At 46.9% G+C, this 61,827-nt stretch overlaps 1 protein-coding gene across 1 annotated transcript; it reads right to left on the bottom strand.

The window, feature by feature from the left end:
- Positions 1-16,778: 16,778 nt before the first annotated feature.
- Positions 16,779-49,238, bottom strand: LOC146180579 (rho GTPase-activating protein 100F-like). The gene is made up of 15 exons (XM_084577806.1): positions 49,149-49,238; positions 46,317-46,454; positions 45,347-45,616; positions 43,975-44,250; positions 42,172-42,374; positions 40,359-40,689; positions 39,977-40,166; positions 38,050-38,357; positions 34,395-34,643; positions 33,071-33,247; positions 29,172-29,492; positions 28,268-28,433; positions 22,548-22,708; positions 19,749-19,947; positions 16,779-18,445 (listed from the first exon to the last, which is right to left on the bottom strand). Exons 1-15 carry the CDS (start codon positions 49,236-49,238, stop codon positions 17,373-17,375), a joined length of 4,152 nt encoding a protein of 1,383 aa, XP_084433932.1. The 3' UTR covers positions 16,779-17,372.
- Positions 49,239-61,827: the final 12,589 nt, after the last annotated feature.

The raw sequence follows: 61,827 nt of genomic DNA, 5'->3' as shown, positions 1-61,827 counted from the left end.
AGGGCTTGCTCTCGTTCCATTATATAACTCGCCATTTTAGCCTGGGAAGGCGCATCTTCCCTCCACCACACAATTCATTAAGCAAGGCCTAGGAGATACTAGGCCTAGGAGCGTCCCCCGGCCCGGCGCCCGGCTCCTTTAGGGGTGTGCGTTTGGAAGAGGCTCTGCTAACCCTGCTGTGCCCCTTCGGGGGCTTAGTTTCGAACAACCATGGCCTGCAAAGGCCGTGCCGAATAAAAAAAAGGGCCACATAATGGGCTGTTGCCGCGCAAGGCGGACTTATTGTTGTCCGATGGCGGAACGAATCACTGCCCCCTTACAAAAATGAGTTTTGAAACTCTATTGTTGGACTATTGACCGCCTTTTGAATTTACTGAATTTCGATAGACATTCAACCCCAGCTGAATGCAATCTTTACAGGGCCAACAGAATTTTCATTGTGTTCTACCCAATAGACTTTTTGTGCAATTTTTTCTATGTGCTTTTTGTTGTCAGTTTTCAACGTTCACGAACAATTAGCGTGTACTGTTCATGCTGACCCATGTTTTTAAGTAGTTTTAGGCACAAATGATAAGAGCATGATGTGACAATTTCGTTATGAATTTTTGGTCTCACTTGTAATCAACTATTGGCCACATTCTGCAAAGGGAAATATAAGAGCAGCATGCAGTTGCGTGCTCGTTCATGTTATATAAAAGTACATATTAACGGTGCACACTTAGCTCAAGCTTCGCAACACAGTGAAAATATGCCCTAAAAACTACATGATGGCAAAGCCTCCACTAATAATGCAAATACATCGTTGAATGTCAATCAGAATCCGTAATGGATCAGCTTCTGTATGTCGCAGAAGGTAACTTTAGTGGTAGGACATATTTTATATTTATCATAAAACAAGTTCAGTGAGTCATCATACTAACAAACAGGATCCTAGATTGAACCTACCATGTAGGGCAGGACAGAGCTTTTTTAAACCAGTTCCAAAGTTCGCTATATATATGCTTCAGGGTCTGACATTCTGCCCAAGCATAGGTATTTTTGCCCGTAGCTTATTGCCGCAAAATGAGGTGCAGTCTGTATTGGAATCCTCCACCGCTCTATGTCTTTGGAGAGTTTTACTGTAATTTTTTTCTTTTCTTTCCTTTCTTAAAGTGGACACCATGCTAAAATGAAGTCACTTTAAACATTGAGGGGTTCTAATAATCACCGATTGATCCCACGGATACTATAGAGTTAACACGCATAGCAAAAACATTCGCGTATGAAAAAAAAAAAAGAAAAAAAAACAAGATTGCATGCGTCTTCTAACGGCGACTCTTCCTTTCAAAGAAGCAATCGGCCGCCGCCTTTTTGCTTCTGTCCGCATCCCACTTCCCCCGTGCCCCGCGAACGGCGCCAGCATGTCCGGAGAGGTCGAGGGTCGCTTCCTGTCGGCTGGGGGGAAAAAAGGGGGGAGGGAGGAGGGGTTGCTCCCGCTTGGTCTCCGCTCTCTGCCTTCTCCGTGGTTTGTTTTCACGGAGATGACCTTGGCTTCAGCAGTCGCGCAGCGGCGGTGGCGGCTTTTCACCGAAGCTGTTCTTCTGCGCCCCGTTTTCTTTGCACGCAGACGCGGGTACGCTGAGTGCGGCGATCTGCCAGTTCAGTTGGCGTTTTCCCGCCACCGTGGTCGCATCTTGCACTGTGAACGAAGCACCGTATGTAGGTTTTTCGCTGGTGATTATCACGAAGATCGTTTTGTTCAAATTGGAGTGCGAACGTACGAATTTAAGTCTTCGGAGGACTCCGCTCTTGGGCGGCAGCTTCTGCGCAAGGAGGACGTGTTTAAGAAGTTCAACAGTCGCAGGCGTTTTGGATTCTAAGCGAAAAGCCGGCGCGGGCAGAGGGAGCGTCTGCACTTTGGTGAGTGTTTTACTTTTTCCTATTCGTGTTTGTGCCAGCCTTGTACAGTGTGTGTTACAAGGTGAAGCCCGCATGTAAATATTTCTAGCAGACAAACCAGCCTCGTCTGAAAAAAAAGGAGGGGGAGAGAGAGAGAACGAGGCTTGTCTCTACGCGGACGCTGGGGCCGATGGAACGCCAGCTGGAATGGCGACATTTTCTTTCTTTTTTTTTAACCGGTGACCGTTTTTGACGGATTGTTCGGCACAGAGGTGTACTCTTTCGATACGCTACTCGCGCTGAGACGGACACATTATCGAGATCATAATATGCCTCTGTCACACATTGTGGATTATTGAATCTGTGCAGCTCCGCCATTTTTGCAGTGTTTGTTTTTGTTTCCACTCATTTTAGTGCCTATAGTTGGTAATTTTGCTTCAAGTTTTCTGGGTAGTAATGCTTGTGACCTGCGCTTTGCTATTTATATTCACAATGGGATCTTTGACGGCAGCATATATTGTTTATCAGGGAGAAATGAACGATGCGGTAGTGCTGCCGAGCTGTGGAGGCGGCGGTCGATGCCGTCTAAGCAGTGAAAGACAGTGACAACTCATTTTAGACAAGAAATTTCTTGAGCTATGACGTGGAGCAGCGCACAAATGCCTTTGCTCTATTTTTAGGTTAGTATATACCGCAGCTTAATTATGATTTATATTGTTTATTTCAGCATCACATGCGAGGAGTTCCCGGACGTATCAGCGTTTTACGCAAAGAACAGCCTGGCGTCATACCTTGCACGTGAATTGAAATAAAGCAAATAAACAACCCAGCTCATGTTATGGGTTCACCAATGATGCATATTTTTTCTTTCTCATTAACGCGCATTTCTTATTTTGTGTTCCCTTTCCGCTGCGGATTAACAGAAAATGCTGCGTGATCAACGGTTAGCCAGGAGCAGGCACGAGGTGGTTTACATTAATGCAAAAGTAGCACAGCACATATCCTTGCTGCGGTCAGTCAACACATTCTATGTTCTGCTCGACCAATCAACAATTTAGTCAGTTTAGTGTAGGTTAATGAGTGAGTAAGTATAATGGGGCTTAAAAGATCAAGATCTGTTTTGTTCTTTTATGCCTCACTATGCTTATCATTAACCAGCACTGATCAGACAGGATTGTTGATTGGTCGGGCAGAACATAGAATGTGGTGACTTATCGCAGCTAGGAGATGTACTGTACTACTTTTGCATTAATGAAAATCACCCCGTGTCTGCTCCTGGCAAACCGATGGTCGTGTACTATTTTCTGTTGTTCAGGAGTGTAAAGGTAGCAGAAAATCAAAAAGCGTCACTTGCAGAGTTTCTGAAGCATTTGAGCCTGAAATCAACAGAATTTCAGTTGCGCAAATTTCAAAAGCGCTCTTAAGAAACACATGGGCCACTATTTCATAAGCGCTCAACAAGAGGTCAACACTGCATCATCCTAGATGTTGCCGATTATCGACAGACTTTCAACAGCGTGTATTGACACAACGCTTTCGAATTTCTATAGAAACCCTACATGCATTTTTGTAAGGGCCACATCGGCGCAACTATTTGGGCCGTGACCCCTTTTCCCAAGCATTTCATTTTTTTTTTTTGTCCTGGAGCCCCTTGCGACTGCTGCCCTACCCGACCTGTGAGACAGCTGCCCACACCCAGTTTGTTTTCTTTTAGCCCTGTGAGAACCCGACCTTTGCAGGTCATTAGTTGTTCGAAACTTTAAGCCCTCTAAGGAGCACAGCAGGGTTAGCAGAGCCTCTTCCAAACGCACACCCCTGAGAGAGCCGGGCGCCGGGCCGGGGGACGCTTGTACCCATTTTACCAGTGGGTGTCCGGCGGTGGGTTTCGAAACCGCGAAAGCGTTTGACTGCGTAGATCACAGCAGATTGTGGCAAGCTCTCCGAGAGATGGGAGTTCCAATTCACCTCATCTGTCTCCTCAGGAACCTGTATGAAGGGCAAGAGGCCACAGTCAGAACTGGGCATGGTCTTACTGATTGGTTTCCGATTGAGAAAGGGGTGAGGCAAGGCTGCATACTGTCGCCCTGCCTATTTAACCTATATGCAGAGTGCATCATGAGGAAGGCCGGTCTGGACGAGTCTTCAGCTGGAGTGAAGATTGCTGGAAAACGTATCAACAACCTTAGATATGCGGATGATACCACTTTAATGGCAGAAAGTGAAGTGGAACTCAAGAGACTTCTGATGCGCGTACAAGAAGAGAGTGAGAAGTTTGGGCTTAAACTGAACATTAAAAAGACGAAGATCATGGCGTCTTGCCCTATCAAGTCCTGGAGCATCAATGGACAAGAAGTGGAAGCTGTGACAGATTTTCTGTTCTTGGGCGCCAAGATTACCTCGGAAGGAGACTGCAGCCATGAAATTAGGAGACGCCTGCTTCTGGGAAAGAGAGCAATGGTTAGCCTTGACCGCCTAGTAAAGAGCAGAGACATTAGTCTGCCAACCAAGATCCGTATAACCCGTGCTATGGTCTTTCCAGTTGTGATGTATGGATGCGAGAGTTGGACTGTGAAAAAGGCTGACCGCCGAAGAATTGACGCGTTTGAATTGTGGTGCTGGCGAAGACTCTTAAGAGTTCCTTGGACTGCCAGAAGATCAAATCAGTCGATATTGTCGACCATAAACCCTGACTGCTCATTGGAGGGTCAAATTCTAAAGTTAAAGCTCAGCTACTTTGGTCATCTGATGAGAAGAGAGGAGTCGCTGGAGAAAGATTTGATGTTGGGAAAGGTTGAGGGTCGCCGGAGAAGGGGTAGGCAGCGAACGCGATGGTTAGATGGCATTCTCGAGGCATTGCAGATGAAGCTATGTGATGTTAAGAAGATAGTGAGAGACCGGAAAGCGTGGCGTGACATGGTCCATAGGGTCACGAAGAGTCGGACACGACTGAACGCCTGAACTGAACTGAGGAGATACTCTGGCGCCAGCTACAAACCCGCTCCTTTCCCTGCCCCAAAGTTTATTCACATATATTCAAAGAGCAGGTTGACCCTGAATGCAAAGAGTGTGGCGTCGACGCTACTTTAGACCACATTACATGGGGGTGCGCGGCCTATCCGCCACCCGCCGATTTGCTGCCAGCTCCATCTCTGGAGGAGTGGGAGGCCGTGCTGCGCTGCTCGGACCCGGCCATCCAGGCTCGGGTCACTGAGTGGGCCGAAGAGATCGCCGACAGGACGCAACTGGCGGCCATCTGGCGCGGCCAGCAATCAAACTGAACCACTTAAAGCCGATGAAATAAATGTTTTCCCATCCATCCATCCACGCAGTATAATTCAAATGAGGCGAAGGGTAAAACGGTACAAGAAAAAACGCGCAGATCCTGATGTGCTAAAGGAATTACTGGACAATCTAGCACGTGCCTTACGTGATTCAAAAGATTATTTCTTCAACACATCCCTTCAAAACTTTATAAAAACCAAGCCAAGTAAGTTTTGGAATTGCATTAGTGAAAAAAAGAAAGCAGTCACACAAATATTGGTGGGCAACACTACGTTATGGGATCCGAAGGCTATTACTGAACATTTTAATAGTTATTTTCAAAGTGCATTTTCTGCCCCGAGCACAGGTACCGACAATAGCCGAGTGTATTACCCCGCCGAAGTGAATTTTATTACTTATCCTGGTGTCCTTTCCATGTTGCTGAACTTGAAAACCAAAACGTCATGTGGCCCTGACAACATTCCAAACGCATTTCTGCGACGCTATGCCGAAACTCTGGCTCAATTCCTCGTAATAATTTTTCGCGCTTCAATGTCATTAAGTAAAATACCCGATGACTGGAAGACAGCCCGAATTGTTCCCGTTTATAAAAAAGGAGACCGTCTTCTCTTGCAGAACTACCGTCCCATATCATTGACGTCCCCATGTTGTAAACTATTAGAACATATAGTTGCACATTGTATGAACGAATTTTTAGAAAAAAATCGTGTGCTATCTAGCTTCCAGCACGGGTTCAGAAAAGGACTCTCGACGGTAACACAGCTAATTACAGTAATAAATTCAACTGCTTCCTCTATAGATAGTAAAGGCCAAATCGATGCAATATTTTTGGATTTTAGCAAGGCATTTGACAAAGTTCCTCATGATAAACTAATTTTTAAAATGAAAGAAATTGGCATTCCTGATATTTTAGTAACATGGATTAATGCATACTTAAAAGACCGCGAACAGTTTGTTGAAGTGGGAAGACAACGTTCGGGCTCTCTCCTAGTTTCATCCGGTGTTCCCCAAGGAAGCGTTCTGGGCCCTCTGCTTTTCCTTTTGTATGTCAATGATATTGTTGAAGTTGTTAACCCTCCAGTGCAAATTCGCTTGTTTGCTGACGATTGCATTCTATACATAGAAGTTACAAATAGGGAAGATCAATGTGACTTGGACAGTGCCTTGAACAACGTTTCCGAATGGTGCGACCGATGGAGCATGATTCTGAATGCTGATAAAAGTGTTTATATGCCATAAGCCGAAAAACCATACGTCATAGCTACACATATAAATTAATCTCTCTCCCTCTTCAACAAGCATCCAACTACAAATACCTAGGAGTAACCATAAGTAGCAATCTATCGTGGAACTTGCACATAAACAATATCTGCTCTGCTGCATTTAGAAAATTCTGCTGCTTAAGACATAAACTAAAACATGCTCCTTCTAACATTAAGCTACTTTGTTATCTTCATTAATTAGACCTAAACTCGAATATGCATGCATAGTGTGGGACCCGTATACTAAATCTAACGTAAAAAATCTGGAAAGAATACAGAGAAGAGCTGTCAGGTTTATATTCAATAAATATGCAAGGTCTGACTCCCCAACCACTTTAATGGAGACAAATAAAATTGAACTACTTGAACATCGAAGAAGAAAGCTTAGATTAAAGTTTATTTATCACTTATTACATAACAAACTCGGTTTGGATCCGTCATCATACCAACTAGCCAAACTCGTCAACACCATCCCAGTTCCCTAACCCCTATATTCGCTAGAACAGACACAAATTTTCGTTCTTTCCACGCACAGTAACAGATTAGAATAGTTAATCCATTGTCCCATGAGTTTTAACCAATTGCTGCTATACTGTGTTGTCTTTTTTTTGAAGTGTTGCGTTTTCTTTCCTGCCTTGATTGACTTGTTCACCCACCCTGCTTGGACTCAGTGTCCGCAGTATTTTGTAAATAAATAATATATATATATATATATATATATATATACAAGTGAAAAATTGCTTCATACTGTTTCCAAGTTTATTTGTAGTCGACGTTTCGGCAGGAGCCCTGCCTTTCTTAAGACTGAGGGTACATGATTCTTGTTCGTCTTATTATAGCGTTGGCAAGAGGTGATACAAACGAGGTGATTCTACTGTCCCACATATTTTTTTTTCTTCTTATTCTTTCTTTGAGGTTCAACTCTCGTCGCGAGTTGCTCGAACTTTACTCGCCGCTGTCAGGTTCTTCTAATCAACAATGTCCACCTGGTTGTGGAGCCTTTTTTTTTTTTTTTTCATCACGCTTGGCGCTCCCATCTTTTAATGAGAACAAGAAAAATAACTTTCTCACCATGTGCCGAAAACACGTTCCCCCACCTGTTTTCTTCTTCTCTCTCTTTTTTTTTTTTTTTCAAGGTTGTTTCGCGGCTGCCTGTATTGTGCCTTGGGTTGATGACCCTTTGGGCCTAGCCTGCTCTCCGCACCTGTGTGTGTATGTGTGTGTTGTGCGTGTCCAGCTGGTTCACCTGTAGGTGCCCATATTCTGTTTGTATCACCTCTTCTCACACTTGGCTATTTTTATACATTCAGAAATGATAATGAAAGCCAGAATCCCTCAAAAAATATGATTCGTAACACAGCACAAAACACACTTGGCTGTTTAGATATAATCAGTAATGATAACGAAAGGTACAAAAGAAAAACTCGAAAGATGGCAAATGCGAACACACATGTCAAAAGTCAATTAGTCACCGCGGCAAAAAGGACAGCGCACCCGAGCTTTCGTTTAAACCTGCGGAGAGAGTATCAAACTTAAATATTAGATTTGACTCACGGGTTTCTCTGTTATGATGCGTCCTAAAACCAGACTGCAAAATGGTTACTCTTAATTTGTCAAAAGAGTGGCCGGGAATGGTGATGTGTTTGGAAGGCGGAAGGTTGGAGAGAGATGCACAATGAGCCTTATGGTGGTTGAAGCGCAAACGGAAGGAAGTTTCGGTTTGCCCTATGTGTTGCTTATTGCACACTGAGCCCTCCAACAGAGAGATTACGTCTGTAGTATCGCAACAGAAGGTACCATTTATTTTAATCTGATACTTGAAGGCGGTGCTAGTCGCTGTTACTGAGGTGGTCATCTGTGCAGAGATTTTGCACCTTGGCTTATTACACGGGCGGCAGCCTTCCGAGATGTGTGAAAGTTTCGAAGAAGTCAGCACGTCGCCTAAATTTTTTGATCGCCTGTAGACTACCCTGGGCGGATAAGATATATCACTTTATGTCGTTCGCTTTGTCCGATGATGTTGTGACGTTTGCGAAGGATGCCAGTGACATTAGGAATAGAAGCTGAATGTTGAAGCTGAAGTTCGTTCGTTGGACTGAGTTAGGGCGATGTGATGTGTCGAACAGTGCTGTTCGGTCAAGCTGACCGTCACGTTCAAACGCGTCGTCAGTTAGTGAAGCGGGGTACTTTGCTTCAATTAATGCCTCTTTCAGGGCCAAACAGTTACGGTTGAAATCAGACTGATCGGAGTAGATTCGTTTGTAGCGGAGTGTTTGGCCGGAAGGAATACTCGCCTTGCATTGTTTTACGTGGTTGCTATGGAAGTGAAGCTACCGGTGTCTATCTGTGGGTTACCTGTAGAGCGTCGTAGCTAGCTTGCCATCTTGTAAGAGCACAGTCACGTCCAGAAAGTTAATTCGATCAGTTGAGTAAGCGTGCGAAAACGATATCGACCTGTGTTCGTTATTAAAGGCAGCAATGAAAGAGAGAAGTTCAGCTTCACCATGCTTTTATATGAAGAATATGTCGTCTATATAGCGTTTGTAATAAAAAGGTTTTAGTGAACGACCGGACAAAAATTTGTTTTCTAATACGCCCATGAAGATGTTTGCATAGTTGTCTATTACCCTAAGAATTACGAAAACATCTTGGTAGCTCTAGTAATTTCGTATTCCTCCAATGCAGTTTCTGCAGTAACCTCTAAATTTTAGTGGGAATGCACTATTTCACGAGGCTTAACCGTGTTTCCGGAATATACGTGGCTCGACCATGAGTGTGACCTTGCCAAACCAAGCAGCAACAGCTCACCCATAACCAAGTGCTAGCTGAGGGGTGCATCGCGCCCCCCCCCCCCCCCCCTAAAAAAAAAAAGGCTGCACAGAGGGAAGTGAGCGAAAGCTGCACACCCGGCGACTTTGATAGGTGTGTCGACGGACGCTGACACGAGGGGTCTCCATCACGCCTTGGGACAGGGGTCCTATAATATTAGCCGGACAACAGGATTGTCTCGCTCGTTTAGCACCGACATTGACTCAGTCCTATGAGATTGGAATCTTACGCACCCTGGTTGCCTGAATAGGCGCGTCAGACCACGCCAGGATGGCGAGGGAGCCGGGTCCTTCTACTATCTACACCGAAGAAGCTTCCCTTCATCACACCTGAGGACAAGGTTCATTATCAGATTCCCCGCGCAACTGGATTGTCCGCTCGTGCGACAGTGACAGTGACTCAGCTTCGACGCGATGCGGCTGGCATCTTGCTGCGCGCCCTGGTTGCCTGCATAAGCACGCCAGACAACTCCAGGAGTGCGAGTGAGCCGGGTCCTTCTATTGCCTAGGCCGAAGAAGCTTCCCTTCGTCAAGCCTCAGGGCTGGGGTCATCAGAATGGCTGGTCAACATGATTATCTCCCTAGTATGGCACCGACATTGACTCAGCCCCGACGCGATGCGATGGCATCTCACTGCGTGCCCTGGTTGTCTGTATAGGCACGTCAGACCACAGCGGGTGGGGAGTGAGCTGGGTCCTTGTACTGCTGTACTGTCTGGGCCGAAGAAGCTCCCCTCCGTCAAGTCTCGGGACAGGGGTCGTTATCAGATCAGCCGCACAACAGGATTGTCTCGCTCGTGTGGCACCGACAGTGACTCAGCCCCGACGCGATGCGATGGCATCTCACTGCGTGCCCTGGTTGCCTGCATAGGCACGTCAGACCACAGCGGGTAGGGCGTGAGCTGGATCCTCGTACTGCTATACTGTCTGGGCCGAAGAAGCTCCCCTCCGTCAAGTCTCGGGACAGAGATCGTTTTCAGATTAGCCGCACAACAGGATTGTCTCGCTCGTGTGGAGCCGACAGTGACTCATCTCTGACGCGAGGCAACTGGCATCTTGCTGCACTCCCTGGTTGCCTGCGCAGGCACGTCAGAGCAACCCAGGAGGGCGAGTGAGCCGGGTCCTACTTTCTAGGCCGGAGAACCTCCCCTCCGTCCGGCCTCTGGAGAAGGGTCATTATCAGATTAGCCAGACAACAGGATTGTCCCCCTCGTGTTGGAACGACAGTGACTTAGTCCCGACGCGATTCGACTGGCATCTTGCTTCGCGCCCTGGTTGCCTGTATAGGCAAGTCATAATGGCAGGATGGTGAGTGAGCCGGGTCCTTCTACTGTCTAGGCCGGAGAAGCTCCCCTTTGTCACGCCTCAAAACAGGGGTCATTACAGCCAGACAACAGGATTGTCTGGCTTGTGTGGCATTGATAGTAACTCTGCCCCGACGCGATGCGATGACATCGTGCTGCGCGCCCTGGTTACCTGAATAGGAACGTCAGACCCACCAGGAGGGCGAGTGAGCCATGCCCTTCTGCTGTCGAGACTGAAGAAGCGTCCCTCCGTCACGCCTGGGGACGGAAGTCATTATCAGGTTAGCCGGACATCAGGATTGTCTCGCTCGTGTGGCACACACAGTGACTCAGCTACGACGCGATGCGACTGGCATCTTGCTGTACGCTATGTTTGCCTGCATAGGCACGTCAGACCATGCCAGGATGGCGAGTGAGCCAGGTCCTTCTACTACCTAGACCGAAGCTCCCCTCCGTCACCCCTCTGAAATTCGGTCATCATCAAATCAGTCGGACATCAAGATTGTCTTGCTCATGTGGCACCGACAGTCACTCAGCCCCGACGCGATGCGACTGGCATCTTTCTGCGCGCACTGGTTGCCTGCATAGGCACGTCAGACCATGCTATAATGGCAAGTGATGCGGGTTCTTCTACTGTACAGGTTGAAAAGCTCCCCTCCTTCACGCCTCGGGACAAGGGTCATTATCAGAAGCCGGACAACAGGGTTGCCTTGCTCGTGTGTCACTCACAGGGACTCAGCTCCGACGCGATGTGAATGGCATCTTGCTGCGCGTCCTGGTTGCCTGCATAGGCACGTCAGACCACGCAGGATAACGAGTGAGCCGGGTCTATCTAGTGTCTTGGCCGAGGAAGCACGCCGTGTCTGGCGGGCTGAGTTGGAACGGGAGAGAAGACGCCGTTAACGTGAACACGTTGCCAAATATGTGTATATCCTAGAGCGTAACCACCTAAACTTAAATAAATCGTGCTCTCGTATGTCTAACGCGGTTTAATCTGAGTTGAAATCCTGCTAATATTTTGCTCTACTGGAATGTTTGTAGAACACTCGAGAAACATTTGTCCTCGCAACATAACAGAGGACGCTGAGAAGGTTTAATTTCAATGCGTTGATGACGAATAATAAACATTTGTTTCAGAATTACATGGATGTCCACGGGAGCTTTTGTGTTGTACTAGAGATTGAAACTAGGTCTCAAGATTGGTTTTACGTCCACGAGAGATTTCGTGTTGCCACTTAAGACGAAAATGAACTGTAGTTTTTTTGAGGTTGCAATGAAGGGAAGCATAGAAACTTGGTGACTCTTTTCAAACTCATTTATTGTTTCTTTCGATCAATCAAACAGGTATACACTCCACGCTAATGATTAGGAATGTGTCGGAGGACCAGATTAGATTTGTTATTGTCTTTTACCGCCTTCGCTTTCCACTAGGTGCGATACAGCCGGTATACACTCGTCAACAGCATTCGCTCAAGGAATGTGAATAAATTACATAACGCTTCAGCAGCCACCGGCAAATACCGCATTGCACAGGAAATACATGCGCCGGAATGAAAACAGCGTGAAGCCGCCCCGCCGGGCGCCTTGTTCAGGGACGCTCGGCGGGGCACCGGCGCGAATACAAAAGTTCACAATGCCACAATAAAAAAGGGGTTTCATATTTATATATATATTTATATATTCATCTCTAACAACGTCCTCGGTACCTTGGGGAATAGGTGTAGGAGCTTATAGGAAACGGACTCACCTAACCAAACAAAGAGTTAAAAAAAAAAGGAAAAAAAAAAACATCGTCCAACATCAAGTGCAGCAAGTCGAAAACATCTGGTCTAGTGCATCGAAAACACATGTTCGCTACGGATTCACACAGGTTGCGTATAGCTGCCTCCCCGAGAGTGAGACAACGACCCCTCCCAAACTCATGCACTCCGAGAAAAACTCTTATAAAAGAGAGCAAAAAACTCGTGAAAAAAGACTCTCGCTCAACCAACCACAACATCCCAAACGCACGCAAAAACGCGATGTATACGTATAAAACATTCCCGTCCCCAGCTTTGCCTTTTTATTTTTCTTAACGACTCTATATACGAACTTAAGTGTACGCGACAGAGTGCTGGAAAGCAACCGCATTCGCTTGGAAACCAAATTGTACATGCGCAACATGTAACGCCACGAAATCAGCATTACTTTTACATGGAACAAAGCCTGGAGGCTATATTCGACCTGGAAACGTTGGTGCGGCGGTTCAGGCTAGTTGTGTACAAGGGAACCTTGCGCAAGTCTATGGGCGTCGTTGGAAACAGAAGTGACAGTGGCTGCTTGGAGCCAAAAAAAAAATATGCAAGAATAAAAATACCCAGCTCTCAAATGAGATTATTCTACGTCACGGTTCGCGGACGAGCTTAGCGCTATATTTCTTGAACAGACGGAAATAACCATGCCCGAGCAAGGTGTTATCAGGGTGCTTAGGGCGATATCGCTGACGTAGAAGCTCGCTTTCTCGAATGAAGGTGCAATAGGGGAGTTTTACTGTTACGTGTAACACTTCACTCCCCCGAGGCACAAGGTGCGAATGCGTGGAGAGCTTTGCACGATACGAAAGACACCCGAATGACACCACGCTCAGCCTTCGATGAGAAGCAAAACAAATTGGGATGCAGGGTGAGAGCCATACGCCTGAACGCGGCATGAAATGTCGAATTTATGACAGGTTTGAGAATGGAAACGCCGAGTTTATGGTGCTTGTAGCAGCACAAGGTGTTCTTGTATTTATCTGATGACTTTCGAAATGCGCAAGGCCCCAATATACAGTTCTCCGCCGCAACTTTGTCGTCAGCGCGGAGCGTGTTTAGAACAACCTACGATTGTTTTTTTTTTTTTTTTTCTTCACTACAAGAGAACAGTGCTTAAATGGTCGGGAATGGGAGAGGAGATTTTACACCGAACGTGCACTATGCTTACACGCAGTGCACATCGTCGATAACACCGTTCCTGCTCCTGGTATACACCAGCAGATATCCAGGCATGACAACACGATACCGGCGGCTAGCCAAACAGCAAAACTGATTGGGCGAGACCGCGCGGACTGCCGAATATTGCAACCTCGTTCATGGTTCGTCACGAGAATGTCGTCGTCGTCGCTATTTCAGTCAAGGACAACGGGGACCTGATCTGGCCTTGGTATGTACATGCTTGTTCCCACCACGCAATATCCAGTCAGACGCTGACCAGCGTGTAGTACAAGGAACAATGTGAGGAAGAACAACAACAAATTCAAAGAAAAGAAAATGTGCAGTGCTCCTGAACACACTTTCGGAATAAGTCCACGCTCGGAGCACTTTTCGGGAGGTGCAGCTCTTGATCTACAGTAGAATCGCTCAGATGGTACCTATGGACCAACCTCGTTTGGTTACTCTTTCTCTGGCTTTCCTTACTCATTGATCGAGCAAGTAACAGTAAAGAAGATGGAGAGAAAGACAGTAAAATGATTTAGTGGGTGTAGCTAATTTTCATCAATGCCTGCTTAAAGGTGACGTCTGCGCATGCGCGTGACAGTTACAAAAGACTGTAAGGCGGCCTTTATGAGGTTGATGATTCGAGTGTAAAACACTGCGATAACGTTCCTTTTATGACTGTCGGGGACAAAAGGATCAATAGAACGTGTGTCTGGCGAATTTTCACTAGAAAGGCGATGTGACCTAATAATCATTTTATTTCTCCAAAGCATATGAGAATTCAAATCATACTTTCACATCCAGAAGTATGGTCTGAAACTTATGGCTTATAAAAAAAAGCTGTGTGCATTGGTAGCCGTTCGCGGTTTCCGGACGCTTTTGTATGCCACGTTAGTAAATACATGGCCATATATTTTATCGCCGAAGAAACCTTTCTTCGATCGGTGCACGGCACAATTTTCAGCTTCGCGTACTGGAAACCATTGTTCATCGAGAGAAAGGGAAATGCGATGAAAAAACAGCTGGATTACGCGGGAATTAGTGGCAGCCTGGCTTCGGTCAGAACGCCGTACACTGCGTGAAATGTAGTACCGCGCAGCATTGCATACAACACACCGGTTTCGCAACGTTGTTACGCGACTTTGAGTCCCAGCAATGCAGTCAAGCGGTTGGATTTGATAAATGAAAAAAAAAAAAAAGCATGCATAGAAACAAAAGCATTTATGAATGAACATCTCACAGCGCCTCATCAGGCTCGTTCACAAGATAAAAGTCACAACCGTGTTACACACTTCAAACAAAAAACAGCCTCAAATATGACGCCACTTGCAAGTATGTCTGTACACAGAGAAGCAGTATAGGCTTGTAGGAAGCCGCACAAACGCTCATCGTCCAACGTGCTTCAACCGCCAGAGGCTACAAGCCAACTCTGAAGCCACTATCTCACAATTCGAACGTAATGTACAAAGCCGGCAGCACTTCGAGACTCCGATAGCAATACCTGACGAGGGTACCGACGTGCTGATGACGCAGCAAAAGCAACACTGCAGCGCCACCGCGGCATCGCAGTCATTTCGCTTCCTTCTTGCTTTTCCCTGGCGCCGTAGAGGTGTCCACTCGAGTCGAATAGCTGCCGCTGTTCTCTTCGCTACTATTAATAGCCTCTTCTTTTTTTTATTCCCATTTCGTGCGTTGCAACGGTCAAGGCGTATAAGGCGCTGTGATCGCTAGTGAATATCAGCTATTCGAGGGCAAACCACAAAATTAATATAACCACAGCAAAAGAAGCTCGCATTTTGGGGCTTAGGAGCGCACCCGCAGGTACATCTCCGCTCCGCGCAGAAAGTAAGCTTCATGGCAATGTAAACCCGTTGCCTCTACAGTTTAGAGACGCGACTTCATGCCTGTACGCTGTCGCATGCTGAAGACATCATTTTGTGTCTCCGTGAGCCAAGGTTAGTCCTGACACTGCGAGCAAGTAAAATTCTTATTAAAGTCAGGAATTAAGTATTCTGTCATTCAGGGTTTCCAGTATATTAACATGACAGTTCGCGCAAAAAAACTAGACTGAACAAAAATGGTGCTTCCCCTGACCAGAGATATCACCGCTTTCAAACGGTGGCGCTGGCATCGATGCATGCGCTGAAATCGAGGCACCCTATGAATGCTAAGACAGAAGGAATCGATAAGATATGCTGGTACCACTCTCTAGCGAGTCACTTCGTCGGAAAAGTTCCTAAACGACGTCATATTTTCGAGGACGCCAAGTCTAGGGTTCATCTCACTGCAAAATAATTTGCTACCAGAACCAAATTTTGTTGAGAACTTGCCCAGACAGCGACCTGCCCAGACTTCCACTCTACTATTGAGCATGATATAAGTCAAACGTTTGCTTTATACCTGATTCAGGACGAAAACAAAAAGAGAAGTTATGTAAGCTCGTCGGGAAGCTTGAGTAAGGATAAACTTCCATTCATTGAATCCACCGCGCAATGTTAACCTGCTGTGCCAGGATTTGTCTATCAACGGGTAAAGCTATAAATTTTACGAACTAAACTGCCAATTATTATCAAGTCCTTAAACTGAACATCCCACGAGTGTACGTGGGTGCGCTCTGCCAGTTCCAGCAGAAATCAAACGGTACAGATGTTTTTTAAGGATGTCATTGCGCCTGCACAGAGCACTAAGTGAAGCCAACGCGTGCAATGTAAGAGGCAATGCCGCCGCGCCCACACTCTGGTTGCACTTCCTGTCTGCTGATAACGTTTCAACGGTGCTGGTGGCATTGCTAAACTATGCATGTTGCTCCACTCGGTTTCAGATGATTTGCTTTGAAGAAAGTTAGCCATGGTCCGGCATGCGAACTTAGGTTACATTGATGAGAAGGAGAGGTGTATTGGCGCTAGCGGCATATGCAAGCACGCGTATGCTGTTATTAAGAACCTGCAAAAAGAATGCACAGCATTCGTCGCGCCGATGCGCGCATTTCCTTCGACTATGCAGTCTCCCGTGCAGGGTGTAAATTCACCTGCAAAACCGAAACCATGCATCCATAAGGCTGCAGCGCTGTTCACTTGCGTAACACGCACCTCTGTCAATATAAAATTAGCGAAAGAAGGAAACATACAGGACAAAGGCGAAGCGATGACATTCACAGCCAGATCATTTGCATTCAACAGGCGACCTCCACCTGCTGCTGGTTGCTCAGCGTTGAACGTTCACAAAGGATATTGCGAACAGGGTGAATGCACCGCGAAGCTATCGTGTACGATCATAGCGTATAGCGTAGCTCAGTGACACATCGGACGCAGATGTCTTAGCTCCACCGCAAGCTGTTTGCTAACTGGCTTCAAACTGGCAGTTCCTTCAAATGCGCATAGCGAGAACCCTCTTGCGAACACCGTGAAGCTTCACCAGCCGCCTTTGTGGCAAGCTCCCCGTTACTTACGTCAGGTGGAGCAAGATACTGACGGTCTTTGCACAGTTGGCTTTGTCTGATAGCGGCAGAAAACCTTCCTACTTTATCTGTGTGCATTTAACACTGCCGCTCGGGGTTTTTACGCGCCTGGAGTAGCTACGTCGAACGAAAGGAGATACACCGCTGACCAAAGATGAGAACAAGATCCGGGGTTATCCCCGATGTCACCATCTGGGCTGGGAGGAAGGTGTAGGGTTGGCGATAGACCACAACGATGACCGGGAGAGCATGGAACAGAGACACAGGCGGGCGAGACACAGCATGACAGCTTTTCCGCGCACGAAACGCAGCGCGGCGGTTGTCGGTGGGTGTCAGTGCGCTGCAGCGGCGGCCGCGGCACCAACACGGATGATAAGAGAACGTAAGAAACTGAACAATGGCACGGGATCAACAGGCAGATTCTGGCAGTGATGATCTCTGGTTGGGCCACGGCTTGCTGTCGGATGCTGATGACGTGTCGCCAGCACTAGACCTCGACTCGGATCCCTGCGCCGTGACCGACGAGATCGACGAACCAATCCCTCCACCTCCTCCCGCTCCGTTGCCGGCTACACCCAAATTCCCTCCACCATTCACTCCCGCACCACCGCCACCATTCAGTCCGATGCCAGCGGTGCTTCCGATACCATTGGGTCCTCCAAAACCAGTAGACGTGCCCCTGACGACCGAGTTGGCACCACCCATGATGTCACTCATAGCGTTGACCCTGTCCCTCGTCGAGTTGAGGTGGTGACCGCTGGCTCCTCTCTCAAGCGTGCTGACGTCACCGATCATGGAGCGCTCCCGGGGCTCGGGACGCTCCCTCTGCTGTTGCTCCATTCTCTCCAATCTCTCCATTCGCTCCTTGTGCTCAGCTCGCTCTCTGTGCTCGGATTTCTCTCGATGATCAGCGCGTTCGCGAGGCTCCGGCCTCTCGGACCGCTCGCGGGGCTCTGGGCGTTCCCGCATCAGCGAGGATGACGAGGTCGTCGTCACCGTCGCGTCACGCGGCGGGGACGACGACGTGAGAGCGCTCACGGTGGTGGTCAACTTGTCTGAAGCAACGAGCGACGACAGCCCCGGCACCGTGGTGATGGGCACCGAGATGCCGATGCCGCCGGAACTCGAGTACGTGTTGCTCGAACCCAAGGCTGAACTGGTGTAGCCGCTGCCAGTAAGTTCGCTCGCCCGGCTGGTGTAACTGCTGGCACCGACACCAGGGGTGTGCACTCCGCTGCTGTAGATGCCCGCCGTGGAGTAGAGGCTACTGTTGGCGCCGGTCAGCGCGCTGCTTGTGAGAGGGCCGCCCATGTGCGAAGGAGTGGAGGAAACGGAGCTGGTCAGGTAGGACGGCGTGCCGCCTGCCAGCGACGAGCCGGTCAGGCCCGCGTGTCCACCGCTTCCCGTGGTTCCCGTTCCGCTGGGGATGGTGGCGCCCAGACTGGGCCGCAGGTCGGTGCCACTGGCGGCCACGAAAGCGGCTGCGAGATCGACAATCACGTTAGGTTAGGGCACCGATAGTGTGCCTGTCTCGTCGGAGTGACGGGAGTCGACATGAGAGAAAGGGAAAGGAGGATCCTCAGTAAAGAATGACAGCAGTTGAACGGGAGCAGCATGTCCCTGGCATTACACTCAAAGGAGGAAAACAAAGGAGGGCCCTGGCCAAGGAGACTGAAGATGATAAGTGCACTGAACTACATGCAGGCCAAAGCAACGTACGTGTAAGGGATGCTAAAATCCAGTGGATGATCTCCATAAATGTTGTTAAGCCACTACCGGTGCCCTAAGTTTTCAAGAAAAAATGGTTCGTAGGCTTACAGCGTATCTGGCAGACAAACCCGTTTTGCGTGGCGAGCTCCTGACACGTCTTCTTTACACTAAAAGCGTCACAATATAAACGACTGCCATACTTTTTTCCCTCTTTCCTTGGAAATTTCTAGATGCAATATACGCGTTCTTGACACTTAAAGTTCATGGGTAAACAAAGCAAATACTTTGGTTTCTCAATTTGAAATACGTGTTTCATTTCGTGTCGCCCGTACCAGTACACGTAAGCACTACATCATTACTAGAAATGCTTCCTCGCAAGCAGATACCTGGCAGGTTAAGGCGTACAAGTCGACTACGCCAAGGTATCGACATGGCAGTGAAGAAGCCTCCAATGAATGCTACTGTCGCAAAGGGAATTGTATACACAGAAATAAACACCGCGACGCAGTCGAATCAACCGTTTTCTTCGGCACGCCAAGAGACCGTTAGGCGCTAAAGTTTGGCACTCATGTACTAAAGATACATCCGGTGATGCAATCATTCGGCCACCAAATGAGTCCTTGGAAACGCATGAAGTTTAATATTGTCAGCCGGTGACGCCGTTGTTTTCTTATGTGCGTGCATGATTATTGAGCTTCGTTGAGTTCTCACCCTGCAGCACTGGGCTCGTACCAAACAGCACCGGAGCCAAGCAAGCAATGAACTGCACACCATTCTCCTATCCTCGGTCAGCACGAAATAGAAGTCGAAAGGGCGGCTGCGTATACGCCAAGGATTCAGTCCCATGCCTAACCAGGATGCTTGTAACATCTTTAGCGCACCTAACTGCGCAGGCAGTAAGTGAATTTGAGAGGAAGGAGAAAATGAAGGGGTTTTGGGAACAGCACTCATGTGTCTATTCCCCACTGCATTGTCGCCCATAACCCTCAAGCCTTTCCCTCCCATGTTCACACCACGGGCTGAGTGGACAACGCCTGGGATATCTGACATGGAAGGCACAGGAGAATAGCTCACCCCTGTTGAGCGGCCAGATATCTAGCAGGTAGGCGAAGACCTCGATGGGGCGTCGCAGGTCGGACACGGGGAACCCTGTCTCCGCATGGCACACGCACACAGGCCCAAAGCACTCGGCCAGAGCACGGGAGCCCATCTTGTTGCGTTCGCTGCGACTGCTCACCAGCTTCAAGTGGTCCAACAGGAACAGAGCCGTGCACTGCGAACGACAAGGAACGTCAGAATCCGCAGGAACGATACCTAATTGCATACCCTCTCACACCGCCGTTGATATGTTACGATGTTACTATATGACTTGCAAAATGTGCTTGTAGCATGGTTAAATTCGACTCGGCGCGATCACAATCCAAATGCAAAGGTGGGGTTCTGTTGTGCTGCGCTAACTTCTGTCGACAGATGAGTCTATCATGCGACAAAGACGCATGAAAGTAATGTATTCTTCTTAGCAGTGATTTAAAATAGGCACGGATGGTCTACCGGGCCACATAAAGAAGCTAGCACTTGAAGCGATAACTTAGAGCGGGGCACAATCTCTCTATTAAAAAAAAGAGATATGTGTCAGGCGATCTCTAATACATCGCATAAAGAAAGGAGCGATGAGAGGAAATTCAAGATGTTTTCGGAATATGCGCACACGCTGGTGGTGACGGTCAGTTTTATGTCGCTTTATAAGAGATAATGAAAAGTTGGCGTCTCATGGGAGCACCGGTTCGCAATGACTGGTATTTGCATTAAATATTCTTTGTATTAAAACCTACTCAACTAATCCTTTTAAGTTCAAGTTTTATAGCTTCTTCGAGCCATCACAGATGCCGGCGGAAGGCCAGTGACTAAAGCAAACATTCAGTGAAACGTCGCCTCGCTGCATCAGCAGTGCCTGGCAACCCGTAGGTGGGTACAAAAACAAAATTTGAGGGCGATTACAAGCTGGTATTCGAAAAATTGGCGCTAGCTGCCGTACGGTGAAAACTACGCGTAGAAAGTGCAGTGGGGTCCCTTAGTCCGTTTCCCTCTTACTACCTCCCCAATCATATTCGGCGGCCTCACCATTGTTCACTACTACTATAATGACGACAAGCACGCTTCGTGTGGGAACCTTCGCAATGACAACTATATCGCCTTGAAAACCATGTCATTTCTCACTTTGTCATTTTGTAAAAGTACCAGACTTATGATTCATGGGGACGGGGTGAGGTAGCTAATGTCATCCCAAAGTGACTCAAGACTATGAGAGACGCCGTGATGGTGGACTCCCGGGAGCCTTGCGCTTCGCCTCCACCGAAATGTGGCCGCCACGGGTGAAATCACACCCGCATCTGCCGGCTCAGCAGAACACGCCCTAACCACTGAGCCACCGCGGAGGGGCAGAAGTAGCAGGTGCCGAGGCAGCTTACGCAATAAGAAAATCTGCTTTCACAGTGTGTTTATTGTTTTGTTTATCGTTCATTGAATACCTGCATCGCCCGTAGGGCTACAGCAGGGGGCTACAAACGTTAAATGTGACTTTACATATTATTTCAATGCATGGTAAAAAGCATCGTTTACCGGAATACACACAGTGCTTGATGGCAAAATGTTCCAACCTCGCATATTTCTAACAAAAAAGAGTAACGCAATATATCACCACAACAAGATTCCCTGACCTTCAAATCGTGGTCCAGTCACTTCAATATATCCTTTTTGTTATGAAAAAATGTTATTCTCATTTCTTCTACGGTCCTTTAACTATTGCCATTTAAGTTCATGTTTGCTTTATGTCATGCTAAGTTTCCGACTGTAATTTCCAAGGACAAATCTGACTGCCCTGTTACGAATTTTTTCTAATTTGCGTATAAGCTCAGCTGTGTGAGGGACCCAATATACACACGCATACTCAAGTATTGGTTGAATATGACTAAGTAGAGCTGGGTTTTTAAGTTACTTGGAAGATGACTGAAACTCCTCCTATACACTGGCGGGTGAGCTCCAATTCTGCAGATACAACTTACCTTCTCAAATGAAAAATAAAAAGGTAATTAACGTATATAGATAATTAGGGAATAAATTGAAGCAGTCTCCTTCTTACTTTTTATTTTTTATTATTTATAGATACTGCGATTAAGTACAGATCGTAGCAGGGTGGGGAAAAAATAAAATACAAGCCTATAAACACAACTTCAAATTCATAACACTTGCAGGCACTTTTCAAATAATACTACACTATTCTGAGTAACAGTCTCGCTGTTAAGTTCGTTCCACTCAGCAATTGTCCTAGGAAAAAAAAGAATATTTAAAGCAGTTATTTAGCGCATTCAAGAGAGTTATTGTCAGATCGTGCCTTTGTCTCGTGTTATAACCTGAGGAGTAAACAAAAGAATTAGAAGTATTATTATTTTAGTGACCTTTTATGAGCGGAAATAAAAACTTTAATCGCCAGACACGATTGTTCTCACTAACTGGGGGTAATCCGCTGCGTTTTCACTGACAGATGCACGGCCGTATGAGTTAAACAAAAACCTAACTACCTTGTGCTGTATTCGCTCTAGTTTATGAATGTTGGTTAATGTGAAAGGGTCCCAGATAATTACGGCATATTCTAAGAGCGGCCGGATGAGGGAATTGTATGCTAATAGACGAACACTGGAGGGGGCAGACTTCAATGAACGCCTCAAAAAAAAAAAAAAGAGTTTGCGCTATAACACCCAATATAGCCCCAGAGCTCGTTATCTCTGTATTAAAACTTCGGACCTTCTAAAAAAAACACACCCGGTATATTCGGAACGCACTTAGTCCCCATTGCGCCAGCAGAAATTCACTCACCCGATTGACCTTGGGCAGACAGTCGAGAATGCTAAACATGAGCTTGGCGTTGCCATCGGGGTCATCGGGGAGGCAAACACTCAGCCCGTCTACCAGCATGTCGAACAGGCCCTTGGTGAACAGCGGCTCGGGAAGCTCGCGGAGATAGTCCTTCAGGAGACCTAAAAAGCATCCACATCGAAAAGGGGAAAGAGAAGAAGAAAGGACAGACAGAAACTGTGATGAATTGCTTAGGCAGGTATCCACACAGCCCTTAGCAATCAGAGCATTGAATAATAATGAATAATGAAGATGAATTATGTGAGCGGACAAGAATCACATTGCCATTATAAATCTAAGTAAATTGATGAGAGCCTTAAAATTTCACTTTTTCGCGCCACGGATTAACATCAGAGCGAGATTAGCGTGTGAACTTAGCACCGTAAATGTTTCCTTTCAACTGCTCGAAGCTGCTTTAATCCGCAGAATGGCAGGTCATCTGGGGCTGAAGGAATTCTCTCAAGCGCAGTATAAGAAAGTACGAGTAGGTGCATTGCTCACAAATGTTTCAAATATGTATATTTCCCCAAAAGCGGAGCATTTTTGAGAGAACAAATAGGGTAAACGTCGTCAATCAGCGTCGACTCAGTATTTCAAGGGATGAAGGTTTTGAGACGATGAAGTCTATCGGTCGCGCCTGGTAATGTTCCTTAGAAATGACAACACTTACAATGGTATTCCAGAAAATGGTTGTTCTCAAAGCTTTTGGTACAAGAATATAATGATATAACGAAATGCTAAGAAACTTAAAAAAGAACTGACAAGGCGGTTCCTACAGCGTAACACGTGATTCAGTTGCAAATATTTGCGATGTTGTGCAGTTTTCTAGTGAAAACCGCGTATTGACAACAATTCTGTTTTTTAAGCGAAACTGGCATTCACTCCCTCCTCCAGTATCTAAATTCATCTAACCCATCGAAATTTATGTCTTGTGAGAGACTTGTTAAACAAACAAAAATCTGAGGACGATGGGATATTGCCTAATGCGAAATTTGACACAGCTATTTAAGTGACTGCGATGTTTAGGCAAATAATTTGAGAGGGGTGCTCTTATGTATGTATGTATGTATGTATGTATGTATGTATGTATGTATGTATGTATGTATGTATGTATGTATGTATGTATGTATGTATGTATGTATGTATGTATGTATGTATGTATGTATGTATGTATGTATGTATGTATGTATGTATGTATGTATGTATGTATGTGTGTATGTATGTATGTACGTGTGTATGTATGTATGTATGTATGTATGTATGTATGTATGTATGTATGTATGTATGTATGTATGTATGTATGTATGTATGTATGTATGTATGTATGTATGTATGTATGTATGTATGTATGTATGTATGTACGTATGTATGTACGTATGTATGTATGTATGTATGTATGTACGTATGTATGTATGTATGTATGTATGTATGTATGTATGTATGTATGTATGTATGTATGTATGTATGTATGTATGTATGTATGTATGTATGTATGTATGTATGTATGTATGTATGTATGTATGTATGTATGCATGCATGCATGTATGTATGTATGTATGTATGTATGTATGTATGTATGTATGTATGTATGTATGTATGTATGTATGTATGTATGTATGTATGTATGTATGTATGTATGTACGTATGTATGTATGTATGTACGTATGTATGTATGTATGTATGTATGTATGAATGTATGTATGTATGTGTGTATGTATGTATGTACGTGTGTATGTATGTATGTATGTATGTATGTATGTATGTATGTATGTATGTATGTATGTATGTATGTATGTATGTATGTATGTATGTATGTATGTATGTATGTATGTATGTATGTATGTATGTATGTATGTATGTATGTATGTATGTATGTATGTATGTATGTATGTATGTATGTATGTATGTATGTGCGGTTACAGAACACTATTTTTCTCACGAGCCAGAAAATTTCTCAGCAGAAGCGAGTGGCGCAGAACTCATGCTGTAAAACCATACGTCCAATTTCCACATCCACAGTGAGGTTCCATTGAACGGCCGTGCCACGTCATTGTCGTAGCGCGCCTTGTGCGCGAATAAGGAGTCGATGTTCTCCTCATAAATTTATTTGAAGCGGTCCTGACTAAGACTTTCCACATACCAACGGAATGCGTGAGAAAAAATGACGAATTATCTTCACAGTACGCCTTTCATAACTTGAGTAGTCGCGGTAACAAATTAAGCTGAGTTCGGATCAGATATGGCAGTAATTGAATTACTGTAATTTGCAATATAATGACTTACTTTAAAATGGTAATTTTGCAACAAAAGTAGCTCTTTTCAAAATTATTTCTTCTAATGTGCCCATTCCTCCCTTGATACCTAAACTATCTACAAGAGGTAGGACACCTCGAAGCAGGAAAGACGAGCGTCCAGCTTGGGCCAGCGTAGAAGATTGCAAGAAAACGGATTAACTATAGAACTGCGCGCCTGAGACATCCGGTGTCCTGTGTAGTAGGGTCACTTAATGCGGGTATTTTGTGTACCTTTTGTGAGCGTTCCCCGAGCAACACGATCGGTAAGACCTCGAGCGGCGGAGCAGATTGCCCACGAAAAAGCCGAAAACTAGCGAGGAGCGCGCACTGGCATTCCCTATGTTGCGACGGTTAAGGGGAAGTGATGCCTGGTTACACTCTCGCCATCAAAGGGGAAGTGGGGGGAGGGGGAGGCACAGAAGTAAAGGCGAGGCCGATTCTAGGTACCGCAGAAGCAATAAATAACCAGATTCAGAAGCTACCCTCCCCACCCTCCCACGCTCGACTACTGTGCCCAAGGATGCAGGATCGAATCCCTGCCTCAGCTGCCGGTTTTCGGTGGAGGCGAAAAGCTAGGCATCCGTGTGCTGTGTGATGTCAGTCCATGTTAAAGAATCCCAGATGGTCGAAGTTTTGGGAGTCCTCCACTATGGCATCTCACATAGCCTGAGTCGCTTTGGGACGTTAAACCCCAAAAACCAAACCAAATCAGTAGCTTCAAACAGTGGAGAAGGCTTCGGCCAGCAAGCTTCGCCGCACCTTGAGCGTAGTGGAAGCGAGGGTGTTCAACCATGCTTTTGTTTTCGTTGTTTTGTTATGGTTGTCTTTTCTTTTCTAACTGTGCATGAAACAAGACGGAGAGAATGACTGTCTGGGTCAGAGTTTTGACGGGAATACTGCATGAACCATTATAACATTTATTTGTTGCTGCCTACAAGTGCTGGCATGCAGCCTTGATCATTTTGCTCTTAGCGCTCGGGGGGGGGGGGGGGGGGGGGGGGACCTTACACTCTTTCTTTACGCTGAGCGTGGCCGAGACACGGCTTTATCGCTTTCTTTAGCACAAGGTGTCCTGAGATGTATCTTAGTTTTAGCACTTGCGTCTGCTTCCTCATGGTTTCCGATTTTTCTGGTTACCTTTGGCGGCTTTATTATAAACGTTTCTTGGACGACTTTAAATTGAGCGCTGACGACTGCGACGCGTTTTCGTACTTCGACAACCGACGAGCACGCTTGCTCACCGCCGTCGTGTTGCTTGATTCTGTTACAGGGGAGAGTCAACCCAGTACCTCACGAGTCATTTCCAGTGCAGCACAATCCTCTTCATTTAATTGTCATCACAACATGATAAGACGAAAGAATTGTGCTTCGGGCGTTTGGAGAGAGTTTGGTGGTTCATTTGTCCTATTTACTTAGTTTTTAAGTGTGAAAACCTTAAAGTATTTCAAGAGCGATTGCGTTACTTTTCGGAAGTAGCTGTAATGCTATGTCATTATTTTGCGGCACCAGTAATTTGCAATTTAATGTAATTACATTCTCAACATTTTCAGGGAGGTAATCGGTAATGTAATTTAATTCCTTTTTGTCAGTAGTTTTGCCAAGTACGGTTCGGATGCGCTTCTTAGAGGTGTTTATATATGACCTAGCACACAAGACGGAAATTGTCATCCGCATCTCTTGGGGGGTGCTCGTACCTCTCAGTGATGGCTTGCTGGACAGCAGAACTCATATAGCCTAAGCATTTTTGCGTCGCCTCTAGACCGACTTTACGAATTTCAGCACGCTTCTAGATCCAGACAGGCAGCGTGCACGAGCACATCCGATCAGCTAGTCTGGGACGCGTGTCGGACATCTCTCTGACATGTGTGGGATATCAAAGGTGACGTAATGGTTTTCGAGGCAGTCAACATGGAGTGTTGCCGCCATTACATTCATGACGTCAATATATTCTCAAAAATCAGCGGGACGTGTAGTATTAGTGTTATGTTGATGATGCCGCAAAAAAAAAAAAATGAAAACACGACGTTAATAGCTTTCGCTGTAAAAAGGCTGCAGTGATGCCGTCACATGAGCCAGACCCAAGCAAGAATGTCATGGCGCGATGCCAAATTTTAGGTCGCAAGTTCGTCCAACCCAGGCCAACATACGCATTCCTTTTCTGAACAACATTTTTTCCTTTTCAGAACAGAGTTTTGCCAACCCAGACCAAAATACGCGTTTCTTTTCTAAACTGCATTTTTTCCTTTTCTAAACAGAGTTTTGCCAACCCAGGCGAAAATACGCATTCCTTTTCTAAACAGCATTTTTTTCCTTTTCTAAACTGAGTTTTGCCAACCCAGACCAAAATACGCATTCCTTTTCTAAACAGCATATTTCTAACCTACACATTATCGACTTCGAGCGCTGAGCAAACGACTATTAATAGTTGACATTGTGAGCATGTCCTGGATGCTCATGAATGCGCATCATGATAACATATATGGCACACATGGCCGCAGGAATGACAGCATTGCAACATGGAAAGCACTTAAGTTAAACACGTAATGGCTACGGCTTATGCGTGTTATCTCTCTCAGATAACTACAAATAGCTACAGCAGGCTCGACGCAAGCTGAACAAACAGTTTTATTACCAAATATTCCGCTAGTTAAATCCGTATTTTATGACCATTGCTTCTTTATAATCACGTAGAATACTGCTACGCTTAAAGAGAATTTTTGCTTATTTAGCGTTATTTTTTATTTCTTATTTTTCCGTGTACTTATTCGCTTCAATCATGATTAACCTGAAGTAACCATCATTATCGCCGATTTACACACTGTATATACATCCTCCTGGGTGTTATCGCTGTTGGTGTTAGCGGCGCCCTCGTAGCTATGAGCTTCAGTATCATATAGGAACGCTGACCTTATTGACCGGTGACCATTTTACTGGTTAGCGCCAACTGAGTCAGTCGGCGAACAAATTTCATATAAAAATTCTACCCACCGTGGTGGTATACTTGTTAGGGCGCTCGACTCGTGCGCCCAAGGATGCGGGATCGAGTCCCAGCCGCGGCGGCGGCTTTTCAATGGAAGGTCAGTGCACGGTAAAGAACCCCAGGTGGCCAAAATTTCCGGAGCCTGAGTCGATTTTGGACATCAAAACTCCATAAAATAAACCAAACCAAAATTTTTAATCTTCTAAGTAATGCCAGCTTTGCCGTGTACAAACAAGTTACACCTGTGCATTATCGATGATTTCAAAAGAAAATCTGTATTAAATAGTTTGAAAGATCCTTTAAAGCACGCAGGAAAAAAACTAATGAAAAGTATGAAAGGACGGTCGAGACTATCAAGATGCTTTAGATGAGGTTGAGGAAAGAAAAGGGAGCAAGGAGCCACTGACTGGTGACTACGTTGATGTCAGGCACGTGTTCGGCGGAGAGGTCCACCTTCCAGTGAGGTCCGCTAGCCGCGCAGCTGCGCTCGATGGCCTCGCGCAGCATACGCTTGCGCACTGCGGACCCGCACAGGCGGTAGATGCCCACGATGTCCAGGCCGCGGTTTTCCACCTGAGTATTGCGAGAATGGGGCACAATCCACGATAATCATCTGCTTTATAATCATGTAGAATACTGCTACGCTTAAAGAGAATTTTTGCTTATTTAGCAAACTCATTCTCGAGTTTGCTTTTTTTTTTCTCTTGGTCGCCTAGTAAAAAAGAAGCGAGCGAGTTAAAGTAATGGCAGGGTGCTTAACCAGATCGTGATCTGGTTCGCTGTCCTACATAGGCGACGAAAACACGAAGGCACAAAGGTGAAAGATACTACGCGCATAAGCTCGTGCAAGGAACTACGCCGCACTCTTAGAGACGTTCTGATTCAACGTTTTTATCTCTATGTCCATGCATTATTCGCCCCATATAAAACAGAAGCAGCTTGCGAACAATCACAGGCGACGCTTTCAAAGACTGGGAACCGGCCAGAACCAAAATTAGCCGACCGGGCTCATGACCGGTAAAATTTTCATTTCGTTTTTCAGAGGCCCATAGGATGTTCCGTACCTACCATTAGTTCAACAGAGAGCATATGACATTGGCGCTGGCACATTTCCTGTGAGCTTAATACATTCACGCCCTGTACAAACACTATGAACCACGGAAGCTTTTCAGTGGCGGCTTCCGATCTAACTTAAAATACTTTTAACGGTTTTTTTCTTCATTTTTTTTTTTTTTTGCCGCTAGAGATTGTCCGCACTAGAAGTTGTGACACTTCATTTTTCTTCGCTGCCTACATTGCGCAGTGCTTTACCTGTTGGACGCATCTCTGCACGATGAGCGGCACGGTGCCCTTTTCCCGGGCAACCAGCGCGTCCAGGGGTGCGCCGAACACGCCACCGCCGCTGTAGTTTGGCGTCCGCTGGAAGGTGTGGCGCGGGTCGCGGTAGCGCATCTTGAGGTACAGGGCGCCGCGTGGTTCCAGGCGCAGCGCGAGGCTGTGCGCGGGCGCTTCGCGCAGCGCCGACAACAGGTGTACGGTGCCCTTGTAGCAGAGCTTGTGGCGAGACTGTGGGTCCCAGCTGTAGAGCAGGAACGACACTGTCGTGTTGTCCACCAGGTCCAGCTCGAACACCTGCCATACATGAGGAACAAGATGTGCGTGTGTGTTGCCACAGTCACTTCTGTACGCAGCCTTTTGCTGTCATTGCCAGTTGATCACGTCTCCAGCTATGTATGTATATAACATGGGTGTTTTCCATCAATGTATACATATCACCTAGGTGTTAAAGCACTGTTGAACCGAATAAGAAATTATATTTCAGCTTAATACAGAAGCTTAGTACGAGTGAAAGTAGAGGTAACTGACGCACTGAGTTAGCGGGGACCTTCCGAGTCTTCTGCATGCACTGTATTTGTAAAGATTATACCACGTGGTAGTGCCATCCGAGATGATTATACCTCGCCTCAGCTGCCGACGACGACTGAATCGGGCGGCTATCGTCGTTATTGCAACTTTAGTTAACGCCCGCTTCATCTCGCCATTGCGTTGCGATGAAGCCTAAAACTCTTCTCCTCACTAATCTCTAGTTTTGCCTTCTCCTGTGGAAGTCGTGACAGCTCTGTTCCAGTAAATTTACCTCTACAAATTGCTCCTCTTACTTCCTGGCGTTCGTGAACTCGTTTTTTCTGTTCTTGGAGCCCACCCATAAAGTCATAAACTACGCCACAGATTCCAAAACCTCCCACCACATTTTGGCTACTGCTACTCGGAGGAGAAAAATCAGTAGCCTTGAAAGAGAAATCCTCTTTGCCAGGTTGGCTGGCTTGGCTTACTGCTGCCTCGCTACGAAAAATGTTGCCACTTGCCACTTTCATGATAGCACTACATGTGTACAGCCGAAGGAATGCATCCACTTTAACAAAAACATGCGATTACATTTGAAATCTGCAGTGCTTTCTTGAATTCTTTACAATTGAAGGGTTAACCTCAAACGTAGCTTGGATCAGGGCCACTGCCGGCCCGGGCTGCTGATTTACTAAATGGGCTTTCTCGAAACATTTGCAGTTGGAGGGTTAATTCTTAAAAACGGTGCCGGTCCGGGCGGTCTATTTACGATCTGAGCTTTCCCGAAATCTGCATTTGAAGCTTTATACCTTAGTATGTCCGTAAACCAGGGCCGCTGCCCTTCCAACCTGTCAATTTGCGAGATGAGCAGTCTCGAAATCTGCATTACCAAGATATTTTGTTGGGCGAGTTGGTACTTATTCATTATTAATATAAACAGCGCGAACACGAAGACAAGGGACAAGAAACAAGAAAGCCACAGCGCATGTACTGTGGCTTTCTTGTTTCTTGTCCCTTGTCTTCATGTTCGCGCTGTTTATATTAATAATGATCGAAATCTGCAGTTTGAAGGTTAGTTCTTAGCATGACCTTGAACTAGGAACGCTGCCGGTTTGGACGGTCTATTTACGAGATGACCGATGTCGAAATCTTTGCAGTCAAAGTTTTATTTCTTGCATGCCCTAAACCAGGGCGGGTGCCGTTCCGGACTATCAATTTACAAGATTAGCCAGCTATAAATCTGCAGTCGGAGGGTTAGTCCCAAGAATGACCTTGAACCAGGGCCACTGCCGGTTCGGGCTGTCGATTTACGAGACGAGCGTTCTCGAAATATTTTGCAGCTGAAGAGTCATTCCTTAGCATGACCTTAAAACTAGGGCCGCTGCAGGTCTGGACTGTCAATTTACGTGATGAGCCATCTGTAAACCTTTGTAGTTGGATGGTTAGTCCTTAGCATGGCCTTGAACTCGGAAGGCTGCCGGTCTGGGCAGTCTATTTACGTGATGACCTGTCTTTATATTTTTGCAGTTGAAGGATTATTACTTAGCATGGCCTTAAGCCAAGGCCACAGTTGTTTCGGACTTTCAGTTTTCGAGATGATCCATCTCGAGATTACAGTTGGAGGGTTAGTCCCTAGCATGACTTTGAACCAGGGCCGCTGCTGGTCCGGGATGTCGATCTACAAGATGGATGTTCTCAATCTTTGCAGTTGGAGAGTTAGCCTTCAGCATGACCTTGAACCAGGGCCGCTGCCGGTCCGGGCTGCCAATTTACAAGATGGGCTTTCTCGAAATACTTTGCAGCTGAAGAGTTTTTCCTTAGCTTTGCCTTAGACTAGGACCGCTGCCGGTCTGGATTGTCAATTTACGTGATGAGCCATCTGTAAACCTTTGCAGTTGTAGGGTTAGTCCTTTGCATCATCTTTAACTCGGAACGCTGCCGGTCCGGGCTGTCTATTTAGGAGCTGAGCTATTTAGAAATATTTACAGTTGAGGAGTTATTCGATTCGAGTCAGCCTACGAGATGAGCTGTAGCCTTGAAACAGGACCACTTCGGTGCGCGCTCTTAATTTACGAGCTGAGCTCATTATTAGTGCCGGGGCATTGTAACCGAGGCAGAATTGGTCCAGAGTCCTGGCGGGGAGGGTGCAAAGTCAGTATGTTGACGAGAATCTTTTATTTTTTAATAATTTTATGTTAGCTGAGAAAATTATCATTGCCATCTGCCTGCCTTAGATACATTGCCATTTACCTGCCATCTATTGCCTTAGGGCTACAAAAGAAACCTAAATGGTTTTCGCAGGCTCGACCAGGTGGAGAGAAATTCGCCGTGACTCGCGGTCAAGTGCATATCACGCTCTCTACAAGAGAGGCAACTGTAGCAATACAAGTAAGAGCACTCACTTCGATTCAAGATCTTTCTACGAAGCCTGCGCTTAAAACTCCGCTGGTCTGATTGACCCAAAGTCGGAGTTAAGCTGTTGAGGTAATGATCAGCTGTCGACTGTTGAGCTCTAAGATGATGGATGAAGCGAACAGTGTCCAAAAGCTCGAGAAACGCGCACACCACTTTTCCCCTCAACTGGGTTAAGGTATTCCTCATACCTTAACCTTACCTTCCTTGGACTGCCAGAAGATCAAATCAGTCGATATTGTCGACCATAAACCCTGACTGCTCATTGGAGGGTCAAATTCTAAAGTTAAAACTCAGCTACTTTGGTCATCTGATGAGAAGAGAGGAGTCGCTGGAGAAAGATTTGATGTTGGGAAAGGTTGACGGTCGCCGGAGAAGGGGTAGGCAGCGAACGCGATGGTTAGATGGCATCCTCGAGGCACTGCAGATGAAGTTATGTGATGTTAGGAAGATAGTGAGAGACCGGAAAGCGTGGCGTGAAATGGTCCATAGGGTCACGAAGAGTCGGACACGACTGAACGACTGAACTGAACTGAACTGATTCCTCATACAGCAAAACAAGGATATGGCTACAAACGTGTTGCTGAACATTCAGTTGTGTAGCATTCGTCAAAGATGTGGGGCACAAGATGTTTGCTTCTGAATGTGACTGCTTAGCTGTTATGCAGTTTCAGTACTCCTAATCTCTTGGAGGTGAGCGGAACATTCCTTTAACGTTTCTCAAAATTAGGTCTTCTACGTATGCTGCAGTTGTCCCACTACATGGTCTAAAATCTAATTTGGGTTTTTCACAGCGTTGACAAAGGCTGAATGTGTGTAAAAACGTCCTGTGACATTTACTTTTCTTGTGCATGTGCCTATTCTGCGCTGGGAAACTATGTCCAAAAACAGACCACGCATCAAGTCCGGGGAATTCGGTCTGCGTTGATGGCAGGATGAGACGCTGTGCTCACCTCATCCCAGTCGAAGGAGTGGTCCCCGGAGCGGACGACGGTGCGTGCTTTGTGGGCCCGGTCTGTTTCGATGACGCAGTACAGGTCCCGGGGTCCGTGTCCCCTGAGTCCTCTGGCGCCCAGCAGGTGGAGCCACAGCAGCCCGCTGAAGGCCCCCGCCAGCACCGACTCGCTCTCCTGTGGGCCCGCCGAGGAGGTGAGGGAGAGGGCGCGCTGCTGTGCAACGCGCGTGGTGGACACCCTCTCGTCAACAGAGCTGTGCTCAAGGTACTTAAATGCCTAGCACTTAGTTTCGCGATTCAGCTCCTATAGCCGTAAAGTGTACAAATCAACGGCAAGATGAGACCATGCCGGCATCTATTGTTTAATTGTTGAGCCGTCACTGTCTTTGTTTCTTATCTGTGTGGAATATAAAAGGTGTTAGGCTGTAGATACATTGCAGGCCTTCTTTGCACATTAATAATTTCTAGATCACCATGATCTGCTCTACAGACGGCACAAAGCCCAAGTTTCTGTTCTGCTGCAGGGCTATGTTCACGACGGGGCATCCTTCGGGCTTTCTAGAACGCATCGTAAGCTTCGCCTCACACTGTTCAATTTTCTTTGAAAGGATTGTGAAGAAATCCGCAGAAACATACGGTGCTAAAGAATCTGCGCGACTCTCTAGGTTTCGTCACAACCATCATGACTAGATACAGGCTTATTCCACAAAATAAGACACTACCCTCGACTGAAGGGTAACAATTCTGGCTAGCTGCTTAGTTACGATACACGAAAGCCACGAGATACCTAAGCCAGTACCAACAGAAAAAAACTAAATTAAAGGCATCACGCGATCTCAAGAATAAAGCCAAAACAATTAAACCAAAAATCCAGAGGATAAAAAAGAAAGACAAACAAAAGAGAACAAGGATTAAGAACTAGAAGAATTTAGGCAGAGAAATTTCGTTTCCAGGAGCCTGATCGAAGGCGAGCTAATCCTGGTCTGACCCCTCCCATGGACTATGAAAGCTTCGTGGATTTCACCTTACCCTCCGTTCTCCAAGTAACCAATACCGCCAAACGTTAGGTAATTTCAGTTTTCCTCTCAACTGGTCTATCTTCCGCCATCAGATACTCCTACATTCCTTTCTGTTACTCCAGAAAACATGTAGTTCTTGTTTCGTTCAGTTCAAGTTCATTTAACCTTCTAAACACAAGACAAAACATTATTAACTTGTGCTCGCCTTCTCTTCGGCGTAATCCCACTCGGTCTACGGACAAAAATTCATTAACAATGTCGGCAGCGACCCATAAGAGAGAGAGAGAGAGAGACAGCGCTCACCTTCTCGGGCCTGTACTTGAGGAACTCTCTGGGGTTGAGACACAGGGCTCTGTCCTCTGCGCGCACGTAGTCAAGGCTGAGGGCGTGCGGAAGCCGCAGCGGTCGCGGAAACAGCAGCGACGACGAGCGGCCCATGGGGCGCAGGCTGCCACCCCCTGAGCCTAGGTCGAGGCTACTCGATCCCCACGCCGGAAGACCCGACGCGTACAGACTGCTGCGCTGCTGCTGAAGCTGAAGCTGTTGCTGCTCCTGAGAGGATCCATTTAAGGAACGCTTTTTGCTAGGCCCAGTACTTCACCAGTTCAAAGTATCACGCAAAACTGTATCATTCTGACAAATAGAACTGGAGATACACATGATTCAAGTGAGATTAGCTGACACGACAATTTCGAAAAAAAAAAAAAGAGCTGACAAAGAATTGTGCATATAAAATGCTAACCGAATACAAGCTTCTTTCCCATATGTGTCATAATGATTGAAAGAATAGGAAAACAAAGACGTCACCACGCCCGTAACGTTAACATTAAACATAAGGGAAGAAAAATATAAATATCATGCTTGCGCCGTAATCAACATCAGGAACTGATAGCGTTGAGAAGACTGAACGACTTTTCGACTTCGAAAGAACCTCCACCTGCCTTCGTCCACAGTGAAGGAATGACTACGACAGACGTGCTACAGGTGGTTAACGAATATTTACTGACGTGTCTGGGCTTTCTTCCCCATTTGTGCATTGCCGTTTGCCTAAGGCTATTCTGGACGGAGTTAAGGAGATATGTCGACGGCCACGACCTCCGCCAAATAAACAACCTTCACACTTGACGAGCCTTCTCAAGGAAAGGGAAGCGAAAACGAAAGTGTCGCCTTTCTGACCGACGCGAACTGATACACAAGAAAATAATTAGTAGAGCTGGAATAAAAGGCTGAGCAAATGAACCAGAGAAGGTTGTTATGGCTTTCATGCAACCATATCGTCATGCATTCTGTCGCGAAACCACTTCAAGGTTGTGTATTCCTCGTTCCGCGTCATAACCTCCTCTTTCCACACTTTGTCCCTCTGGGTTTTTTCACTCAGGCCACTGGGCCGCCCACCCAATGTTTCTCCCTCTCTCTCTCCTCTCGCGTCACATGAACCAACGCTTCTTCAACACTCTACTGCTGCCTGAACGCAAAGAGATGGTTTCCTCCTCTCCGCGTTGCCTGTTACCATCGTGACAGGTGGCAGCTATGTTATTGCATTCATTAATTATCATCTCACAGCAGACGCTCTATAGATCTACCTTTAAATGCAGGCTTGCGGTACAAGTCCAGCTCTCTAGGCCCAGCATTATCGGCTCGTACGGTGTCTATACCCTCCAGCACAACAGGAACTATCCCGGCGCGAGGCCGTCCATTGGCGCAAAATACAAACAGGAACCTTTCCAAACCCCCGGCTATATAGCAAAATTTTCCCAAGTCATATTGCACCTAGCTGCAAACACTGCTCACAACTGGCCACATTCATTCACATGGTGTGGACATGTACACGACACAACGCCGACAATTAAGCTACAGTGGATGCGTGGGAGTCCCTCCTGCGTACCACCGAGCTCGCCCAACAGCGCCAGCTCATTTTGCGCGCATTGGAGGCCGCAGAGTCCCAAGGCATCCCTGCTGACCTTCTCTAAGCAGTGCAACCAGTCTTTCGGCTGGTTCCCCTTCTTTGGGAGCAAATAAAGAGCTTGTCATTATCATAATTTCCTTTTAACTGAGGCACCTGTGGCATAATATGTCCATGTAGATTGGAATGACCAAAACTGTAGACGCCTGGCAACAATTCAGCTTCTGAAGTATACATTGTCTCACCATGAGTAATTAAGACTTGCACAAAAAAAACAATGATTTGTGGATTTAAATAATCATGAAGTACCTGTAGAAAGTTTTAAAAGTGAAATCCTTTTTAGTGCAACACATAAGGGGGACAAGGCGCGAGGAAGAATTCCATTTTGAAAGTATGAACCAAACTAGCCCTGAAACAAATGTTGCTGAACTACCTGTGGAATGGTGTTAGGGTGCAGTTATGCAATACGTGGAAACCTTAGGTTGAAATCTGTTCATCAGAATTTGTCCAAACTTTCAGGCTACGAAAAGGCGCGTGCGTGTGTAGGTGAGGGACAAAGGGGGCAATTGAATACAGTTGTGTCATTCGGCGAAAAGAAAACAGCAGGTCACAGAATCTACATTTGTTGCTGCTTTCGTGTTTTTGGGTAAAGTCTTTTCGTTTGTATAGTTGTTTATGCGTTCCACTGAGGAAGTCATCAGCAGTCTTCCTTCCCGCGAAAAGCCTGCTGCGACTGGATGTTTACCCCTTTTCCCAACTCGCAACTCGCCACAAAATTACCTGATTGACCGAGATGTTAATGACATCGCCAGCTCACGTGGCCTGGACGCTGATTAGCAGCGGGTGTTTGCAAAGTCACGAGATCCCGTCAGCTTTTTTTTTTTAATTAATCATTGTTTCTTAACACCCGTTGGCCTTTCAGCGAAATCTAGACAAATGCTACGCCATTAAAATCGCGAACCACTGTCCACCCTTCCTCAAACAATTGCCCTTTCTTCACCTCGCATTCTTTGGCACTTGGGCCGCACCGCAGTAAAGAGCGTATTGATATCGGTCTTTATAATAGTTAAAATTAGCGGGTAATAGATGAAAACTTGAATACCTGTAGAAATTTTTTTTTTGTCGGCTTTAAATCAGTTTATTACGCCCTTCCTCCCCCCAGCCTGGAGGAATTACTGGTGCGGTCCTTGCTGACCGGCGTCCGATTGCATGAAAAACTTCAAAAACTTCTGCCTTACTTCGGAAGCTTTGAGGAGCTTGGATAGCGGTGCAATACCTGCGGCCTTCCTGCCACTACAACTCCGATCTAGCGCAGCCTTAACAAACGGCATCGGAAGACGTCATCTCAAGTTGGGTTCGCTGGCCGGTCCGCGTGCCCTAACTAGTCGTCCCCGTTCGCCCATACAATCTTTGCGGGCAGCAGTGTATTCGAGTAGGTTTTGATTAATACCACCATACACTATTAATGACAACTCGATTTACAGCTGAGAAAAAACATTTCCTACAGGTATTCAAGTTTTCATCTAGTATCCGCTAATGTTAACTATTATAAAGACCGATATCAATACGCTCTTTACTGCGGTGCGGCCCAAGTTCCAAAGAATGCGAGGTGGAGAAATGACAAGCTAGACAGACGAGGTCTCATTTTTGGGCTTCCTGTTTGATTCGTGCAATTCGTTGTTTGCACGACGACGACGCTCAGAACCGGCGGTGGGTGCTATCGAACGCAACATCGACGCAATTGAGTAAATGTGGTCACGATTCGGTTATTGGTGATCTTTTTGTTACTATTCTAAAGATCTGTCATTAGAAAGCTCTACTGGCCTTTCGAAAGGGCGACAGTATATTGCTCTTTGAATTAAACTGTGTGGGGCTTTAGATCAAATCGGTAGCACAGGCCCTCTACATCTGTTCGTAACACTCCCAAGAACAGGTGTCTCGACATCTTCGTGTACCCAACAACAACGGCTTTAAGTACATTCAGGTTGAGCATAGGGTGACCTATTGAAGTCTGAAAATTTCGTCTCGTCAGTGTCGGTGTGCTCAGCAGCGTACCTGTCTGAGAGAATCGAGCAGGCTCTCGGCGCTGTGGGCGACCCGGGGCAGCGGCCGGCGCAGTGAAGACGTTCCCGATGACATCTGTGGGTGCTGTTGGTGGTGCAGCAGCGAGGATCCGCCCGCCGCCCTTCCCAGGCCGGTAGAAGAGGAAGCTGAGGAGAGACGCCCCACACGCTCGTAGAGTGCCGACGTGGATGGCGCGCGGCGCATCCAGGCCCGGTACTCGGACGAAGAAAACACGCCCGGCAGCGTGCCCCCGCCTCCAGTCATCAGGGGACCAGCCAGCGGGCCACCACTCGCCGACACTGCGCCGATGTGGGGCACAAACGTCGTCACATCATCACCTCCGTCGTGATTAATTGTTTTCAAGTCGTAGTTGTTGCTGTAGTGGTAATATTATAGCAGTATAGTAGCTATTGTTCGACAGCCACCATGATCATCATAAGCAAAACTGAGTCTAGTGGAGGACAAGGCTCCTCCTGGTACCGCTATGTACAGTACTTCTTTTAGTTTTGCCCGGCATCCGCTGCTGCACCTCATCCCCGCATACTTCCCGACTTCATTATTTCATTAGCATGATCCCTAATCGCCCTTCCATGATATGTCAAGAATGCGGTAGAGAGCCTTTTTTTTTCTGATCTGCCTATCTCACACTCTCCTTCCATCGTCCTTGCTGTGTCAGTGCCCCCTTGGAAACCACTCTGCTTCCTAAAGTGACCATCTTTTCTATCTGCGTTATATGATAGCACACGCTTCATTGAAACAGACTGTTTATTTGCGGAGAGCTCTTAATAAAGTAAAAATTCGAGTGTTCTAAAAACGTTCCGCTAAGAAATTTACGGTTTTTTGAAGATTAAAAGTCTACTGTATCATTATTGTTCGCAAAATACAGTTACAAAATACAAAATACAGTAGTTATAGTTAATAACCCTAGTGAAAAAAGCCGTATGAGTCACAATAACCTCATACAGATTTCTCATACTAAACTCATACAAATGTCATACAACCTCATATAATTCTCATAGGATGAATGAGATTTGTAGGAGATGATATGAGATTTGTACGAGTTTAATATGAGAATTTGTATAAGGTTATTGTGACTCATAGGGGTTTTTTACACTAGGGAGAGCTTGTATTACTAATACAACATGTTTATTGATATTAAGAGGCGGGATTCTTAAGCTTAAGATTATGACGCGATAGCATTAAAGGACCCTGCGCTCACTTGGTGTTCTCTGGCGCGCCGTTTCGTGGACATTGAATAGTGCTTTTTAAGCTAGTCGAACATACTTGCCTCGATAGCTTAGGAGCAGCTTGTCTGACTCGTAACTCAAGGGCCAAGGGTTCGAGTTTATCACTTGACCCTCTATTTTTACTTTTAAGAGACCTCATTATGTGTAGCCTCGTGACTACACCATGACCCCTCTCGACCAATCAGAATTTTTCTGTAACAACGCCAATAAATGTTGGGTTCTCCTCAAGACGGGCCCTTAAAAATAGAACGCTAAAATATAGTGCCTAATTCCTCGTGGTTGGTTGTGATGGTACAGCCGCCCAAATATTTACCTACATTGCGCGACAGCCGGCTTTTTTGTGCTCCTGCGCCTTAGGGTGATCAAAAATGCGGAAAGGTCAGGATCGGCCAGGTGATCGCTAAGCAGCTGCTTAAATTTTATCTTTTCGCAGGTTAGCTATTCGTAACACGTAGGAGCACAAAAAGTGGTCGTCGCTCAAGCCAGTTAACGATTTGGGGGGCTGTAAGTGCATGCGATGAATCGGTGACCAGCTCTGCTTTATCGTGTCTAGTGTCCTGCGTGGGGACTGAGCCCGTCTCTTCTCTGCAGCTTTCCATGAAGCTGTCAGCATCTCCCCCCCCCCCCCCCCCCCCTAATGCTGAACGGACTACAGTATGGAATAGGCTCACCCTTGGGCCTGCGGGGTCTTCCGGAGGGCAGCTCTGGTGCTGACAGTGCCCCATCGCTGTCTTCCTGCGAATCATAGGCGGCGCGCTCGAAGCGTACGCCATGCCGCAGCGCCCGGCGAGGATCGAGAACACCGAGGGCCACGCCGCGAGGAAGCGAGTTGGAGCGGCCGGTCAGTGTGCGCGGGTGTTGCTGCGTTGAGAAGGTAACAGTACGAGGAAAATTTAAACGGCGTTGAATTGTACTGCATTAAGATTCGGTTGATGAGAAGGTTACTGCAATTGACCCTTAGGTCCGAGTATAAATATCCTCCTAGTATTCACCATATGCCAGACGGATTTCCATTCAAAATGTTCGCGTACAAGTAGACAGCCGCTTTCTCACCCCGTGCGTGGGTGCCGCCATGAAAGGTGCCCCCATGGCCGATGGCGGCCTCCTTCCGGATTGCACCTCGGTGTCCGAGCAGCTCTCCATGAGGGACCGCCGGCGCAGGATGCCGCCCGGTTGTGCTCCGGGCGGCATCTGCTGCTGCGGGTGATGGTGTCCACCGTGGTGGTGCAGCGCCGCCATGCCCCCTCCCGTGGCCGAGGGCCGCAGCGAATAGTATCGGCCCGCAGGTGGGCCCTGCATCATCTCGGGCTGCATCAGCCGCTGCTCGCTCTCGGTGCGCAGCAGTCGACGTGTAGACATGTTCCGGTCGTGCTCGTCCCAGTACCTTGAACGAAACGTCATAGTAGAGGTGAAAAATGGGCACTTGTTTTTGTGCGCCAATGTTTAGCCCGCTATGCCAACAGGTAATACAGGCAGGGTACTATCACTTACCTTTTGCTGTGCTCCTAATGAATGAATGAATCAATCAATCAATGAGTTTATTTTCGCATACTATGTACAGCGAAAAAGGGTGAGAAAAAACTGTTTTTATTGCAGCTTGACTGAGCTCCAGTCACCCAGGAGCATTGACGAACGGTGCACTAGTTACGTTTATACATAATTTGACTAGATTAATTATACATAATACACTTATACATAATACAGAAAAATGAGCATGCAAAATAAACAATTAAAAGGTGTACATGATCAAAGAGAACTGAACATGCAAAATACATAAGTAAAAAGGTTTACATGATCAAAGACTCCAATTACTAGGACACACATAGTATATTATACCCCAATACTTTATATACGGGGACAGTAAACGACACTATATAAACAGTTCAGCAATACCCTTTTGCGACAGTTGTGCGATATCAACCTGAAGCGCATCGTACTGATTTAGTAGTGTTGGTGAGATATGTCGAGTCATCGTTTTACCACAATTAGTTCGTGTTGACGGAACCAGCCAAGTTGATGGATTACTAAAACAATAGTTACTGGAAGATTTTGTTAGTTGGGCTAAATCTAAAAAATAGGTCAAAGGTACCTTTAATGGCCCGTTTATAGGTGCAAAGTAATTTATGCGTATATATATCTTGCGCCTTAATGATCATGTGTGTACGAAAAAGTGATGCTGTGTGTTCCAAGGCTGACACATTTCTAACTGCACGGAGAGCCCGTTTCTGGAGGACGGAAATTTTATGTATATTTGTTGCAGTGGTGTTGCCCCAAACTAAAGCACAATAACACAGATGGGAATTAAGATGTGTTCTTCCACCTCTGTTTCGTTGTAACAATGCACCTCCTGCTCTCAAATGTGTACGAACCAGCCTAATTCTGAGCATTAGTGGTATTGGGAGGCGTGGTGAGTCTGCGAAGCCCTGAGCGTCACTAACAATATGTTATATCAGAACCATCTGCGGGAATGTACATGGTACCAGCAATCTATGTTCTTTCTACCTGAACCTTAATTCGAAACGTTCTGTGCTGTGCGGAACGCTTTTCTTTTCTGCCAGTGCTGTTTTATTCCATGGCAAAATGCAAAAGGGGCTTAGCTTATGTATTAAGCTACTCTCGGTACAACGGCATCATATGTGACGAGTAACAGACCTGGACAAGTAGGACGCCCACTTGTTCAAAACCCTATGCAATTGTGCACCCATAGTGTTCAACTTTTGAAGTTACTTTTGTGGAAACCCACACTGACAAGCTCGAACTTCGACTTGTCCCACACTGACAATGTACACAACCTCGGAGGAGGACTCAATCAGTTTTTCTTTTATGCCATGCGCTCACCCTTTCGATAAAGGAGCCGCGCACTTACCTATTCCTGGCGGCCGAGGAGCGCTCCATGTGCGGACTGTCCCGGAAGGCGTGCACCTGTTCGGCCAGGCTCTCGAGGGTCTTGGGGTAGCGATGCGGCGGCTGTGGTTGTCTCCGCACGGGAACCGTGCTGCTGTAGTACGGGTTCTCCATCAAGCCGCCACCGCCCATCCCGTTCTCGGATTGAAGGTCGTCCTCGGCTTCCTGTGAAATACAAAGGCAGAGAACGGCACGCAAGGTGATGCAATATAACGAGGTCAGAAGTAAAGATTGAGTGAACGAAATAACGCACAAAATTGGAAACTCCACTGTGGGCTTCAATGACAAAGTACTTTGCAGTCAGTGCGTTATGATCAATCTAGAGTCAATGACAGGTATTGAAACCCTAGACAAAAGGCTCCGCCGCTTTGGCTCAGTAGTTACGGTGCTCGACTGCTGAACTTAGTGAGCCGAGTTCGGCACCAGCAGCGCAGGCAGCGTTTCGATTATAGGGAAGCGCAAGGTGACCGTGTAATGTGCGACGCTAGTGAACGGTAATAAACACCAGGCGACAGAAATTATCCGCAGAAGTCCACTACTGCGTCCTTCATAGCCTGAGTATCCTTGGGAAGTAAAATCCTAAAAACGAAGCAACCATATACAAGAGAGCAACAATACATGGTCTAAGAATGAAATCAACAGCCAGTCCAGAGATGCCTTGAAATGGGACAAGATGAAAAGCCCATTTAAGATGCCAGGCTTAGTCACTAAGCAAGTCGGCATGTTGAACATTCCGTGTGCTAAATCATGTACTAATTCGTATTTAATAAGGTGGCGTCTTAAATTACCTTGTCGAACCCTTGAGTTTTTCATTAGATACAATACTTACGTGACAGGTAAGCCAGCCAATTGGTGCCACGGGTAAGGCTAGCTTTCTCTTTGCTATGCGTTTGCTATGCTTTTCCCACCTTGTAGCCTTGGCGTAGCTCTGAACCACGTAACAATATTCTTACTTTAAGCAGTACTCACATGGTAAAGGTCGAGAAGAAGGCTATCCAGGTAGTATACCATGGTTACGCATTCATGATTGAACAATTGTTTGGATATTAGAAGGAAGTTGTACATCACCGCAACTTCTGTAAGTATTAGCCACGCCTTTTTAGAGGCATATCATAAAACGTCGCCACGGGAGCGACTTTCTATCGGAAATAGTCCATAAAATCGTATTTGCTGAGGCTACGAAAAGCATACGAAAAACTGATACTTTATATTTCGCCATCGCAGCGATAAAAAAAATTATATATTCAGCAATATTGAAAATGTTGGAAATCAAAAATGATACTCCTCTCACCTCTTTGGTCAATAAACGCCGACGCGAAAGAAAAATATAACCGCCACATCCTGTCCTGCCCATATGACGTTTCTGCGTCTAAATAAAATTTTCACCCTGATTCCCCACTCTACGTCAGCGGGGCAGGTATGCATATGATCGCGCGATTGGATACACCCTAGTCTGTTGCGAAGAACAATTTATTTTGTCATTTGCAAACTAAATTTTCCACGGAAAGCTTTCCAGTTTGACTCCGATGCACCACAAAGACAGCCTCTGCAGAAGTGTTACGTAATCAAAAGACCATCAATATCATTTCAGGGTACCTTCAAAACAACGTGGCCGCCACGACTGGGGCCGAACATGCCAGCTCGGGATCCTGATCACGACATAGCTTTTTTTTCTGTTTCTATCTCAACAGTCGAACACCATACACACTAACTAGTCCCCCTAGCAGGCTTAAGGGCCGTCGCGAGGGGTGAGAAAGGGACGTACCTGGACGCCCCTCTTGACGATAACGACGGGCGGCCGCTGCCTTTCGGGAGCCATGGGCGGCACGGGTGGCAGCGCCCCCGACCGCCCTCCGGGACCGCCGGCGCCCTTGGAGCGCACAGCAAGCACCAGGCGGCGCGGAATGGACATGATGATGACCACGTCGTCCAGACTCATGTTGCGCACGTCCACCAAGTTCACCGCCAGGATCTCGTCGCCCACGCGCAGGAGTCCCGAGTGATACACGGCGCTTTCAAGCGCGATGCGCGAGATGAACACCTGCAGTCACCGCCGGACATCAGAGAGATTTAGCTTACCGTGATCCGCGATTCGCCACCGGGACCCGCTACCGTGCGTGGGCGGGGCGCACAAGTATGTGGCGCCATCTATCGGCGTCAAGGGGGGTCTGGGCATGCGCAGTGGAACGCACGGTGGCGGATCACGGGAGCGGATCGCGGATCACGGTATGCTAAAACTCTCTATCATCGCCGTCACCACTCGAGTGCAAGCCAAAGTAGGAGGGACATATATGCTGTTCTTGTGGTTCTATTTGAAAGTGGTTCGTTTTGGGAAAAAGCTGCAATGTGTAATAGAGAGATTTAGCTTACCGTGATCCGCGATCCACCACCTTGACACTCTACCGCGCGTGGGCAGGGCGCACAAGCTGATTGGTCCCGACGTGGCAGGTCTATGTGCTGACACCAAGTATGTGGCGCCATCTATCGGCATCAAGGGGACCTGGGCTTGCGCAATGAAAAACGCGGTGGCGGATCACGGTAGCGGATCGCGGATCACGGTAAGTTAAATCTCTCTAATCGCACTGGAGTCTATATTCTGATAAATAACAGACGTCATCAAGTGTCACGAATTTATCCGATTGGTTTAGTTAAAAAACACACGGTGTCGTGATGTTGTACACCCCGCATACCAAATAATGTTTGGCCAGTTAACGTCACCTTGTGACGTCACTAACCTATCGACCAATCAAGGAATTCGTTGGCGAGTTCGCAGGTGACATATAAGGTTGGTACTGAGTTGTGACATAACCTGCGCTATCGCAACTCTAGCCAAAAAGCATTAGAAAGCACCATAGCAGTAATAAACCACTAATTAACAATTAATTGTGAAAATTACTTACGAGCCATGCACAATGTACATATGGCAATGCTATAGCATCTACTGTAAGGGATAGTTAAGCATTCTCTAAGTTTTTTTCAGTTTTGATCATCTGGACAGAAACTTTGATACCTCGCTGTAGCACATTTGCTTATATCAATTGGTATTTACCTAGTCTAGTCTAACTTATGTGTACTGATGCGAATGATCAGCCGCGTAAATTATCACGTGTGTAAGAAAGTGGCGTGGCAGACTGTACCCCTTCTTGGGTGCGCACGCCGTCCCCCTCGCGTATGTAGAGGCCCAGGGTCTGTCCCGGCCGCTTGACGATCTCGACGAAGGCGGTGCCACCCTGCGCGTAGCGCCGTGCCGCCTGAGCCCCGGCGCGGCCCAGACAGCGCGGGTCCAGCACACGCACCACCATCTCGCCGCGCTTCTGCACGGCCTCCAGGTGGGCCGCAGTGGTGGCGTCATACTCTCGCTCCACGGCCTCGATCTGCCGGAACACCTCGCTCGAGATGCCGCTCACCTGCACGAGGGGCACAGGGAGCAGTTGGGCGGTGCATGCATGCCGCAGGGAACTGTTTTTCTTTGCAGCTAGTTCTACAGTCCTGAGGTAAGAATGAGGAAACTCTGGGTCAGCAGGTCAGTCCTTGAACAGTAGGAACACATCGCCTGCGAGGAAAATTATCGTCTGACTCTAATCTCTCACACACTTGCACAGTCCTTGCAACCTTCCATACAGAACTAAAGTGCCCGTTAATAGAACATTGTTGCAGTTTCTAAACAAATGAATAATTCTGCCCTACTTTTCTGAAGTTAGTTGACGCGCATATTGTTGCTTTGATGGCACTGAATTGATACAGATTGTAAATTTAGAGGTATATGAAACTGCATTAGAACTCGAAAACTCGCGTCAGGCATGCATGACGTTGCTTGCAAATGAATACGGTGAAGCTAGGTAATAATAGGAAGACACAAAATGTGGAGAAACTGTCTCGCTTCTCATCCGCGACCGAAGTTGACTTGCTCTATCGGTGAGTTCTAGAAATAACGATAAGTTTCCGGCTGATAATGTGGTACACAATTGGCGAGGGTATCCGCAATTTGGGTGGTTATGTGAACGCCATGGAAGCTTTCAAAACGACCGAAAGGAAGTGACGTGTAAACCGTTGAACTTGTAGTCATCTTGCGTAAGGTGTCTTGTTCGGAGAAGTGTCGTTACTCACCTTGCGGAAGTCCCCCTGCAAGACCATTTCGGGTGCCGGTGCGCCCGGCGCCAGCCGGGGCCTGACCGCGCCCACCCGGGGACCCCACGTCTCGCTGCCGCCTTCGACGCACACCACCAGGTCGCCCTCGTGGTTCTCCTGCGGCGCACGAAGCGGTAACGGGAAGACCCTTTTACGCGGCCACGGAACGAAGGAGAAGAAGAAGAAAAAGCACTGCTTAATACACCCAGAATAGCGTGCGCTTATCACGAATAGCGTGCGTTGGAAGCCATGCAACGTACAAGCTTTTCTTGGCCTTCCGAGGAGGCACTCGCACCGTTTCATGAACGCCGCTGGACTTTCTCAAGCAGCTTGTCTGTACCTAATTTGTACCTACACAGAAGTCGTTATACTTCAATCCTGTTCTTCGCAATTAAAAATGGCTAACGGTTGATAATCGGCAGATAAATGATTTTTGAAATATAAGTCGTCCTTGAACCGTTTCTATACACATCGGTCACCAAACTAATCATGAGGAGCCACGACAACCCATGCTTGTCATGATCGCGCTTAGTGCGTTATGCTATGTGATACAGCTCACGATGCCGCATACACACGTGCACCGCTAAGCATGACTCGCTAAGCACAGTACCGAGTGGGACGGTGACACAACAATAACCGCAGGAAAATGCTTCAACGGGCTCCTGTTTTCGCATAATATTGCCAGCTTTCTGCCCCGAACGCTGCCGCAACAAATGGACCGGAATGCTAAGAATGCATTTCCACCAGGAACTGAATGCTACTATAACCACTCTCGTGGCTTACTTTTTTTATGTAGTCATCTTTACATTTAACAGCGCATGATTTTCTGAAGCCAAATAGAACTTAATCGGTTCCTCAAAAACAAAAGTGCCTTTTATTCGGACAGTCTGGGCCCCGCCGCGGTGGTGCAATGGTAGGACGCCCGACAACTGTGCCGGAGTACCCTGGTTCGATGGTGGTGGGGGTTAAAACGTTTATTGATTCTTGAGCCTTATTATTGTCTATATTGATGGGTCGGCTTGATAACGCGTAGGGTGGCCGGGTTCGATACCGATCACCAGTGGCTGCGTTTAGATGGAGTCGTAACTTCCCCTGATGGGGCTGGGACAGGTGGGTCACCGCCGCTTGCGGCGGGGGCTGGCCTGTCACTGATTTTTTATCTTTTGTAGGCCGTCATTGCACCCGCCACCGCTTCAGTGATGGTGGACGACGGCCGTTGTTGCGGCGCGCGTCTTTCTCTCCCTCTTATTTTTTCTTTCTTGTCTATTTTCTCTTCTGTCCGCACGAGGCAGCGGAGGTGGCTCAGCTATAGAGCCAGTAGCAGGCCCGTGCATTTTCTTTTCTTTCTTCCTACAACCACAACAACAACAACAACAACGTCCGTGGGCTGTGCGGTCAGTGCACGCCAAAGATCCCCAGTATCTGTAAGGGCTGGATGTTCATAGACCCGGCCGATGCATACATCCACCCATTTTGGATCAATAAACGTTTGTCACCACCACCACCACCACAGGCGGTTGGAATTACTCCGGAGCCCTCCACTACAGCACCCCTTTCTCTCGTTCCGCTTTCACTCCCACCTTCCTACTTTCCCTTGCGGCACGGTTCAGATATCCACAGACAAGTGTGACAGATGATTGCGTCTTTCCTTCACTGTGAATTATTATTATTATTATTATTATTATTATTATTATTATTATTATTATTATTATTATTATTATTATTATTATTATTATTATTATTATTATTATTATTATTATTATTATTATTATTAGCCTGTTGATTGTCAGTGCGGCTTTCTTAGTGCTGCTTTCGGTGGTTTCCTCGGTATGTATATCATAAAGAGCCACATTTTCTCTTCGCACCACAGAACCGAGTGTTGCCGAAGAAGCAGCCATCGCTCTGGCCGCCGCCACTAATGCACCAGCTACCATCATGTCAGATTCCCGCACGGCCTGCCATAACTATCTTCGCGGACGCATCGGTGCCGCCAGCCGCCGAATCCTCGTCTCTATAATCCTCCGAAAAGGATCAGTGTGATCTGGATTCCGGGACACCAGTCGATGCCCGGCAATGAAGCTGCCCATCGACACGCTCGTGCGCTCCTTCCCCGAGCCTCCCCTCTCCCAGATCACACGTATGCCTCCCCGATCCTTACATACACAGAACTGCTTGAACACTACAGGCTGTCTCGCCGCACATTACTTCCCCCTTCTCCCATCCTGTCTACTCAAGAAGTAGCAACTTACCGCTGCCTGCAAACTAACACCTTTATTACACCATTTCTCCTAAACCTCTGGTACCCCTCCCTTTATTCCCCTGACTGCCCACATTGCGGTGAGCGGGCAACGCTCTAACCCATGGTTTAGACGTGCCAAGTTACCTCTTCTCTAAGTCCACTCCCCCACCCCTGCATGGAAGATTGGGAGGCCGTCCTGCAAGACCCCAACCCGGAGCACCAGCAATGGCGGGCTCGCCATGCCGCACTGTTACTGCAGCCATGGCCAACGGGACCCTGGACTGAGGGTTCCCCCCGCTGGTTAAATAAATGAAGATGTTGTGTCCTGCTCTTCCTGCCATTGTTTAATCTGCACAAGGTGGCATCGCTTCCCGCACTCTTACTTCACAGTTATGCAATATACGTACAAAGATTATGCAATATGCGTACAAAGGAGCACGTTTTCCATCGTGAAAACTAGCCAGTCTAGTCATACTTTAGCTTTTTTTTTGTTCCGTCTCGGTGGCAGTGGCACTCTCACCAGAGGGCCGTTAGGGGCACTTTGAATAAATCAATCCATGAACGAGGCATACCTTTTTGCGTCCGCAACAGAGCATCCTGGCGGCGATGATATGCTTGACCTTTTCTCCGAGGCGAGGCGGCGGGCGTCCAGGCGGGTTCATGTGGCTGGCGGCGGGCCTCGGGGGACCCTCCTCCTTCTTCTCACACCGATGCTGATGCTGCTAAGGCGCCGGCACTGCTGCTGCTGCTCCTGTCGGAGGCGGTGCTGGGCGGAAAGAAGAAGCGTGCACAAACAATGAGGCACACCGTTTCTTTCTGATGGGGCTGGGGCAGGTAGGTCACCGCCGCTTGTGGCGGGGGTTAGCCTGCCACCGAATTTTTTTCTCTTGTAGGCCGTCATTGCACCCACCACCGCTTCGGTGGTGAACGACGGCTGTTGTTGCGGCGCGCGTCTTTCTCTCTCTCTTCCTTTTCTTTTTAGTCTATTTTCTCTTCTGTCTGCACGAGGCAGCGAAGGTGGCTCAGCTACAGAGCCAGTAGCAGGCCCGTGCATTTTATTTTCCTTCTTCCTACAGCCACAACAACAACCATTGTTTATGGCGCACAGTGCGACATACTATAACACCGGCAAGCACATTCCGACTGTGCGGAAAAAAAGACAGCTGAAAACACTGAAGTTTTCAACTATGTAAAACAGTGCGAAGACGGAGCATTAAGACGTGGAAACTGCCTTCGGCCCCTAAGGAGATGAGAGAACCCCTGGTGAACCACTCTCCTTTTCAATCAACCTTGACGAAACCCTTATGGCTGAGTTATAAACAGCGACGTGCTCACACGCTGGGCTCCTCCGCATTGCAACCGCAGGTAAACATTTTTATAATCTTTGCAATAGGAACTTGCGAGTGCCTTCAGCACGCTACCGGCGGCAAGATTATTCTCGAGTGGAACGTCACCGCAGCACGCAACGCGTAAATCCCGTGGATAAAAAGAAGGTATTGCATCATTTAGAGCAATTCAACTTGAAAGAGAGGCTCACATTGCGTTGCTCATCATATACAACTGATAGGTAACAGCTCGCTCTAGTAGACTGAGATTGTAACCTTCCGTTTTGACATCATCTCTTCGTCATTATTTGATAGAAACCTTCCGCGCACGGATATGAGTGGCATTATTCTTCGAAGCACCACTAACATTCATTGTCTACGTCGTTGTCCTGAGGCCGGAACCCTGTACACCCGACAGCGCACTCTGTATGTGGAAAAAACATACCCGCGTTGTCTACGCTTTGAGGAAGTGTTTAAAAACATTTTGTTTTATTTTTTAATTTAATGTTTGCTTCAATATTGATCTGTCAGCGCTCTTGGCTTATTGCGCTTTTCTCATGCGGTGGTTTATGCGCGCTGCGTGTCTCTTATTACTCACTTTTACTACCAACAAGCCCAAACATTAGCGTTAGTGAGTTCTTGTTACTGATTTGCAACACTATGCCTGCTGTTTGGGCATATTGTTACAAGAGCGCATTACTATAAGAGCTCGAGAAGCTCGCCACGTTTCAGCTTCATAAGTAAGGAAAATCAGGCTAAGTTAACTACTGACTGACGATGTGACTACTGTATGATCGATCAATTGGCTATTTTATTTGTTCATTTCAATTCGGGTTGGTACTATATGGCAAAGAAATGCACCACTTAGGCGGTCGCATACAAACGCTGCAATTCGGTATTGTGCCTCTTGAGTTCCGCAATGTGAACATTTTCAGACGTTTGGTGTCAAATATCCGTTTTTGTTATTGCTGTTGACCCTATAGTGTATCAACAAGGCTGCTCGTCTTACACGTCAGCCGCCTGAGCGTATCACCCACGTATGTCATAATCATCAGCAGCTGGACTATGCCCACAGCAGGGCGAAGGCCTCTCCCATATTCCTCCAATTAACCCGGTCTTGTGCTAGCTGCATCCACTTGACCCCTGCGAACTTCTTAATCTCATCCACCCACTTAATTTTCTGCCGCTCCTTGCTACGCTTACTTTCCCTTGAAATCCAATTGATTACTCTTAGAGACCATCAGTTACGCTCTCTTCAAACTACATGCCCTGCCCATGCCGATTTCTCTTTAATTTCGACTACAGTGTCAGCAACTTCAGTTATCTCTCTGACCCACTCTGCATGTTTCCTATCTCTTAACGTTACACCTACCATTTTCAGTTCCATGGCCTTCAACGTTGTCCTCAACTTAACTAGAACCCTTTTCTGTAACCTCCATGTTTCAGCCCCATAGGCCAGTTTCGGCAGAATGCAACTATCATACACTTTCCTCTTGAGGGATTCCGGTAAACTGCTAGTCATAAAGTTTGAGTACCTTCCAAATGCACTCCATTCCAATCTTATTATCCTAGCTATTCCCCTTTCGTGGTCCGGACCTGCGGTCACTACCTGTTCTAAGTAGACATATTCGCCTGCCACTTCCAACGCTTCGCTACCTATTTTAAACTGCTGTTCCTTTCCCAGGCTGTTCAGCGTTACCTTAGTCTTCTGCGTATTAATCTTTGGGCCTACCTTTCTGGTTCGCCAGTATAGATTGTTAATCATTAGTTGTAGTTGGTCCTCTGAGTTACTTAACAGCGAATCGCAGATTACTGAGATATTCTCCATCGACCCTGATGACTAACCGCTCCCATTCCATGCCTTTGAATACACTTTCTAAGCAAGCTGTAAATATCACTGGAAAGACCGTGTCTCCTTGCCTAACACCTTTCGTAATTGGAATTTGCACCCACGTATGTGCGGCCTAGTTATTAAGCATCTTGGTCATCGGGCTTGCTCTATGTAACCGAGTGGTGGTGTTCGCAAAGTTCCGAGGTTGTTAGAACGAATATACTCCCCTCCCTCCCCGGAGATACAGAACTTCGGACGTGCCGTGTCTGCCGAAGTACACAATTTAATGCAAAATCACTTGGCCCGTAGACATTTGACCGCGGCCGTACAATCCTCGACTGCCATCTGTGTGTTCAGGTATAATTTGGAAAATCTGAAATGCTGGGATATGTATCGTTGTTATGGGTAGACCTGCAGGCCCGAGGCTTAGTTTAAGCTCGAGAAAGTGTTTCTTTATCATCAAGGAATAGTTGCCTGTATACTTTTGTTACCTCTTTTTATGCATTATGTTTTTCTCTATGTGCTAGTACCTTGCCACTCGTTTTTTATATCATGGAAACTTAGCAATTAAATACAAAATGCTTCCACGTTCTTAAGATGAATTATTTATTATCCGCAAATATCCCACTTAAACTTCACTTCAATCTACCCTCGAGAGCTAGATTTGAAATGATTAACTTCCAGCTGGTATTAACTCGACGTCACCAAGCGACACCTCCGTCTCCTCTTTCAACCAAGAAAACGGAGACAAACGCACTTTAAAAAGAGCCAGCCGTGCGTTTCAGCTTCATGGTTAGTGGGCGCGCTCCCGCATTACTTCGGAATAAATTTGCCCTCGTTCTCTCACCCGTTTTTCTTTTTATTTATTTTTTCCTCTTTAAACTCACGAAGCAGCAAATAGAGAGACGCGCAAAGCAATAGAGTGCTACGCCCCCTCAAATTATGACGTCAAGTGCCACTGATTTGCTTGTGTTAAAAAAAAAATTACATCTCAAGGGTTGTAAAGGGACAGCATGATAAAGAATACGGTACCTTCTCTGGCAGCGCACACCGCCTGCGCCTTATTCGATTATGCACATACTTAGAGCGTGCGACAGCGGCTCCAACATGCCGTCGCACATATATGCCTTGCTCGATCCTCCTCTCAACGCCATCTCTCCCCCTCCTCCAAATCGTGCGGCAGATGTTTGGCTTTGTAATTATGCTTCTCGGGTCACGGCCTCAGCAGTGCAAAAAAAAACAAATGTTGAAGCATTGCCGAGTTAAGTGCTTCACAGAAGAGAGAGAAGTGCAGTAGGCGGCTCGAGATTAAACAGGCACTGCCGAATTCAGGACCGCTGCATCCCACCACTGCAGACAGTGGGAAGAAAGAAGCGTATTCAGGCAGGATAAGAAAGAAATATTAGAAACAGCTCTAACAGAAAAATGGAAGAAATGTAGGAATGAACAGTAGCGCAGCCTTCGAGAAAAACAGTGGAGCGGTTGTTCAACTCCTACTTGTTCCCAATTGCAGGGTTTTTGTTCCTGATTCAACTGTCTCCTCGACGTGAGTAGCCGAGCTCCCGACAGCTTAAAGAAAGCTAAGGAGCAAGAAACAAGGGGAAAATTTGTATCGAAGAATGGAGACAGGAGCTGGGAAACTGGGCGGAGGCGAAGTCAAGGAGAATAACAAAAGGCGGAATGGTGGGCTGAAATTAAAGGCGCACTGCGCACCCACAGGACCAAACAGGCAAGCACGCAGAGACCCCGCGGTGACAGAAGCTGATACACCTTGCTCTTGGATAGGGGAGGTGAAAGAACTGCTTCGTAATTGGTGGACTGAACACCACCGCATATAGGAACAGGAATTTCCCTGCCTACTTCCGTCCATCCTTCTTTTATGGTGACAGTTTCACATGTGACCCACATCTGGGGTGTCCTTGAACATTCAATACGTTCAAGCGGTGATTTTAAAGCGAAATTCCTACTTAACGAGGTGTAACTGGTTCATGGTTCCCTGCGTCATCCAACTGGAAGACGCTGCCGACTTGGGCTTAGCCAATAACACTGCAGAGGGAGATAAAACAAAATAGCTGTGGATTAGCTTGTGGTTAAACCTGGAGTTACGCGAGAGCAATCTGCATGGCTACGCTCAGGTTCGGCTTGAAAGTAAAGGCATGGCTTCTGCACATAGTAATTTATGCTTTGAGCTTTACTTATGCCACTCCACGTATATGATAATTCCCCTTGCCTCTCGTCGTTGACCTTTCTCATTCGGGTGTAGAAGGCTTCTAGTGCTACGACATCGTCTCTACGTCGAACTCCGGAGCACACCACCGTCACAGCGTTCAAACGAACCTTCTGTCCTAGCAAATCGCTGTTGTCGTTCGCCTCTGCCAAATTGTTGTTGTTGTTGTTCTCCTCTAATGTGATGGCACATACCCACACAGGGGGATCGGCCAAGAATTGGGGTGCAGAGATATTAGATTTTGAGATGTATAACTACATCGCAAAAATAAAAAAAAATAAATGCTAGGGAATATAGAAGGAAATGTAAATATGATAAACCAAAATATAAAAGAGTAAATACTAACGCACGCAGTAGGAGAATAGTAAGATTTATATGTACAGATTAAAACTTCAAAGCATATTAGCAAGGTAGACGTTTTGTTTCTATTAAGAAGTTTTGAAGGGCGTTAAAAACATGCCTGTGGCTGTACCCAAGCATGGTGGCACCGAATGATAATAAAATTTGGCTGCTAAAATTAAGACCCAGCTGTTGTAACGGCTTCTCTAAATACCGTTTTCTCATCATGGTAAAACGGCCGCAAAATATCAAGAAATATCTGCCAAAAACGGAGTTATCTTTCTTCTTCTTTATTCGCTCTTCGGACAGGCACTGCGAAATGGCGAGACTGGGCCCAATGTAGCTCTCGCTAAAAAAATACATGATGGGAACACTTAAGCTCCACCTTATATAGTATTCACGTGAGAGTGTAGGCTACCACCAGAAATATAAAGCCCCATTTTAACTAAGCCGTATTAAGATGTGTGTAGTGGCCTATGGTAACATGTCTTACTAAGAATGCGTAAAGTTCTGGCAGGCCTTCCAAATGAAAGTAGAGACCTGAGTTGGCAGTTCCTGCCAGAAGTGACGTCAGGAAACCATGCTTTCAATCAGTGCGCGACCATGTCAGCTGCCAACTACCACCTGTCAGCCCCATCCTCTCGTTAAAAATAGAGCCTGGGATCCCGAGTTAGGCTACGTAAGTATTTGAGTACGGAGTGGTTAAAGCGGGGCTTCATATCTATGTCGGTTCTCGCAACGTGGGCGACATACATCATGATCCTGTTCATGAGGACACTTATAAAAGTTATAAAACAGCCAACTAGGCAGGACTGGTAAGCGGCCCTGTCCAGCTCGGACCTGGAGGCCCAGCGTGTCCTGGTCTAGAGAGCTCGGGCAGCGGCGGCGGCCAATGGCGTCCCGGAATAGGGTCTGCCACTCAGCTCCAGAGCCATACGCACTTTCTTTTCCCAAATAATTTTATTGTAAATAAATGTTTTCTATCCTCCTCCTGGCAAGTGATGCAGAGAAGGCAGCGACAACGTCATTTACATTACCATCTACCAAGATAAACTTCGTCAAACTAGGGATTTCGCTCGTTATGCAGCTCTAGCCGTGTTAAACCTCTGCAATATTTTCATCATCGCGCAAAACTTGTGAAAGCTTATTTAGATCTCAGTCTGGCATCTGCCCTCAGCCCGGTGGACATACTTAAGACGGCAGCCTCGTGCGTCACCTAGTATGATTACATGTCTATACGCGAGATGATAGTGTGAATGCGTAAGGCTTCGCGTTTATCGCTCATCTGCAGTAAGCAACTAAGGGTTTTCTGCACCAACATTTCGAGTGACCGTTGAAGAGCGCCTGCTCCTCACCTTCAGGCTAAAAAGTATATTATAGCTCAGTCGCTTAGCATGTCTCAACCATTGGCTGTCTCATTTATCGGCTCTATACAACTGTACAATGAGAATCCCCTTCAGGCGAGTTGAGGAGTACCGCGCAGACCATGTGTCGTCATTTGACTTCCACTGAACTGTCCAACATGTGGAGCGGCACTCTCAAGCAGGTTTCTTTTTTAGTTGTAATCCCGTTAAATGGCAACGCGCTTCTCAGGTATATCCGTTGAGGACGGAGTGCTATTCGCGAATTTCCCCCTAATTTTTTAACCCTTTGCCACTTGCTGGCATAGAACCGTCGTTCGAATATCGCGACCGAAAAGAGGATAACAAAATCGTGATAGATAAGAAAAAGCGTCATGTAATCACGAAATGGACCTGAGGGGATTGACTGCGCGCAGAAGTCTCGCAAATGTGTCACCGATGCTGACGTGTATATGCAACACTTACGGCTCGCCCAATTCCCCGCGGCCTTCTATCCCTGCGGCATGCTTTTTTTTTTCTTGTTTACAGAATATGCAGGCTGTCCACATGAGCCCGCGAACAGCTTAGGCTAAATTGACAGCTCTCCTAGGAAAGTTTTTACACTGTTCTTAAAATAAAGGTTTCTCTCCCTCTTCATGTGCATCCCAAACTGCACAATATTCTACACCATATCAAGAAATAAACGAAGAAAGAAAGAATGCAGGAAAAGAAACATTTCAGGTGGCGAGGCACATTTATGCTTCACTTTTAAGGATACGATGTAACAATGCGAATGCTTCCCGTGTTCCATCTTCCCCTGCGAAATCTCGTCACGTACAGTAGTGAATAAAAGCAGCATACAACACACAGCTGGTGGCGGAGCTTGGGAGAACTGAATTGAAACGCCATTTAGCAACAGCGACAGCAGCAGCGAAACATCTATTCTGATTAATTGGGGCACTGTTATGGACTTCTCAATCCCAGATAGGCGTTGGCAGATGACGTTGCAATGCAATTTTCCCGAGCTCTATACTATCGTCTGCTTGTTGTATACTACTTTTGCTGCCGGCTTACATGTCTTTTCCCACCAGCTTTTCCAGAAATCCTTTAATTTTATCATATTTCATATGTATTCATTTGCACGCAGTCGTGAGTTACATTGTGTGAAAGGAAGCCTACATAGGCATAGTCAAGCCGTTCGAACGTGCCTACGTCCCCTTGGAGCAGCGGGTCTAGCATGAGGTCTGAGTGTCCTGGAATGCTTGATTCCAACTTTCCTCTCCCTCCTCAAAGACTAAGCCCGAGTTTGCAACACCTGCCGAAACGCCCATGTCATGTGATCTAGGGACGTCACCCAAGTCTATGACAATTCATTGCACGACCATGTTACCTGCCAACTAGCACCTGCAGGAGTCACACCCGCGATTTTTCACTTACAGCGCCGAGGCTAAATTTTCTGAATTGAGCCTTTCAATGTATCGCGTTAGTAAGGAATGAAAAATCAAAGTAAACAAATAGGGTGGCTGGGAGAAAATTACCCACCATTACGTTACTTCCTAATGCGAAATTTGAGCGCAGCTCATCACCTGTTTCACCTTTTTGATAGATCGAGGCAAAGGTTTCGAGCACGTAGGTACAATTACAGACTTTGTTTTTTAATTTTTCACACGTATTCCTTCAAGAAACACTCCACTAACAGCTCTTGGCTGTCATGAAAGAAGCTTTGTGGTCGGCGAAATGAAAAGAGCAATTAAGATATGGGGAGGTTAATTGCGGGAGGCAGCGCGTGGGCCCGTAGGAACGTTGCGCGACGGACAGATAGCAGCGACTGACTTATGCCGCTGACGCCGCTAGCAAGTGAAGGGAGTGAGAACGGGATGCACGCACCGTGATCCGCTGATAGCAAGCCGGCGTTTAGGCAACCGGAGAGCACCAGCGCCGCCACGCACGAAGAGCCCCCCCCCCCCCCTCCTCCTCTTTCTGCATTGCGGCGACGGTGTTCTACGGAGTCACGTTGTCCTGACTCGCTAGCGGCGGCAGCGGCATCAGTCAGTCGCTGCTAGCGCTGCCACCGGCGACACCCCCGCCCCTTCTTTTCCTCGTGTTCTCCGGTTGCTGCGCGCGCTCGTGCCCCCATCGTTCGCCGCTGAGTGTACCCCCCCCCCTCTTCCTGCGAAGCTCCGGTTACCGAAGCGCCTGCTAGAACTGGGGGGATGAAAGGGGGCGAAGCTGGTTACGAGGCCGACACAGCCGACGCCGACGACGACGCGAAACCCAGGAACGGGCGCCAAAGAGCTGCGCTCTAAAAAGGCGGAAGAAAAAAAAAAACAACCCTAGGTAACAGTTTCTGATATAGCCACTCTCCAACCACATCAGTATGTAGCAACTTCTGCGCCGCTATCCAACTGCATCCTTAGGTAACAGCTTCTGACCGCACCACTCTCCAATCACATTCGTTCGTAGCAGCCTGCTGCCACTTCAAGGCGTCACCCATTGCCTCATTACCCACCTCCGCCTATCTTACCCGCTCGAAAACTTTCATCGCGTTCGGGAAGGCAAAGCTCAGAGTAAACGGAATCCTTTTAATATAAGCACTATAATATTCATCATTATGAAATCAAAATGCTTTCACAAAATTGTAGCATCACACATCAGAATTGTCTGGACCTTTGTTTAAGTAAAAGAGGATCGCCCCGTTCAAGATATTAATTTGTCACATCTTTCGTATTTTCCACCAGGCACCTGTGACGTGAAACAAACAAATTTCAAGTATAAATTTGAAAAGGAAGGAAGCAAGAATGACGAGGAAGGAGCAAGAATGATATTAAAGAAAAACAGGGGGAAGGGGAGCTCAATTTGCGCAATATGTCTAGACTACTTCGGCACACCTAGTTCTTTTATGGCTTCCAGTCGGCTCCTTGTCATTGCACATCGGGAAAAATACGAACGGCCTATTTATTAGTTCAACAAGCCAGTAATCTTCTACATGTGGTGACTTGTAGCCACTGATGCAGGAGGGCCTTGCTGGTACTCCCTGAAAGCCACAAAATGTCTGGTACGAGCCAACATTTCGCTTCATAGCCATGGGCGCAGGGTCTCGTACGTTTGTTAGCGCCAGTATAGAGCGCAACTGTACATAACTCCGCTCCAATCACTATACTCGAGAAAAGGCGAGTATGCATTCATGCGTCGTACTCTGAGAAGGCAACTAAAAAAAAAAAGTTTGGGACATCTCTCAAAAATTTGACTGCGGCGGAAAAACACACGAGAATAACAAAACTAGCAAAGTGCGCCATACAGCGATGCCAGGAGAAAGCAAATAGAATGAAGGGAAAAGGAGAGGTGCACGAAGCAATAAAGAGGCTTCCTTGGGCCTCCATCTCCCCATTTCCCACTTTCTTTGCCGCGCTGCACCCAGTTCGAAGCAAGAAAGTATGTGCAAGGGGCTTTGCTATTTCTTTCTCTTTCCTTAACATAATTTGGGGAGCGCCGCCGCCGACCCTTGGTGGTGCACTGTTGGCCTGCCGAATGGAACCAAAGATGCTGATTCACGCCTCCTTTATTTTTCTTCGCATCCCGAAAAAAAAAAAAGGGGCAGTCGTTTGCGGGAGGCCGAGGAACAACGGCTACAGGAGTACAGAAGGGGAATAAGGGAGAGAGCTAGACACGCGTTGCTCTCCAAACTCCTCACCCCCCGATTCAGTGTTGCTGTTCATATATGCATCCTTATTTTCCTGCCGTTTTCTTTTAATTTACTGCTATCTCCCTAATTTTCTTCATTTTTTTTTCTTAGAAGTATTTTATTCTCTAGTACTTTCCGTATTTCTTCGCGTTCTCGGAGTTTGAATCTCGCCTTTGATACTGTTTTTCTCTTGTTAACGCAGCTTCCTTTCCGAATCGTTCGCATCAACTCCTCCAGACGCAATAACCTTCCCTTTTCTTCCCCCATTTCCTGCACTTTCTAGAGGGCTTTTTTTTTCTATTATTGCTAGCCTCAAGCTGTCTTTTAAATAGGCACAAAATTCTTCCACCACACCCTTCTCTTTCTTCTTTTTTTTTTTCTCACTTAATATGCGAAAGCAAGCTTTTGTTACGCGGGGTCGGAAAGGTCGAATTTGGAGCACGCGTTTGTTGGGAACGCACTCGTTGGCGTTCTCCCCGCACGAGCCTTCTTTTAGTTTTTATTTTTTCGCTCCCGCCTTATAGCCCGTTCCCAGCGGTTCGTTTTCGGCAGCATTTTGAGGCCTGGCGTTTTTCCAATGCCTTTTTCAAGCGCTTATATACGATGCGGAGCCCAGTCGCCTGCCGAGAACTTTCGCTAATGGCTTCCGCGCCGTTCGCACTGGCTCCAGCGTTCGGTATACGAGGGAATATTCCGCGGGCAAAACAGAAAGAAATGAAACGACCAAAGTATTCTCCTTGCTTGTTTGCATCGCTTTGTAGTACGCCCGTTGTTCAATATAGCTTCTCACTCGGTGATTTGTGCCTGCGGATTGCGTGCCACAAAGCATAATATACACCGCGAACAAAACGCTCTGCGCGACGCACCGAAGCGTCTTTGTGTCTTTGAGACTAGAAGGGGTCCAACTTCGTCAATGTTTGAATCACCGGGGAGTTACTATTTGTTTATGTGAGCGTGTTCTGTCCAATGGAGGGTCACTTCTCTCTCTTCCGGCACTGTATTTTCGGTTTTCTTGTTTTGACAGTTTCAAGAAAGTTTGCGTTTTATTGATTTTTAGTTATACTTTTCCAGTAAGCACGTTCACCACCAAATACCCCTTAATCTTAAACTCAGGCTTATGTCGGTGTACGTTAGGAGCCAAATGGCTCCTAATTCTTGACGATAAGTATTCTAATATCGGAACAAGTTACGAGAGCCTCGGGAAACGTCTTGGTGTTGGTCATGGGGAGAAAGTACTTCCCTGATGGGGCTGGAACAGGTAGGTCACCGCCGCTTGCGACGGGGGCTTGCCTGCCACCGAATTTTTATCTGTTGTAGCCCGTCATTGCACCCGCCACCGCTTCGGTGGCGGACGACGGCTGTTGTTGCGGCGCGCGTCTTTCTTTCCCTCTTCCTTTCCTTTCTTCTCTATTTCCTCTTCTGTCTGCACGAGGCAGCAGAGGTGGCTCAGCTACAGAGCCAGTGGCAGGCCCGTGCATTTTTTTTTCCTTCTTCCTACAGCCACAACAACAACTGATAGTGAGTATTCTGCAATACTGGCACTTAATATACCAGTATACGCTGTCGTGACGCTGGGGCTACGTCGACCCGGCCTTCACTTGGTAGCGTGCAGAGACTCGGGGTTGAAGTAGGATTGAATCTTCGGAGTTGGTGAAATATGTACAAGCAGGTTTAATGGCACTTTGAGAAAACTTATTTACAGTATTTACATGAATATTTACAAGAAAAAGAAGGGTACATCGGCAAAATGGCAAGCGTTAAGAGTTCATAGCGAGAAGCGACTGGATGAGCCGTTTACCCAGGGCCCAGAGCGACATTTCGTGCTCTGCAGCGTCCTTAAAAACCCCCTATGTCCAGCCCCTCTCTGAAGATGCTGACCAACCAAATCCAGGGCACGCCCCTCAGGTATCGGCATCCAATCGAACACCTCACTGCACTGATGGTCTGAAGCACTGACTGGTCCGGCATTCATTCGTTGGGCGTGATCACTTGTTGGCGGGAAAAGCTTGGGAACGGCGAGGAGAGGAGGTACATTTCTATTCTTCAGCAAAGAAACCACAGGCTGGTTCTGGGGGTTTTACTTCTCAGAAACCCGAGTGCACGTGGCGCCGCATAGGGCTCCCAACATGGTCCCTTTTCGACAATTGCAAATCTTTCCTGCATTCCCGGGAAATCACTTAATGGCCGTATGAGTCATGCTCTTCTCTTGTCCTGCACGTCAGCGGACATGTCACTCTGTCGTCTCCTTTGGATAGGAGGCATTCATCACTGGAGGATAGCACTTCTCGACTGGAAGGGTGAACAAAAGAAAGCACTTCCTGCTATTTCCCGCAGGGGGACGTTTCTTTGTGTTTTTCCAGACGTTCTCTTGACAGGGCCAATTTGGCATTTGCAGGTTGTCCACAAAGCAAAACATGCTTACAAAACAGGATTCCTGGAAACAGGCTCACTTAGAGCCAATGGACCATCACCACATATTCACAAAACTTTTCCATGCCCACAGGCGA

Source organism: Amblyomma maculatum, chromosome 8 (genome assembly GCF_055883805.1).
Source record: "Amblyomma maculatum isolate TAMU_Amacu chromosome 8, ASM5588380v1, whole genome shotgun sequence".
NCBI classification, from domain to species: Eukaryota; Metazoa; Arthropoda; class Arachnida; order Ixodida; family Ixodidae; genus Amblyomma; species Amblyomma maculatum.
Note: the sequence above shows the minus strand (reverse complement) of the source record. Positions and strands in the feature narration are given on the sequence as shown.

Excerpts from the sequence above, each read along its gene's own strand:
- LOC146180579 (XM_084577806.1), bottom strand. The coding sequence starts at position 49,238 with ATGAACCCGCCTGGACGCCCGCCGCCTCGCCTCGGAGAAAAGGTCAAG. Across the intron at positions 38,358-39,976 it reads AAGACCCCGCAGGCCCAAGG|TGTCGGCGAGTGGTGGCCCG; the intron begins GTGAGCCTATTC and ends ACATCGGCGCAG. Across the intron at positions 34,644-38,049 it reads TGCTCGATTCTCTCAGACAG|GAGCAGCAACAGCTTCAGCT; the intron begins GTACGCTGCTGA and ends GGATCCTCTCAG.